Genomic DNA, 72,089 nt, shown 5'->3' on the forward strand with positions numbered 1-72,089 from the left:
GGGAAGGTGGTTTGGGGATTTCATAGGGATGAACTAACAGGTTACGAAGGTTAGGTGGACGGCGGAAAGACACTCTTGGTGGAGTGGGGAGGATTTCATGAAGGATGGATCTCATTTCAGGGCAGGATTTGAGGAAGTCGTATCCCTGCTGGAGAGCCACATTCAGAGTCTGATCCAGTCCCGGAAAGTATCCTGTCACAAGTGGGGCACTTTTGTGGTTCTTCTGTGGGAGGTTCTGGGTTTGAGAGGATGAGGAAGTGGCTCTGGTTATTTGCTTCTGTACCAGGTCGGGAGGGTAGGAGGGTAGTTGCGGGATGCGAAAGCTGTTGTCAGGTTGTTGGTGTAATGGTTCATGGATTCCGGACTGGAGCAGATTCGTTTGCCACGAAGACCTAGGCTGTAGGGAAGGGACTGTTTGATGTGGAATGGGTGGCAGCTGTCATAATGGAGGTACTTTTGCTTGTTGGTGGGTTTGATGTGGACGGACGTGTGAAGCTGGCCATTGGACAGGTGGAGGTCAACATCAAGGAAAGTGGCATGGGATTTGGAGTAGGACCAGATGAATCTGATGCAACCAAAGGAGTTGAGGTTGGAGAGGAAATTCTGGAGTTCTTCTTCACTGTGAGTCCAGATCATGAAGATGTCATCAATAAATCTGTACCAAACTTTGGGTTGGCAGGCCTGGGTAACCAAGAAGGCTTCCTCTAAGCGACCCATGAATAGGTTGGCGTACGAAGGGGCCATCCTGGTACCCATGGCTGTTCCCTTTAATTGTTGGTATGTCTGGTCTTCAAAAGTGAAGAAGTTGTGGGTCAGGATGAAGCTGGCTAAGGTAATGAGGAAAGAGGTTTTAGGTAGGGTGGCAGGTGATCGGCGTGAAAGGAAGTGCTCCATCGCAGCGAGGCCCTGGACGTGCGGGATATTTGTGTATAAGGAAGTGGCATCAATGGTTACAAGGATGGTTTCCAGGGGTAACGGATTGGGTAAGGATTCCAGGCGTTCGAGAAAGTGGTTGGTGTCTTTGATGAAGGATGGGAGACTGCATGTAATGGGTTGAAGGTGTTGATCTACATAGGAAGAGATACGTTCTGTGGGGGCTTGGTAACCAGCTACAATGGGGCGGCCGGGATGATTGGGTTTGTGAATTTTAGGAAGAAGGTAGAAGGTAGGGGTGCGGGGTGTCGGTGGGGTCAGGAGTTTGATGGAGTCAGGTGAAAGGTTTTGTAGGGGGCCTAAGGTTCTGAGGATTCCTTGAAGCTCCGCCTGGACATCAGGAATGGGATTACCTTGGCAAACTTTGTATGTGGTGTTGTCTGAAAGCTGACGCAGTCCCTCAGCCACATACTCCCGACGATCAAGTACCACGGTCGTGGAACCCTTGTCCGCTGGAAGAATGACGATGGACCGGTCAGCCTTCAGATCACGGATAGCCTGGGCTTCAGCAGTGGTGATGTTGGGAGTAGCCGAGAGTGTCTTTCCGCCGGCCACCTAACCTTCGTAACCTGTTAGTTCATCCCTATGAAATCCCCAAACCACCTTCCCTACCCTCTGACTCCTACCCTTGTAACCGCCCCCGGTGTAAAACCTGTCCCATGCACCCTCCCACCACCACCTACTCCAGTCCTGTAACCCAGAAGGTGTACACTGTACACGATCAAAGGCAGAGCCACATGTGAAAGCACCCACGTGATCTACCAACTGACCTGCCTACATTGTGACGCATTCTATGTGGGAATGACCAGCAACAAACTGTCCATTCGCATGAATGGACACAGGCGGACAGTGTTTGTTGGTAATGAGGATCACCCTGTGGCTCAACATGCCTTGGTGCACGGCCAGCACATCTTGTCACAGTGTTACACTGTCCGGGTTATCTGGATACTTCCCACTAACACCAACCTATCCGAACTCCGGAGATGGGAACTTGCTCTTCAATATATCCTCTCTTCCCGTTATCCACCAGGCCTCAATCTCCGCTAATTTCAAGTTGCCGCCACTCATAACTCACCTGTCATTCAACAACATCTTTGCCTCTGCACTTCCGCCTCGACTGACATCTCTGCCCAAACTCTTTGCCTCTGTATATGTCTGCTTGTGTCTGTATATGTGTGGATGGATATGTGTGTGTGTGTGTGTGTGTGTGTGTGTGTGCGCGCGCGCGAGTGTATACCCGTCCTTTTTTCCCCCTAAGGTAAGTCTTTCCCGCTCCCGGGATTGGAATGACTCCTTACCCTCTCCCCTAAAACCCACATCCTTTCGTCTTTCCCTCTCCTTCCCTCTTTCCTGACGAAGCAACCGTTGGTTGCGAAAGCTTGAATTTTGTGTGTATGTTTGTGTTTGTTTGTGTGTCTATCGACCTGCCAGCGCTTTCGTTTGGTAAGTCACATCATCTTTATTTTTAGATATATTTTTCCCACGTGGAATGTTTCCCTCTATTATATATATATATATATATATATATATATATATATATATATATATATATATATATATATAAAAACATAGATGATGTGACTTACCAAATGAAAGTGCTGGCAGGTCGACAGACACACAAACAAACACACAAAATTCAAGCTTTCGCAACAAACTGTTGCCTCATCAGGAAAGAGGGAAGGAGAGGGAAAGACGAAAGGATGTGGGTTTTAAGGGAGAGGGTAAGGAGTCATTCCAATCCCGGGAGCAGAAAGACTTACCTTAGGGGGAAAAAAGGACGGGTATACACTCGCACACACACACATATCCATCCACACATATACAGACACAAGCAGACATATTTAAAGACAAAGAGTTTGGGCAGAGATGTCAGTCGAGGCAGAAGTGCAGAGGCAAAGATGTTGTTGAATGACAGGTGAGGTGTGAGTGGCGGCAACTTGAAATTAGCGGAGATTGAGGCCTGGTGGATTGGTATGACATCAATCTCCGCTAATTTCAAGTTGCCGCCACTCACACCTCACCTGTCATTCAACAACATCTTTGCCTCTGCACTTCTGCCTCGACTGACATCTCTGCCCAAACTCTTTGTCTTTAAATATGTCTGCTTGTGTCTGTATATGTGTGGATGGATATGTGTGTGTGTGCGAGTGTATACCCGTCCTTTTTTCCCCCTAAGGTAAGTCTTTCTGCTCCCGGGATTGGAATGACTCCTTACCCTCTCCCTTAAAACCCACATCCTTTCGTCTTTCCCTCTCCTTCCCTCTTTCCTGATGAGGCAACAGTTTGTTGCGAAAGCTTGAATTTTGTGTGTATGTTTGTGTGTCTGTCGACCTGCCAGCACTTTCATTTGGTAAGTCACATCATCTATGTTTTTAGATATATTTTTCCTACGTGGAATGTTTCCCTTTATTATAACCATATATATATATATATATATATATATATATATATATATATATATATATATATATATATATATATATATATAAAAGCGCTGGAATGTCGATAGACACACAAACAAACACAAACATACACACAAAATTCAAGCTTTCGCAACAAACTGTTGCCTCCTCAGGAAAGAGGGAAGGAGAGGGAAAGACGAAAGGATGTGGGTTTTAAGGGAGAGGATAAGGAGTCATTCCAATCCCGGGAGCGGAAAGACTTACCTTAGGGGGAAAAAAGGGAAAAAGGACGGGTATACACTCGCACACACACACATATCCATCCACACATATACAGACACAAGCAGACTGAGTGAAAACAGAGTTGCTGCTGGGACCTTCATCTTGGCATTCAAAGGTGATGCATTGCCTGAGAAGGTCAAGGTGATGGTCTACTGGTGTGACATGAAACTGTATATTCCTCCTCCTATGAGATGCTTCAGGTGTATGAAGTTCGGGCACATGTCTTTCCATTGCACTGCTACCCCTATCGGCAGGGATTGTGGGCTTCCATTCCGTGTGAACACCCCTTGTGCCTCTCCCCACAGCTTTGTAAACTGTGAAGAACTCCACTTTCCCTTCTTACCAGACTGCTCCATTTTTAAGCCTAAGAAGAAAATCCAGGAATGTAAGACCACGGACAAGAGTCCAGAAAAAAGCATGAGCATTTTAATTTCATACAATGACACATCTTACATTACAGCCGCAACACATCTTACAGTCGGCCCTCAAGAGCCACCCACCAATACCTGCCCCGCCCCAAGGCAGTTAGGGGCCCCTTCTGGTCCTTCTACTGCACCCACTTTGGGAGCACTGGCTCCCTGCCCACTGGGGACATCGATCCCCATTCCCCAGCCAGAGGCACCTCATCCTTCTCTAGCTAAAAAGAGGTCACTTGGGCTCTTCCTTCCACAGTTCCTGCTGGTCCACAGCCAGATGCCAGCCGGTGGCTGAAGGAAGCACAGGTTGCTGGCTTTCGGACTTCCCATTCTTCCTCTGTTCCTGCAACCAATTCAGGGAAACTTTCCCAGTCCTCGTCTTCTACGGATGAAGACGAAAGGATGTCCTCTAAGACATGGGAAATTCTAGTGGCCCCCACACTACCGGACTACTCATGTAATCCTTCTGTGTCCCAGATGTAGATTCCGGTGACCCATGAGGCACCAGATCTCCCCAAGTAACGTGCCACACAACCAATGTCAGTGGATCCCCTACCGGTGGCAACAAAACGTTGGGTCATAACCTGCCGCCCCCACCTTGGTCGCTTCATGCTCCCACAGTATTCAGACAGTCTGATCCTCCAGTGGAATTGTAAAGGATTTTGCTACCATCTGGCTGAGTCACGGCAATTTTTAAGCACTTACCCTGCATTCTGTACTGCAATCCAAAAAAAGTTATTTCCAGCAACTCAGACCCCTGTCCTTTGTGGTTACTGAGGTTATTTTAAGAATTGTACCAACTGTGGGAGGGTATTGGGTGGAGTTTTTATACATGTGCTGGACTCTATATGTATTGACCTTGTGCCTCATTATACACCTTAGAAGGCTGTGGCTGTTCGGGTAAGGGCACATCAGGATTTATCTATCTGTAATGTTTATCTCCCTCCTGATGCCGTGTCCCAGGATGTACTGTCTGCCTTACTCCTTACTCTCTCAGCTCCCCCCCCCCCCCCCCCACCTTTTCTAGTCTTGGGTGATTTCAATGCGCATAAACCTTTGTGGGGTGGTACAATGATCACTGGTTGTGGTAAAGACATCAAAACTACTGGCACAGCTCAACTTCTGCCACTTGAACTCTGGTGTTCCCACATACTTCAGTGTGGCACACACAACTTATTCAGCCATTGATGTCTCCTTTTGTAACCCTGGTCTTCTACCATCCATCCACTGGGGAGTCATCAATGACCTGTTTGTTAGTGACCAGCTGCCTATTTTCCTGTCTCTCCCTCAGTGTTGCTCCCCTGGTTGCCCTCCCAGATGGGTTCTCCATAACGCTGACTGGGGTGGGTTCACCTCTGCTGTCATCCTTAGCTCCCCATCACAAGGCAGTATCAATGCGGCTGTTCAGCAATCAACGGCAGATGTTCTCTTGTCAGCCAACCAAGCTGACCCCTCTTCCTCTGCATCCCCCCATTGGAAGATGGTACCCTGGTGGACTCCACAGACTGCTGCGGCCATTAAAGATAATAGACAGGCTCTCCAACGCCATAAGCGCAACCTTCATTGGAGCACCTCATTGCCTTTAAACAGCTCCGTGACCGTGTCAGCTACCTCAAAAATGACAAAAGCCTTAGTCCTGGGAACAGTAAATTCCCACCATTGGATCACATACCTCTCCATTATAGGTATGGGCAAAGATCAGATGCCTATACAGCTTCCAGTCCCCTGTAAAGGTACCAATTATTTCCTCAGATGGTGCCATTTATACTAATCCAGACACAGTCGCCGAACATTCTGCTGAGCATTATGCTCACGCATCCGCATCTGTGAACCACCACCGTGCCTTTCGGCTCATAAAACAACAGGTGGAGCAAATGCACTTATCTTTTATTAGCCGCCATCTGGAACCAGATAATCCTTCATTCATTGAATGGGAACTCTCCAGTGCCCTAACCCATTGCCCTGACACAGCCCAACAGCCAGACCACATCCACAACCAAATACTGAAACATCTCTCAGTGGATTGCCAGTGCTACGTCCCTGCCCTCTTTAGTCAGATCTGAAACAATGGTGAATTCCCATCTCAGTGGTGAGAAAGCGCAATAATCCCAATTCTGAAAGCGGATAAGAACCCTCTAGCAATGGATAGTTATCACCCAGTCAGCCTTATCAATGTTCTCTGTATGTTTCTTCAATGCATGGTGAGCAAGTGGTTGTGTGACTCCTTGAGTCTCACAGCCTTTTTGACTGCATCTCAGGGCAGTTTTCGCAAAGGCTGATAATTTGGTTCACCTGTAATCCATTATTTGGACGTTCTTTGCACCTCGTCAGCATCTCGTCACTATATTTTTTGACCTACAGGAGGCTTCCAACACGATATGGCACCACCACATTCTTACTACATTACATGACTGGCATTTCTGGGGTCCACATCCAATTTTTGTCAAGATCTTCTTGTCGCACCTTACCTTACGTTACAGGTTCAAGTGGGTGGTTCACTCAGTATCCCCCCCCCTCCCATATCCATGAGAATGGAGTCCGTTGACTCTATTCTGATTGTCCCCTTCTTTCTGGTGACCACCAATGGTCTAGCAGCAGCTGTGAGGTCTTCAGTATCGCCCTCCTCATATGTCAATGATTTTCCTTTTATTATTGCTCCTCTAGTATGAGTGTCACTGCGCATCACCTACAGGGCATCATACAAAAGGCGCAGTCATGGGCTGTCACTCATGGCTTTCGGTTTCCAGCCAGCAAGACTCATGTCGTGCACTTCTGTCGTCGTCGTAATGCCCACCCACACTCAGAGAGCTTTACCTAGACGATCAATTACTTCTTGTAGTTGAGAAACACGCCATTTTTGGGACTGGTCTTCAATTCCTGACTGATGTGGCTTCCCCACCTTTGCCAACTTAAGCAAAAGTGCCGGCGACACCTCAATACACTTCGCTGCCTCAGCAACACTAGCTGGAGTGCAGATCGCTCTACTATTTTGCTCCACTAAGCCCTGATTCTGTCCTGTCTTGATTATGGGAGTTTTGCATATTGTTCAGCATCACCCTCAGCACTGCAGATACTGGACCCGATTCATCATTGTGGGGTCTGACTTGCAACAGGAGCCATCCTAACTAGTCCTGCGAACCGCCTACTACTCAAGGATGGAGTCTCTCCATTACCTATCAGGTGCCAAAAACAGTTGCTGAATTACACTATAAGCATCCATAGCTTCCCTGAACATCCCAATTACCATCTCCTTTTCCCTGGAAGGGAGTTCCACTTCTCACAACAGCAATCCAGCTTACAATTGTTGCATGCCTCCAGTGTGTTCACAACTGCAACTTCCTCCACTGTTGCCTCTGGTCAGGGAGATATTGCATCTGCCACCATAGCTTATGTTCCGACCTTGCATTTGTCTTGAAGTCTCCTTTGGTCCAAAATATTCCGTTCACATCACAATTTTTCACCATTTGTTCTTGGCTGTCCTTGATATGTATCACTGTTCGGAAGTGGTATTCACCGATGGCACAACAGACGATGGATGAACAGGTTTTGCATACACACATGCACGTTACAGTGAAGTCCACTCTCTGGCAAATGGCTGCAGTATCTTCACTGCTGAATTGATTACCCTTAAGCTAGCCCTTATCCATGTTCGCTCTTGCACTGGCAAGAGTATTCTAATCTGTAATGCCTTCATGCTTTAGACCAGGACTACTCTCCTCATCCTCTGGTTACAGCTATCTTGTACCTAATCTCTGACTTTCATCAAGCCAGATAGCCAGTCATTTTCGTTTGGACCCCTAGTCATGTCGGGATTTCGATAAATAAACGAGCTGACCAGTTAGCCAAGCTGGCCACCGGGGTTCCGATTCCGAAAATGGGGTCCCAGACCTAGACCTTTGGTTGTTTATATGCCATTGACTGCTGAAGTCTGGAGCTCAGAATGGTCTGTCCTGATCTCCCTTAACAAACTGAGGACAATTAAGGAGCCGATGACCATGTAGCAGTCTTTCCTGTGTGCTTCTCACACAGAATCCACAGCCTCTGTTGACTCCACAACGGCCACACTTGGCTGCCCCATGGCCGTGTTCTCTGATGTGAGGACCCCCTCACTGCTGAGTGGAACCCGCCTCATGGTGGACCACTTACTCAACACTGCCCTAATTCAGCTGCATTGAGGAGGCATCTTAATCTTCCTGACACACTATCTCTGGTGCTAGCAGATGATGCCACAGTGGCTGACCTGGTGTTAAGTTTGCCTGTAAAGGTGGTTTCTATTTATGCTTTAGGGCTTTATGGCATCATTGACCACCTGACGGTTTGGTTGGGCACCCCTCTCCCTCTCCGTCTCCTTCTCCTGTGCCCCCCCCCCCACCCCGTGCCCCCTTGGTGGTCCTGGCTCAGTGGTCCAGCCTAGCCTCTACCCTTCCCATCTTTTTATTTTCTTTATTCTTTGTTTCGTTTCTCGATTTTAATGCCTTGTGTTGACTGATACTTTAACATTTTGTCTGTGCTGTCTTTTTTCTGAACTTTTATCTCTCTCTCTCTCTCTCTCTCTCTTTTACTGTTTTAGTTACACTTAGGCTTTCCAGGATTTGCATATACAATATTGGAGAAACAATCATTCAACTTGCTCTAAAACCTGGTGGTGGTCGTTGGGATGTTTAAGGGGGACTAAACAGCGAAGGTCATCAGTCCCCCATTCCAAAAACAGGCGAGCCGAAAATCGGCGAAGCAGGTAAAAACCGAAGGGGGGAGGAGACGCCCCCCAGTCGCTAAAAGAACACAATTGCAGCAACAAACACGACAGACAAGAAGAGTACAGAGGAACACCAGACAGAAAGGAACAGAAGAAGATGAGATGGCCGGAGACTGGTCGACTGACCACAAGAACAAAAAAAAAGGGAGTCAACCAGTCGACGACACACCAAAACAGCAACAAACATTGAGAGACGTGAGGATAAAAGACACAGAAAGGGAAAGGTGCAGGACCCCCCTAAATGGAACCATAAAAAGGACCACCACGGATAAAATTTAAAACATTGTCAGCCATGGAGGCATCATCGCATAAAATCAAAGGCAAAGTGCCCGGGAGATTCAAAGATTGCCGGAGGGTGCGCAGTCGGGGACACTCCAGCAAAATGTGGGCGACCGTCAGCCGAAACCCACACCGACACAGGGGGGGGATCCTCCCGACGCAAAAGATGACCGTGCGTCAGGTAGGTATGGCCTATGCGTAGCCGACACAGGATGACAGAGTCCCTGCGAGAAGCCCGCAGGGAGGAGCTCCACACATCGGTTGTCTCCTTGACAGCCCGCAGTTTATTCGGGGATGTCATGCCTCGCCACTCAGCAGACCACACCCCAAGCACCTTACGGCGCAACACCAGCTGCTGATCTCGAGCTGGGAGGCCGATCTCCAAAGCTGGGGCGTCGATCGCCCCTTTGGCCAGCCTGTCTACACGTTCGTTCCCCGGGATGCCAACATGACCTGGCGTCCAAACCAAGACCACCGAACGACCAGAACGGGCAATGGCGGAAACAGACTCCTGAATAAAGGAGACCAGAGGAGAGGAGGGATAGCAGCGGTCGATGGCCTGAAGGCTGCTCAGGGAGTCACTGCAGATCACAATGGACCTACCTGAGCAGAAACGCATATGCTCAAGAGCGCGCAATATGGCCACCAGCTCTGCAGTAAAAATACTGCAGCCAGCCGGCAAGGAGCGCTGCTCAACATGGGCAGCATGAGCAAAAGCGTAGGCAGTGCGACCATCAACCAGGGAACCATCAGTGTAGACAGTCTCACAGTCCGAAAATGAGGCGAGGAGCGCAAGAAAACAGCGACGGAGGGCCACAGGCGGAACCGAGTCCTTGGGTCCCTGTGCCAAGTCCAGACGGACGGACGGCCGGGACAAACACCAGGGAGGCGTAGGTGCACGGACCCGGAAGGGAGGCGGAAGAGGGAATGAACCCAATTCCGACAGCAGGGACTGAACGCGGACAGCGACGGAAAGCCCAGACCTAGGTCGCCGTTCGGGCACATGGAGGACCATGGCAGGGAAAAGCAGGCGACGATTGGGATGGCCTGGCGAGCAATGCACGTGGACAGCATAGTCGGCGAGCAGTCGATGGCGGCGAATTCGCAGTGGGGGAACCCCGGCCTCCACCAGTAGACTATCCACGGGGCTGGTACGAAAAGCGCCAGTTGCAAGCCGGACCCCACAGTGGTGTATGGGGTCTAACAACTTCAACACTGAGGGTGATGCAGACCCATAGGCCAGGCTCCCATAATCAAGCCGAGACTGCACAAGGGCTCTGTACAATCGCAGCAGCGTGCAGCGATCTGCACCCCAAGACGTGTGGCTAAGGCAGCGGAGGGCGTTGAGGTGCTGCCAGCATTTTTGCTTCAGCTGAGTAATATGAGGAACCCATGTGAGCCGGGCATCAAACACGAGTCCCAAGAAGCGGCAAGTGTCCACCACTTCAAGCAGGTGGCCGTCGAGGTAAAGTTCAGGATGAGTGTGGACCGTCCGACGCCTACAGAAGTGCATAACTCGAGTCTTGGTTGCAGAGAACTGAAAACCGTGAGTCAGAGCCCATGATGCTGCCTTCCGAACGGCTACCTGCAGCCTGCGTTCGGCAACTCCTGTAGTCGTGGAGCTAAATGAGATGCAGAAGGCGTCGGCATACAAAGAAGGAGACACCGACGACCCCACGGCTGCAGCCAGACCATTAATGGCCACTAGAAATAAGGACACTCTCAACACCGAGCCCTGCGGGACCCCATTTTCCTGTGTATAAGATGAACTAGAGGCGGCACCGACTTGCACCCGGAAAGAGCGGTGCAATAGAAAGGTTTGAAGAAAAGCCGGGAGCCGACCACGAAGACCCCACGCATGCAGCGTGGCAAGAATGTGATGCCTCCATGTGGTGTCATACGCCTTCCGCAGATCAAAAAATACAGCAACGAGATGCTGACGTCGGGCAAAGGCTGTACGGATAGCAGACTCCAGCCGCACCAAATTGTCCGCTGCAGACTGGCCCCGACGGAAGCCACCCTGGGATGGAGCGAGGAGACCGCGCGATTCAAGGACCCAACACAAACGCCGCCCCACCATACGTTCGAGCAATTTGCACAAAACGTTGGTGAGGGTAATGGGACAATAGCTGTCCACCGCCAGTGGGTCCGCACCGGGCTTCAAGATGGGGACAATAACACCCTCTCGCCATTGCGACGGGAACACGCCTTCGCTCCAAATGCGGTTAAATACTGCGAGAATGTGTCTCTGGCAGTCCCTGGAGAGATGCTTCAGCATCTGCACGTGGATGCAGTCCGGTCCTGGTGCTGTATCAGGGCAATCGGCGAGGGCAGCGAGGAATTCCTTCTCGCTGAAAGGAGCATTGTATTTTTCAGAACGACGCGTGTGGAATGATAACGGCGTCCGCTCAGCTCACTCCTTTAGAGAGCGAAAGGCGGGGGGATAAGATGCAGTCGCAGAGCTCTTAGCAAAGTGCGCGGCAAGCTGTTCAGCAATGGCGGCAGCGTCCGTGCAGACAGCGCCGTCCAAGGAGAGCCCAGGTACACCCATAGGGGTCTGGTATCCATAAATCCGCCGGATCCGGGACCACACGAGCGAGGGGGAGACACGGGAGCCCAAGGATAAGACATACCTCTCCCAGCACTCCTGCTTACGCTGTGCAATAAGACGACGGGCCAAGGCACGGAGCCTCTTAAAGGCGATGAGGGTCTCCAAAGACGGGTGCCGCCTATGACGCTGGAGAGCCCGCCTACGGTCGCGAATAGCCTCAGCAATCTGCGGCGACCACCAGGGTACAGCCTTCCTCTGAGGGAGTCCAGAAGAGCGGGGGATGGCAGCCTCGGCCGCCGAAATGATGGATGCGGTTATGACACGGACCACCCCGTCAATGTCACCCTGTGGGGGAGACTCAATGGTTGCAGCAGAAGTAAAAGCCGGCCAGTCAGCCCTGCAGAGAGCCCAGCGGGGCAGGCGCCCAGAAGAATGACACTGGGGCAGTGACAAATAGATGGGAAAATGGTCACTACCACACAGGTCAGGATGCACTCTCCAGTGGAGGGATGGGACAAGTCTGGGGCTGCAAAGAGAGAGATCGATGGCCGAGAAAGAGCCATGGGCCACACTAAAATGCGTGGGAGCACCAGTATTCAAGAGGCTAAGGTCGAGCTGAGCCAACACATGCTCCACGGCCCGACCGCGGTCATCGGAGACAGTCCCACCCCATAGAGGGTTGTGGGCATTGAAATCGCCCAGAAGCAGCAAAGGTGGCGGGAGTTGAGCCAGCAGTGCAGCCAAGACATGCCGGGGGAGCTCCCCATCCAGAGGAATGTAAACAGAGCAAACTGTAATAGCCGGCGAGAGCTCAACCCTGGCAGCGACTGCCTCTAAAGGCGTCTGAAGGGGTACTGGCGAGCTACAAACAGAGTGGTGAACAAAGAGGCAAACTCCACCTGATGCTCGGTGACAGGCAACACGGTTCTTATAGTATCCCCGATAACCGCGAAGGGCGGGGGCCGCATTGCAGGAAACCAAGTTTCCTGCAGAGCAATGCAGAGAACAGGGGAATCACTCAGAAGCATCCGGAGCTCAGGCAGGTGGCGGAAATAACCGCCGCAGTTCCACTGGAGAATGGAAGCAGGAAGGGACTGGGAGGGCGTGAAGGCGACTAAGAGGCAGACGGCGCCTCAGAGTCAACTGCCGCCACTGGGGGAGAGGCAGCTGTGTCCATAGGAAAGGCCCCCAAGGGTTCCGTGAGGGCGAGATCCGCGGCAGAGGCGAGGATCTCCACCTCATCCCCGGAGCCAGGACTATGTACAGCAGGCGGTACTGAAACCGCCAGAACGTCCTTCTTCTTGGACACATTCCGTTCCTTCTGCTCGTGTCGGCCCTTAGGGTGAGAGGGCTGGGAGAGCTTCTCTGAAGGAGCATCAGAGGCTGACGACGACGCAGAAGCCCTACGACCAGCAGGTGGCGGAACCTTCAGCCACTGGCTGACATCCAGCTGGGTAGGAGAAGAAACGGAGGAAGGGAGAGCCCCGAGGGACCCCTTCCGCTGGAGAGGAACCGGCAGAGGCAACGCCGGTGGAGGAGGAGGTTCAAATGGCTCTGAGCACTATGGGACTCAACTGCTGAGGTCATTAGTCCCCTAGAACTTAGAACTAGTTAAACCTAACTAACCTAAGGACATCACAAACATCCATGCCCGAGGCAGGATTCGAACCTGCGACCGTAGCGGGAGGAGGAGGGGGAGGGATCGAGCCCCCCCGGTTTTGGAGGAGACGTCACTCCCGAAGTAAGCGTGGGGGGAGCGACAGAATAGGGTTTGCCCCCAACAGCTAAGGGGGCAACAGAGGAAGGCTTGCCCCCAGGCACGAGGGGGGCAGACAGAGATGCACGGCCCCGAGGGCCCACTGAAGGCGGCACAGATGAGGCGACAACCGTCGCTCGCGTGGGCGACGATAACGTGGCTGCAGCATAAGATGTTCGAATGGAAGCAGGATACAACCTTTCATATTTCACTTTTGCCTCTCGATAAGTAAGCCGGTCCAGGGTCTTAAATTCCATGATCTTCCACTCCTTATGAAGAACGGGGCAATCTGGCGAGCATGGAGAGTGGTGCTCCCCACAGTTGACACATACAGGCGGAGGCGCACATGGAGAATCGGGATGAGAGGGGCGTCCGCAATCTCGACATGTAGCGCTGGATGGGCAACGGGAGGACATATGCCCAAACTTCCAGCACTGGAAGCACCGCATCGGGGGAAGGACGTATGGTTTGACGTCGCAACAGTAAACCATCACCTTGACCTTCTCGGGCAAGACATCACCCTCGAAGGCCAAGATAAAGGCACCGGTGGCCACCCTGTTAGTCTTGGGTCCTCGATGGACACAACGGACAAAATGCACTCCACGTCGTTCTAAGTCGGCTCTCAGCTCGTCATCGGATTGTAACAATAGGTCACGATGGTAAATAATCCCCTGGACCATATTTAAGCTACTGTGGGGAGTGACGGTTACAGGGACGTCACCCAGCTTATCACACAAGAGCAACGCTCGTGACTGGGCTGGGGGGGACGTCTTGAGGAGGATGGACCCATTCCTCATTTTAGACAACCCCGCCACTTCCCCAAACTTATCCTCCAGGTGTTCCACAAAAAACAGAGGCTTCGTCATAAGAAAGGAGTCACCATCAGTCCTGCTGCAGACAAGGTATTGCGGTACGTAAGGCTCCCGCTTGGCACTAGATCTATGGCCCTCCCATGGCGCAGCCAACGAGGGGAACGACTGAGGGTCATATTGCGACCACCAGCTTGGTGTGATTTATTGCGCTTCATTGCGCCACATCCGCCCAGATGCCACCTACTCCGAACGAGGGCTCTCCCCAAGGGCGCCACCCAGCCAAAGCGACGGGTACCTGGCCGATATCCCGTTGCCCGGAGTCCCCGTGCCCCAGACAAGATGGGCACATACTCCTTGGCATGCATGGGGAGGAAACAGCTCTGGCATCTGTAGTGCGATCCCTGCGTGGTCAGGGGGCTACCACCAAGAGGGTACATGACGACCCCACCACAACGGACTGGCTACCGTGCTGGATTTTAGGTGTCTAAAGGGTCCACAGGTGTCGTGGGCGCTAAGAAGAAGATGGCGCACAAGACGAGAAGGAGGCAACCCAGAAGACGTTGGGTGTAAATCCCGCCACACGACAATGGGTAGTATGCAAGATGGTGGTGCATGATGGACCAATAGAAAAACACCACGTAAGGTGTCCTTCCCCAAATGGCACGCACTAACAACGGAAATTTGGAAAAAAGGAGGTCAAACCCAAGAGGGGACCATCACAGAAGGCCGAAACGTTTGAGACTCCTTTTAGTCGCCTCTTACGACAGGCAGGAATACCGTGGGCCTATTCTTACCCCCGAACCCGCAGGGGGTCTCTAAAACCTGTAACTATGAATGTATAGTTACACTTGGGTAATAAAACTGTTTCCCTCACCCAGAACAGATTTGCCTGAATAACACAAAATTCACTTATAAATGGTTAATTCATTATAATTGATTTTTAATTTCCTGCTTCAATCCTGGCTACAGAACCATGGTTTACTGGTATACCACTACTAACATATCAATACCAACAGTAAATTATTATTCCAAAGTGATGTGTGCTTTCCTTTTAAATGTGGTGCTCATTTGGAATAAAGCTTTGTTCATTGACATCTAAATCTATACTGCAGTGAGCTATGGGCTAATTTGTTACTCATAGCAATGTTGCTAGAGACTGAGTAAGACTACTGATAATAGACTTGTAGAACAAAATAGAGTAATTTCAAGAAATCATGGATAGCAATTTTAGACTGGTTGAATTATGGTTTCAACATTGTTCCTTGTAACTATAACGTCAATAGTTTAGCTCTGTGCAATGCCACTCTAATGATGAATTTTTTTAGTCATGTGTGTGAAAAAAAGCTTACCATGAAGAACTTTGCATTTGTGTGTAAGCTCTTTTTTTATTTTTGTAGGAAGTTATAAATATTATTGCAGGAATTATTGCTAAAAGTACTGGTTGTTTCAAGCAATGACATAGCCTGCTAAAAAGTATCAATTTCGACACAACAGTAAATCTAATGTGTTATACACTATGGTTCTTCCATTACTGTCCTTTATCTTTGCTCTTTTTCTTTTGACACAACAGTAAATCTAATGTGTTATACACTATGGTTCTTCCATTACTGTTCTTTATCTTTGCTCTTTTTCTTGTGATGTCCATAACTTAAACTGTCTTTGTCAAACTCCAAGGGCATCATACCAAGATCACCAGTATATCTGTTTTTGGCCACCTAGAATTCAAATAAACAGATAGAATAATTTAGTCCAATTTCAAAAGTTATTAAACCCACTTAACGTATTTATGTGAAGTTATATACACTAGTTACAATCTCACCTGTAAGTACTTTTTGCCTCTAACAGAAGTCAGTCTTTTGTCTTGTATTATAAGCACATTATCTGCCTCCTGGGCAGCTTTTGCACTACCAAAAATTGAATTTGTTGTTAAGTCATCAGCATCTCTCTCTTTTCTAGGATGAATAACCAAAGTAACATGACAGTTCTTCTTTGTGGCAAATGAGCGGAATGATGCAATTATGGCATCTTGTTTCCAAAATCTGTCACTGTTTCGTGGCTCTTCAGAAATTCCCATCATAAATTGGACATTATCAATAATTACATGGGCAATATCATGAACATAAGCTGCATGTTCAACGGCTTCCATTACAACACGTACTGGTTGTTGCCCATGAAAAGTCATGAAATAAATTGGCAATTTTTCAAAAACATCGGCCCAGTAATCAAACTGTTCCAAGTGTGTATCTAATGGTACTGTCGCCATTTGCTGAAGCATTGTCCTTGCTAAACGGGCATTACGTATTTCAAAACTCCCCCAAAGAGTATTTACACCTTGCATGGCTAGATCCAAGGAATACTCACTCACAAAGGTAGTTTTACCACTACCAGTGGGACCTGTCAGGACAGTGAATTCACCACGTCGGTGACCTTTCAATATTTTTGTTAGTGTTGGGAACCTCTTCCACTTCACACCTTGGACCTAAAAAATATAAGATGCTACAAAAACAAATTCTGCCAAAAATTATAATATATCATCAAACACAACAAACAAAAACGAAGACATAAAATTAGAAAAAGCAGTAACATACTGCACACCTAAATACAAAATGACATTATGCAAGACACAAGAGAAACATTTACTCAGCAACTGCTCAAACCAGGAGAGGCACACAATGATAGTCAGGTAAAAAAATTAAGGAATGAGTGAATCTTCAAGCTTTCATAATGACTCTGTTTATGAAAAATAAGACAGAAAACAGGAAAAGCATACAGATGAAGGAAAAAACCCTGGAAGACAAGGAACATGAGATGTTGGTAAAAATTTTGATGTGGTAATTGGATGGAAATTTGCAGTTTATTGATAAATAACAAAAATTATATTTGTAGCTATGACAACAACAAAGATGCAGTTTACCATAAGGTACATAAAATTAATGGTTATTACTTTATCTATGTTCTGCAACTCTGACAGAACATCTTCTCGTAGCGAAGAGAAGGTTGTAATTGCTTGGTGCCAAACAGGCTGGGCAGTATTTACAATTCCCTTCAAATCCTGACCTAGGTTTGACGCAACAGCAGCAGAAATTTGTTTCTCCGTTGGTCTGACAAAATAGCACCTCCGCTCACTCATCTTTTTAGCAAACATCCTTGCAGCATCCCAAGCTCCAACCTCATTTCCAAGCCACAGTACAATCTTATTGTAACGTTCAAGAAATGGTAACAGGAGCTGTGGTAAACTTGTAATACCTACAGAGTAAAAACACACTTTAGTAGTCAAATGAAAAATGGGGGATGGGAAGGCACAGCACATCATTAAGAATCAAAGTACAGTGTATAATTCCAGTAATTTAAATCGCTTAATAGTGGGCTTATTGGGTGTCCTCTAATCTATTACAAGAGATGACAAGCTTTTACTATTCAACATTCAGTGCTCAGCAGCAGAAGGTCGAACATATATATATATCTGATTTTGCAAGAATGGACAGCCACTAGCTATTAACTATTTCATCAGAGCCACAGAGTAATTTAAACATGTAAATGGCACCCAATATCAGGTCTAAAAAATAACAAGATGACTGTTTTTGGATCAATTGGAACGTATACATCTACAAGTTCAGACGATACCTCTCCTGATTTGTACCCTCCTGAAACAGTAATAAGCTTTACATATGAGCTCCTTGTCATACTCTACTTTTATGGTGGTGGTGGTAGTAATAGTAGTAGTAGTTTAATTCCCCACAGATCTCTTTTACAAGGATATTGGACATGTCTTGGTATTACAATTGAAGAACAGCAAAAATAAACTAATTCTGATATACAGACAAGAGCAAAATCGGCTATGCTTCAAAAATACTAAATGTGTATGGGAACTGGACCTACGTCCTAAACTTCTTCTCTGCCCCCCCCCCCTTTCTCTCTGTCCATCTCCTCTCTGTTTGTCCATCTCCTTTGCCCTCTTCCCCTCTCTGCCCGTCACCTCCTCTCCCCCTCTGTCCATCAGCTCCTACTATGCCTTTACCCCTCTTCCTCCACCCCCTTTATGTCTGTCCCCCCCCCTCCCCCCCCCCCACTCCATCTCCTCTTCCCACCATTTGCTGACCTTAAGCCTTCTTTACTGTTACTGCCAACAAAATCTTGATAGTGAACTGAAGTTATTTAAAATAAGTGGGTAAATTGGTTGGGATTATTGGCACACAGGGTATGAGAGACCTCTCCTGCTGATACAGGATAAGAGAGACCTCTCCTGCTGCTGGATCTGCGAGGAAATAGTTTTAATCTGCAAGTGGGTAGGATTACAAAGTTCCTGTTAAATCAAATTCTGTAGCAGTATTCTAATCATATGCCAATAAAGAGGACTAAATTATCTGCAGCAGAACGGCCTCAGCAAAAACCACCATGGGACACAGCCATTAGGTTCTGGGATTCAAGGATCCAATACAGCCAACAACACACCATACATTCAAGGAACTTACAGAGGGCATTGGCTAAATTGATTGGACAAACAGCTGTCCATCTGAAGAGGTAGTTTACCCAGTTTCAAAACTAGAATAATGACACTTTCTCATCACTGGGAAGGAAATATCCCCTCACTTCAGCGACGATTAAAATGAATAAGTATATGACATTGCCTAGCCATCAATAAGTGTTGAAGCATTTGGTTGTGCACCCAGTCTGGTCAAAGAGCCATGTCGGGGCAGAAAGCAAGGGTGCTGACAAGTCCGACTTGCTAAATGGGGCATTATAAGGCTCCAGGTAATGGAGAACAAAAGACAAAGGGAGTAATTCCAGATGGTGTTTGAGAAGATTGAATACCAGCAGATAGTGGACCAATGCTGAGGCCTGGGCGAAATTCTGAGCAAAATGCTAAGCGATACAGTCCGGCCTGGTGAGGATGACACCATTCAGGGAAATTCCCAAGACATCTATAGGAGGACATGGGTCAAAAATGCACCTGATCTTTGCCCATACCTGTGAAGGAGGAGTAGGCAGCCCTATAGCAGTGACATATCATTCACAACAAATCCATTTCTTGCATTTAATTAGATGACAGGCCCAAGCATGAGGCCATTTGAAAGCCAGGAGGTTGTCGAGAGATGGATGCTATTTCTAGCATTGGAGAGCATGATGGCAGTCTTTAATAGTCACAGCAATTTCAATTTCATGGATCCACCAAGGGACAGTCTTCCATTCAGGAGAACCCAAGGAAGAGGGAATTACTGAAGCAGCTGCCAAAAGAATGGCACTGGTCAAACTCTGTATGGACCCATCAATGCCATCATGTGGGAAAGACATCCCAATTTGCATTAGTAAATGCCCGTATGAAAGGGTATGCAGGTGAATGATGCTGAAGAAGAAGTAAGACAATTGGAAAATGATCACTGTCACACAAATTGTCGTGAACTCTCCACTGAATGGAGGGGAGGAATCCAGGGCAACAGATGGAAAGATAAATGATTAAAAAATGCTATGTGCTACACAACTTTGTGTGGGTGCTCCAGTATCGCGGAGGCTGAGATCAAACCCTGCCAGCAGATCTTCAACAATCCTACCCCAGTCAATGGCTGTAGTAACACTTCACAGAGGGTCATGGCCATTAAAATCTAGAAGGAGAAAGACAGGAGGAGGGAACTGTCAAAGGAGGGCAAGAAGAGCAGGAAACTTAGGAGGTCAGTCTGGGGTGACAAAGATTGCATATTGTTTCTGCAGAGTCTAAAAGGATCAGATCAGGCATCACCTCCATTGTGGTTTGAAGAGGAACCCACGACCTACACTCCTGGAAATTGAAATAAGAACACCGTGAATTCATTGTCCCAGGAAGGGGAAACTTTATTGACACATTCCTGGGGTCAGATACATCACATGATCACACTGACAGAACCACAGGCACATAGACACAGGCAACAGAGCATGCACAATGTCGGCACTAGTACAGTGTATATCCACCTTTCGCAGCAATGCAGGCTGCTATTCTCCCATGGAGACGATCGTCGAGATGCTGGATGTAGTCCTGTGGAATGGCTTGCCATGCCATTTCCACCTGGCGCCTCAGTTGGACCAGCATTCGTGCTGGACGTGCAGACCGCGTGAGACGACGCTTCATCCAGTCCCTTACACCTTCTAGAGCACGTTGGGTGGCACGGGATACATGCGGACGTGCATTGTCCTGTTGGAACAGCAAGTTCCCTTGCCGGTCTAGGAATGGTAGAACGATGGGTTCGATGACGGTTTGGATGTACCGTGCACTATTCAGTGTCCCCTCGACGATCACCAGTGGTGTACGGCCAGTGTAGGAGATCGCTCCCCACACCATGATGCCGGGTGTTGGCCCTGTGTGCCTAGGTCGTATGCAGTCCTGATTGTGGCGCTCACCTGCACGGCGCCAAACACGCATACGACCATCATTGGCACCAAGGCAGAAGCGACTCCCATCGCTGAAGACGACACGTCTCCATTCGTCCCTCCATTCACGCCTGTCGCGACACCACTGGAGGCGGGCTGCACGATGTTGGGGCGTGAGCGGAAGACGGCCTAACGGTGTGCGGGACCGTAGCCCAGCTTCATGGAGATGGTTGCGAATGGTCCTCGCCGATACCCCAGGAGCAACAGTGTCCCTAATTTGCTGGGAAGTGGCGGCGCGGTCCCCTACGGCACTGCGTAGGATCCTACGGTCTTGGCGTGCATCCGTGCGTCGCTGCGGTCCGGTCCCAGGTCGACGGGCACATGCACCTTCTGCCGACCACTGGCGACAACATCAATGTACTGTGGAGACCTCACGCCCCACGTGTTGAGCAATTCGGCGGTACGTCCACCCGGCCTCCCGCATGCCCACTATACGCCCTCGCTCAGAGTCCGTCAACTGCACATACGGTTCACGTCCACGCTGTCGCGGCATGCTACCAGTGTTAAAGACTGCGATGGAGCTCCGTATGCCACGGCAAACTGGCTGACACTGACGGCGGCGGTGCACAAATGCTGCGCAGCTAGAGCCATTCGACGGCCAACACCGCGGTTCCTGGTGTGTCCGCTGTGCCGTGCGTGTGATCATTGCTTGTACAGCCCTCTCGCAGTGTCCGGAGCAAGTATGGTGGGTCTGACACACCGGTGTCAATGTGTTCTTTTTTCCATTTCCAGGAGTGTAATATTGCCTGAGCAGACCAACGTACTGCAAAGAGCTGATCGGGTTCCAGCAGACGGCATGGAAACCAATAAGACTCAGTGAATGACTGTCCATGAAATGAGACTCCTGTAATACAACACAGGCTACAGAGTGGAGAGAGAAAGAAGAGACTGCAATTCTCAAAGGTGGTGACACTAACCATTACAGTTCCATTGGAAGAGGGTAGTACTACAGTCTGAATGGGCATTGAATGGGCCAGAATTGAGAATTATTCCTAAACAATCTCTGTCACTGATAAGGATGGAGTGAGATCCATGAATGTGAGAGGGGACCCTGATTGAGATGGAGGGGGCAACATGCCTTGGGATGTCAGGGAGAGGGGACAGGGGTGGGGGGTGGGGGGGGGGGGCTGGCCCTGAGACTTACACATCACCATCATCATCCTCTTCTCCTCCTCCTCCTCTGGAGGGCAAGAGGAGGTGTGGTCAGGAAGAAAGCAAGTTGCGGCAATATCAAGACCTAAAAGAGAATGAGCAACCATGAGGCCCACAGAGTTTGGGTCCCACATCCAACGTGAAGTAACAGACTTCTTGTCCTGGAGATGCCAGGGAGGAGAGCTCCTAGAGGGAGCCCCATCCCCAGTAGGTGCCAGAGAAGAGGGTTTTCTGGCCAAGGAGAAGGGGCAGTTCCTTGAAGGCAGGGAACGGGGACCACCAGGGAGGAGAACAGGGAAGGGGGACAGGATCGAGGTAAGGAGGAAGAGGAGGACAGGACACAACAAAAGCAAAGGTAGATAATGGAGATACCGGGCTGAGACTGTCGAATTTCCACTGGGCCTCAGAGTTGAACAGATGGTCAAGAGTTTTGAATTCCTGAATCTTCCTTTCCTTATTATACATTGGGCAATCTGGCAAGTGAGGATAATGTGAGCCGGAACACTTCATGCAACTGTGCGATTGGTTGCAAGAACTCCCAACATAGAGAGGCCAGCTGCAGTCACTGCAAATGGGATTTGCCTCACATCATGAAGACACGTGACCAAAGTGGAGAACCAGAAACAGCCCATGGGGGGTGGAGTATTGGGCTTCTTGTCATAATAGTAAATCATAACTTTAACTTTTTCTGGAAGGCCAGTATAAAAGAGTCAGTATCAACACAATTGTCTTAGGACCTCTCTGCACTTGCCAGACAAAACTGAAAGCCATGCCATGCCAGATTAGTCCAGAGTTCCTCATCAGACTGATAATTAGGTCCCTGTGAAAATAATGCTCCGTGTCAATTTAAAGACTGGTGAGGAGTAATACTCACCAGGATGTCTCCCAAAAGCTCACAAGCATAAAGGGAAGCTGACTAACTGGCAGAAGAGCAGGAACCACCTCGCATCTTACTAAGGGAGTCAACTTCACCAAAATTATCTTCAATGTGTTCAACCAAAAAGAGTGGTTTAGCAGTGGTGAATGTCTCCCCATCTGCCCTGGGTCAAACCAAGTAACAGGGAAAGGGTTTTGGCCCAAGCCAGCCACTCCTAGACATACACAAAGCAGTGACAGCTCAGGTACCAGAAGTGTGATCCCTGTGTTGTCAGTGGGCTCAGCCTGATGGGTACATAACAGTCCCTCTACACAGTCTGGCTACCATGTTGGTGACCTGGGAGAGGTGGAGGCTATGGCAGGGAAGGAAGGGGGAAGAAGGAGAGGGGAGATAAACCCACACTAGAGACACTAGGGAGGGAGTTCTTCCCAAATGACTCATGCTACAGAAAGATTTTTCAAAGGGAAGTCAAACCCCAAGAGGGACCAGAAAAAGCCAAAAACAGGGAGAGTGGAAAAGTGAGAAAAAACTGTAAAGGAATAGCAGAACTGAGGGAATAGCCAGGTCATCGTAAAGGGATACAGGGATGGAAAAGCAGCCCAGCAGGAATGAGAGGCTGCAAAACCTCCGGGCCACATGCGAGCCACACACGTAGCCACAAAAGAGCTGTGGACCCCCTGGACAGACAGTTTTTGTTTGATATTGTAAATAAGGAGAAAGAATATGCACTGAAGAGCCAAAGAAATTGGTACACCTGCCTAATATCAAGTAGGGCCCCCGCGAGCGCACAGAAGTGTCGCAACACAATGTGGCATGGACTCAACTAATGTCCGAAGTAGTGTTGGAGGGAACTGACACCATGAATCCAGCAAGACTGTCCATAGATCCGTAAGAGTATAAGAGGGTGGAGATATCTTCTGAACAGCATGTTGCAAAGCATCCCAGATATACTCAACAATGTTGATGTCTGGCAAGTTTGGTGGCCAGCGGAAGTGTTTAAACTCAGAAGAGTATTCCTGTAGCCACTTTGCTGTAACAATTCTGCATGTGTGGGGTGTCGCATTATCCTGCTAGGGCTGCCCAGGTCCTTCAGAACGCATAATGGACATGAATGGATGCAGGTGATCAGACAGGATGCTTACATATGTCACCTGTCAGAGTCGTATCTAGACATATCAGGGGTCCCACATCACTCCAACTGCACATGCCCCACACCATTACAGAGCCTCCACCAGCATGAACAGTCCCTTGCTGACAAGCACGATCCATGGATTCACGAGGTAGTCTCCATACCCGTACATGTCCATCTGCTCAACAAAATTTTAAGTGAGACTCATCCGACCAGGCAACATATTTCCAGTCAACAGTCCAATGTTGGTATTGATGGGCCCAGGTGAGGCGTAAAGCTTTGTGTCATGCATTCATCAAAGGTACACGAATGGGACTTCAGCTCTGAAAGCCCATTTCAATTATGTTTTGTTGAATGGTTCGCACACTGACATTTGTTGATGGCCCAGCATTGAAGTCTGCTGCAATCTGCGGAAGGGTTGCACTTCTGTCACGTTGAACAATTCTACTCAGTCATCATTGGTCCCGTTCTTGTAAAATCTTTTTCTGGCCACAGCAATGTCCGATATTTGATGTTTTACCAGATCCCTGGTATTCACAGGACACTTGTGAAACGGTCATATGGGAAAATCCCCACTTCATTGCTATCTTGGAGGTGCTGTGTCCCATCGCTCACGCCTCTCACTGTAACACCACCTTCAAACTCACTTAAATATTGATAACATGCCATTCTAGCAGCAGTAACTGATCTAACAACTGCACCAGACACTTGCTGTCTTATATAGGTGTTGCTGACCACAGCACCGTATTCTGCCTGTTTACACATCTCTGTATTCAAATACACACACCTATACCATTTTCTTTGGCGCTTCAGTGTAAATGGGAGAAACAACCTGTCTGAGTGTTTAAATGCCTTGCTATCATATTTAAAACTAATTGCAAGAAAGAAAACTAAACAGCACATTTTCAAAGTGCAGCATTTTCTTTTTTGCATTCGGTTTTAACAGAAAACCTGTACAGTGTTGTTTAAAAATATATATATCCTATGTCCATATGAATCTTTGTTAGAGTATCAGGTAAAAATGTGAAGTAAATCGGTCAAGAACTTTTCGAGATTTTTGGTAACATCAACTTCTCTTTGGATAGTAGTATAGATCTTAAATATCTATTTATATACCACATATATTTAAAAATATATGTAATGTTTGTTCACCTGAAGCTTTATTGGAGTATCATGTAAAAATTTGAAGTAAATCGGTCAGAATTTTTTGAGAATTTTGCTATCAACTCTCAATGTATTTTCACATATACAGGGCTATTCAAAAAGAAGGAACAGATTCCAAACATTTATTGCTTCAAACTACAAAAAATAGAACTACAATTCCAATGTTCCTGGAAAGAGAAAAGTTCAAATTTTTATGCATTCAATGTAAGTATCATGTGTTACATGACAAATATCAAAACAGAGCCTCATTTCCTGCCACACACGAAATAGATGGTCTCTTATTATCAAATTCACAGCTTCAACAATGCGATGTTGAAGACTTTCAAGAGTGTCAGACAAAGGGTGGATAAAAGCGGGCTCTTTCATGTAATCCCACAGCTAAAGGTCAGAAAGTGTGTGGTCTGGAGACCTGGGAGGCCACCGGCAATAAAGTTCATCTTCTGCTCCTCCTCTTCCAATCCAACATGCTGGAATGGTGTCATTCAGGTACAATCAGATATGCTTAGAGAATTTCTCTCACTAGCATAAAAATACTACATTTCCCAATCGCAGTTAATTTTGAAACAAGAATTAAATTAACTTTCAAGAATGTATTAAGTCCATCAAGGACACAAAATTGGCTATATATAGACAGAAATGACACTGAAAGTATTTTGTGCTGTTGCCACTGTTTTTGGAACTGATTTAGAGATATGGCAGAAGAATGAATTGCTTTGTTTTTAGAGAATTCATGTTACCAAGATTGTTTGATAAGGTTGTCAAACAGTTATAACTCGGAAAATTTAGTCCTAGATCGCATCTATGTGAAGCAGTCAAATAAAAACCGAACACCCACCTCAATGGGACCATAGAACAATACCACTCAAAAGTAATCACCACACATGTTAAGACAATTGTCCCACTGGAAAACAAGATAATCACTTCCTGCTTCATAGAACACAGTTGGCCTCTGACAAATCCACAACTGCAGCCAGTCTTGCATTTGCTGGTCTGACCGAAACAAATGTTCACAGCCTGTCTTTTGTCAGGTAACCAAAGATGTGCAACTCACTTAGTGAAAGGTCAGGGCTGTACGTAGGATGCTGCATTGTTTCCCAAACAAATTGCAGAAGTGTAGACTTCGTTTGATTGGCAGTGAGGGGGCAGGTGTTATGGTGCAAAAGGATGACTCCCTCCAACAGCCTTCTGACAGCCCCAGGACAAACAGCAAAGCAAACAGTCGAAACATTCCACGTCTCCCCTGCCAAAGAAGCCCAAAGCTGTTCACAAAAGTTCCGGTAAGTTCATAATGACCTACTACTCTGACTGCAGGGGGCCTCTGCTCATCAAGTTCCTCCAGTGTGGAACCATAAACAATGCACAGTGCTATGAGGACACTTTGCAGAAACTGGGATATGCCATAAGGCAAAATTTCCAGGATTGCTTTTGGACGGAATCTTCCTTTTGCATGATAATCCCACCTCCACACTGCCAAATACACAAGGCTATGATTCAAGTGATTTGGTTGGGAAACACTGCAACAACCTCCATACAAACTGGATCTTTTAGCATTTGATTTTAACATCTTTGGCAACCTGACAAAAGACATGTGTAGATGTCTGTTTCAGTTGGACCAGCAAGTGCGAGATTGGCTGCAGCTGTGGATTCGTCAGTGGCTGACTGTTTTCTGTGAAACAGGGACTGGTCATCTTGTTTCCCAGTGGGATAAATGTCTTAATTTGTGTGGTGATTAATTTTGAATGGAACCATTCCATGGTTCTATTGTGGTGGGTGTTCAGTTTTCATTGGGCTGTCCCTTACAGTAAACAATAAGAAATATGTTGAGAAATACCATTTAGAAACATTTAATTACACTTTTGTGATGAGAATAGACACTACAGTACCAAAACATGTAGCTACCTAGTTTTAACAAAAGCTGTATTATTAAGAAAACTTGAACAGAATTTTCAGTGTTTATGTCATACAATATTTTGGCATACTTCATGATTGTTGAAATTTCAGATGAAATGGGTTGTTTTTAAGAAAAAAACACAATAGGAACACTAAATATTCAATTGCGCAAAAACAACAGACAGTGCGGCACATAAGCAAAACAAAGTAAATTTAAATTTAACACTATTTAAATAAGTACTTTTTGTGGATAAAAGACATCTGTGTATCACAACTGGCAGCCATCTTTTGATATTTCACATTGTTATTATGAAGATACAGCTTTTGAACAAATAAATAAGGTATGTTACATTGTAAAGCTATTTTCATTACAACACAAAATATTTTGTACAGAGAAAATTAAAGCTGTCTCTTTAGTGTATCTGTTGAATGTAGTTGTGTTGCATGATAATGAGAGACAGGAGAGGCTGAAACCCAGTACTAGCACATCGCTAGTCCCATTGTAGCACCAAAGGAACCCTTGGGTTTAACATCTTCATACGAAAGAAATATCATCATCACCAATATCACACGCCCACAGTTCATGAGATACAGCAAAGAGGTTTTGGAATTCAAGCCAGAATACTGCCACAAAGTTTGGTGATCACGAACTTCATGACACCACCTAACCTACCCTTACCAGCCAAGTACTGAGGGTGAAAATTTCTATCACTAGGATTCAAACCAGCTACTTCCAGGTTGAGATCAATCCCACAGGTGTGTTTTAGTGACATCAGTTACAAAAGCAGCAATATTTTACACACGTGAGCAGAAGGAATCATTTTCTCTCACTAGCAACAGATAGTTTTAAGTGCAATACCTTTTTGCATTGCATTGCATTTCATTTCAAACATATTACTATTGTTGTTATTTACTGCACATTAAGGCCCCTCCACATGAATAAGCTAATGGCAGGAAGTTGCTGCCTCTGAATTCTTAAGAAACAGTTTGACATTCTTGCCACAAGATGTAATCCTCTGTGACTACTAGCCAAAATATCACTGCATGTAATATAAATTAACTGTATATTGCAAGGAAGATTAGGGAACTACAATACCATTGACATAGAGGTAATTATAAATGTCGACACACGTGATGCACCAAGCTTGAATAGCACAAGGATGGGGAAGGAAATTGGCCAAGTCCTTTTCAAAGGGCCCATCACAGCACTTGCCTTAACTGATTTAGGGAAAGCTGGATGGCGATTTGAAAATCACTCCTCTCTAATGCAAGTCTGGTATTTTGACCATCACACTACTTTGCTTGGTGGCACAGTGCAACTGAAGGATGTGTTTCACATTACTTACTGCAGTCATGTGTAACATCAAAAATGTATACACCTGTAACGAGAGATAAGTTGAGGTTCATATATGGAAAGTGTGGTTCTTCAGTGGATTCATGTCAAATTCATCCTTAAGCTGTATTGTTGCTTGATAATTCTAGTATGTGGCCATTGGTCTTTGGCCACTTCTCCTTTTGGCACAATGCTAAGACCATCAAAAAGTCTGCTCCACACCTGCAGGTAGTCCTTTGGAGACTGTTTACAAGCCTTGCTAAGATGTCATATGTGTAGACACTGTATTGATTACAAGCTTTTGACAGGCCAAATGCTGGTAATTGCCACCAGCGGGACCATCATCGTTCACAGGCAGCGAGCACACCAGCAACAGCGGCATTGCAATCAAGGGAACTAGCTTGCTTTTGCAGGTCACGTGCTCGTCAAGCACCCACGTATGTTCCTCCACCTGCTGTGTGTTTAAATCATGGCTCAACCTCCCACAGACAACTCTTTACTCAGATTCAAGCAAACGCTAACAGCCTGTTGAGCCTACACCACACCACACCACTGCTCCATCAGCTACCAGGGAGAACATTCCACATTGAGCAGCCAGCAGTTTCCATCAGAGTCTCTCACTTCCTATAACCCCTGTGTTCTCAGAGCTCCATGGCACTGTACCGCTAGTGCTACTGTGAAACACCGACCGTTTATTTATTCTAGTGTTATCACTGGACCAATGTCGCTATGGACTTTGATTCTGTTGTTCGCACCTGATCAAGATGATCATTTCAGTTGTTGCACTATGTGATCAAAAGTATCCAGACACCCCCAAACACACATGTTTTTCATATTAGGTGCATTGTGCTGCCACCTACTGGCAGGTACTCCATATCAGCGACCTCAGTAGTGATTAGACATTGTGACACAGCAGAATGGGACACTCTGCGGAACTCACAGACTCCAAATGTGGTCAGGTGATCGGGTGTCGCTTGTGTCATACATCTGTACACAAGATTTCCACACTCCTAAACATCCCTAGGTCCACTGTTTCCGATGTGATAGTGAAGTGGAAACATGAAGAGACATGTACAGCACAAAAGCATACAGGCCGACCTCGTTTGCTGACTGACAGAGACCGCCGACAGTTGAAGTGGGTAATAATGTGTAATAGGCAGACATCCAAACTGCATCAGGATCCACTGCAAGTTCATGACAGTTAGGCAGGAGGTGAGAAAACTTGGATTTCATGGTTGAGCGACTGCTCATAAGCCACACATCACACACAAATGCCAAACGATGCCTCGCTTGGTGTAAGGAGTGTACACATTGGATGTTTGAACAGTAGAAAAATGTTGTGGGGAGTGGGTATGGCGAATGCCTGGTGAACGTCATTTGCCTGCGTGTGTAGTGCCAACAGTAAAATTTGGAGGTGGTGGTATTATGGTATGGTCGTGTTTTTCATGGAGGGGGCTTGCACCCCTTGTTGCTTTGCATGGCACTATCACAGCACAGGCCTACACTGGTGTTATAAACACTTTCTTGCTTCCCGCTGTTGAAGAGCAATTCAGGGATGGCGATTACATCTTTCAACACAATCAACCACCTGTTCATAAAGCACAGCCTGTGGCGGAGTGGCTACACGATAATAATATCCCTGTAATGGGCTGGCCTGCACAGAGTCCTGACCTGAATCGTATAGAACATCTTTGGGATGTTTTGGAATGCCGACTTCATGCCAGGCCTCACTGGATGACATCGATACCTCTCCTCAATGCAGCACTCTGTGAAGAATGGGCTGCCATTCCCCAAGAAAACTTCCAGCACCTGACTGAACGTATGCCTGCAAGAGTGGAAGCTGTCATAAAGGCTAAGGGTGGGCCAACACCATATTGAATTCCAGCATCACCGATGGAGGGTGCCACGAACTTGTAAGTCATTTTCAGCTAGGTGTCCAGATACTTTTGATCATCTAGTGTATTCTGTTTTATGTTGAGCTCAGTTTTGTTGTGATGCTGTAATAAAAGTGTACTTAAAAGCAACCTGGTATCATCACTCATCAACCAGCTATTTGCACACAACCTTCTGCAATAAAGGATATAAAACTAATAGCTATACAGTTGAAACTGGCAAACAGAAGTAAACAGAAAAAATTTAAAGTATATAATGCATAATATACAGAAACCTGCATACAAACAAGATTATTCATGTTCAAATAACTTATGAGAATGCAGCCACGTGACATTTTCGATGACCCACAATACTTTGGCAGTTGTGCAACCTGCCACTTTCAAGATGCAAATGCAACAAGATGGAGCAGTGTAAGGAAATCTGAAAACTCAATATTCAGGGCATATGTGGATATATAATACACACACACACACATTCCCTCCCCCCTCCCCCCCCCCCTCTCTCTCTCTCTCTCTCTCTCTCTCTCTCTCTCTCTCTCTCTCTCTCAACACTACTGACACCACACACAAAAGGTGACCAATGTCAAAAGTTATCAACAGCGACTAATAATACTTTAAAAGGGAAGGAGGCCACTCACCAAAAAGTAGAAGCATTGAGTCACTGACAGGCAACCACAAAACAGAAAGAAACCTGCCTGTGCACCTTTGTGAAGCCTGCTGGACACACTATGCTAGTGCTGCATTTCAGCAGGTTGGCTACTTCGGGGGAGGTAGGGGTTGTGTTGGGTAGGGTGGGTAGAGGGAGAGAGAGGGTGGGACCAATGTGAGGGATTGGGGTAGGTGGCTAGTGGTTTGGGGGAAGGCAGCCAGTTTGATGGTGTGAATGGGGTAGGAAGGGGTGTCAGGTGTATGGGCTGGGCATGTGATGCAAGGATGCTGGTGCCGGTGGGAAGTGCGTACGCCTCAATGTCCAGTGACCCACTACCCCCACACATTCCACCCAACCGTTTCCCCTTCCTTCACAATATCACCCCTTTCAATTCACATCCCCATGTCACCATCATGAAACTTTTTCTTAGTCACCCTCATGAAACTTTTTCGCATGGTCACCTCCCCTTGGCAGTCTCCTCCCGAAGATCTGAATGAGGGTCTACTCCAGAATCTTTTGCCAATGGAGGAGAGATCATATGTTTTCAGTGTATTCTCGGCCTCGATATAGTGGGGTCAGTGAAGTGCCTTTCAGGTATACATGCCAACACTGCATGTTGATGAAGAGACAGAGAGAGTATATGAGGATATTGAACATGTAATTCAGTACGTAAAGGGAGACAAAAATCTAATAGTCATGGGGGACCCAACTTTGCTAGTAGGGGAAGGAGTAGAAGAAAGGGTTATGGGGGAATATGGGCTTGATACTAGGAATGAGAGAGGAGAAAGACTAATTGAGTTCTGCAATGAATTTTAGCTAGTAATACTCTGTTCAAGAATGGTGTCAAAGAGGGCAGAAGAGCGGACAGAGGTTCAAGGCACTGTATTGTCCTTGGGGTGGAAAACTGCCCCTAAAGGTGAAAGAATCAGCAATGATCAACAGGATGAGGATGTAGAAGGCAATGGAAACCACCTTCCTATTGACAACAAACCACACTCCCATTATACCATTTTCTGCTTCTGCTGATATTACCCTATACTCACATGACCAGAAATCCTTGTCTTCTTTCCATTTGCCATTGGTAGAATGAGGGGGACTCTTTATGCTGGAAACAAAGCCAGAAATTTTTCTTCCTTTTTTGCATGCCTGTCAAGAGCTCAGAACTGATCCCATGTGCAAACTCCTTTCAGAGTAATCCTTTCACAAGCAGCTTAATTACATCCCCCCCCACACACACACACACACATGGGGGGGGGGGGGGGAGAGAGAGAGAGAGAGGGGGGGGGGGGGGTAAGCATGGATGAGGTGGGTAGTCAGAGAGAGGAGGGGAAGATGGACAGAGAGAGCATTCAGGAGAAGATGGACAGAGAGAGTGCTGAGAAGGATTATTTTGTAATAAATTCTTATGCTTTTCATTTACAAACTTTTTTTCCACCTCCAGATCTTCTATTTTCAAAATATAACTATTCTGTAGATATGTGGAGAATTACAAAACAACTTAAATAAATGTGAAGGTATACCTGTCAATAAAAAGCTTTTGGTTTTCTCCTTAATCTCATAATCAGTGCCACTCAAAGAAGTAAAAAAAAAAAAAAAAAAAAATTGGGGTGATTGCAGCAGCCACTGCGATCCAACTGAGATTTGTTAACAATACTGCTCACAGACTTTAGGTTTCTGAGTGTTAGACAGCTGATAAGAGCACTGTGTAAAGTTACATATGGACTTAATTTAAATTGTTGGATAACATAAAGGACTCTCCTATTTCCCACGGCTTCACTCGCGTACTAGTTTGACGCTTGTATTACGCTCATCTCCTCCTCCCCCTATCTGTTTCGCCCTCTTCCTCCTCCACCTCTCTCTCTCTCTCTCTCTCTCTCTCTCTCTCTCTCTCTCTCTCTCTCTCTCTCTCTCATCTCCAGCACGCCATTCTCTCTGTCTCCCTATCTCCTCCTCCACCTCCACCTCCTCATCTTGTATCTTCTCTGCACCCATCTACCGGAGAAGACCATATCTGCGAACATATCTTTCTCCATACTTCCTCTGCCCATATCCTCCTCCCCTCTCTCTTCTCAGCTACTCCTTCCCCTTTTTCCTGCCTGCCCACTCCCCCATTATACCTTCCACCTGCCTCATGCGACTCCCCTTCTTCCTCTCTTTCTGCCTCATGCATCTCCCCTTCTTCCTCTCTTTCTCCCTGTCACCTCTGCCCCACTCTTGTCCCTCCCATCCTCACCCTTCTCTATGTCCATCTCCACCGCCCCTCTCTTGTGTAACTTTCTTCATCGGGCAAATTTTGCCTGTGTCTGATGTTGCTTGAAGCACTCAGGTAGACACAATCCATATTTTACATTATTCACATGACCATCTGGCCTCTCTCCTAACTCATTTGCCTGTACTGTATGTGTCTTTCTCAGAACAAACAATGCAGAATCTTGAAGCATACTTTTAGCTTGTTAACAATGGGACATGCATGAGGAAATGCCTTGCAGTTAGCCTGTATGCTAGAATACTGCTTTTCATTTTTGATAAAATCTCCAACTGCAGTCTCGAGAATTTGTTTTCTCAGCTTCACTACAAATGTAAACAAATTGGTTCGTTTGAGAGACACAGACCTAATTTTCTTGAAGAGCAAGTATGAACTATCACAAACACATGAAAAAATACCTTCTTCCACCATTCCACTGTTTACTGTTGAAAATAATAGTTGGTCACCAACTGATCTCCACAGTCAACAACAGTTTCATTTTTATTATAATCAAGTATGAGGTCAGGCTTCCACTTTTCTACCATTGCAGCTTTTTTTGCCTTTTTGATACTAATTGTCATGCTGTGTTTTGTAGACAGGTCAAACGCATCCCTAGTCTTTGTCCAGTGAAGTGCTACCACAAATTTTTTTCTCTTGAGTATCATTTGACCTCCTCTTAGTTTATCTTGTTTCAATTCCTATGGCAGCCCTCTACTATTCCTCATTACTGTGCCAATAACACAGATGCACTTATCAAACAATCTTTCAAATAACTTTGTGCTAGTATAAAGCTGGTCCACATATGATGTATGACCCTAATGTAGATAACTGTTGCAAGAATAACAGACTACTGAATTTGCACTATTATCTTTTCCTCCTGCACTGTTATACACTTTATGGTTCATAACACGGCCTGTTCCAGAATCACTTAGAATGAAAAACTTTATACCGTACCTGTTTGGCTAATTCTTCATACATACTCTAAATTGAATTCTTCCTATAAAATGACATAAACCTTTTTCAACCATTAGATTCTTGTCAGGGAAAAAACTACCCTTGCTTTACACTACAAAGCTGTCATAATAAGGCCGAATTTTGTGCAAAGAATCATGGTTTGATTGCCCTACGTATGTAATCGTCATTGCTATTTACATGCAGCATAAAGTAAATTGACGTAAATCTGTCTTTCTTTATGTTTTTTGTGTAGAAAGATAAATCAAACATTAGCTCATTGCTTCAATAGAATGTATTTGGTTTGTGCACAAGGCACATGGGAATAATTATAGCAAAAAAGTGATCTTGTGTAGCTTCATGACAAACCAACTGGCCCAAAGCAATTTGCCTACACAATTTAGAAATCATTCACCCTACATAATGGTTTGTTTAAATTTTTATGTTTTTTTTTTTTTTTTTAATGAAATTCCCGTCAATAAACAGGCTCCAACAGTCAAATGCAGTGATTTCAGCATCCAAAAATGCCAAAACAATCCGTACACCTTCAAAGACAGGTAGCTGGTGTTAATCATCATCAATACCCAGGCAATGATGTTGCTTTAAGACTCTTGCCATTGTGTACTGCCTCATTGAATGGGAGCTTAACAGTCTTCTAATTCATTTGATAGCTCATTTCCAGTTTTGGGACACCCTACCCACTTATATAGCCCTGCAAAATAGATAGGTAAAGTTACAGCACTAAAGCCACACAACACAGATTTGTGCAGGACAGCCTATACAACAGGGACTGGAAAAACCTGTTTGCTAGTATCTTCACTCATATTTAGGCTAGGATGTTATAAACCCACAGTGCTGATACTTGTGAACTTTGCTGTTCGTGTGGCAAATTTGGTTGGACTTTTCCCAGAACTCCACTCATGTTCATGTTTGACACACACAGTGCACACATTTTTGCCTCCCCCTCTCTCTGCCCCATCACCTCCTTTCTCTTCTCACTGTACATCTCCTCCTCCCGTCACTATCCACCACCTCCTCCCTATCTCTGTCAGTCAATCTTCTCCTTCGCCTTTTCTCTGTCTAGCTCATCCTCCCCCTTCCCCACTATCCATCTTCTCCCTCCCCCCTTTCTCTGCTCAGCCATGCCCATCCACAGGTGTAGCCCCTGCAAAGCACACTGACACTATCCCCACAACAGGCCCCCATCACTTTCTCTGTGTCTATCTTCCTATGGATTTCTATCTCCCTTCCTCTCCGTGTCCATCTCCTCCTCCCCTTTTCTCTGACTATCTCATCCTGCCCCTTTTCTCACTATCCATCTCCCACATATCTCTGCTCAGCTGTGCCTATCTGCAAATGCAAGTCAATAAATCAGACAATACAACTACCACACAACACACCACTCATGCACAGTAGCCCAAATATTGGCAGCTGGAAAACTGCTGTTTCCCATGACATGTAGGCTTCCCTGCAAAGCATGTTGATAAGGTAGGGCTGTACTAACCAAAACACACATCATGCAGGGCTGTTAAGATGTCGGATAAACCATTCCTTGCCCGACGTGTATGCTGCCCTGCAAGGCAGGTCGATGAGGCATGCTGATAATATTCCCAAAGAACAAGCCTGTCTTGTCTGGCACCCTAAATGGCAGGGGCTTAAAGACACATTTTTGCCCATGTTTCCACTTCTAATGGAGCTAGGATGTTACAAATCAAACAGTACTGATACTTGAATAGTTTGTTGTTTGTGTGACAAATTTTGCTGAAATCGATACAGGTGTTTGGGAGGAGAGTCCAGATATGCATACACACACTCTACTTTATATATATGCTACTCTTCTCTACCCATTTACTCCTCACTCAGCTCTGACCCACCTCCTCCTCGACCCCTCCTCTGTTCATCTCCTCATCCTTCATCCCTGTCCATCTTCATCTCCCCCTCTCTCTGCCCTCTGCCCATCCATCCTGGCTTCCTCTCTGTCCATCTCTTCTTCCCCTTCTTTCTGGCCATGTCCTCTTCCCTCCCCTCTCTGTCCATGTCTCTTCCCTCCCTCTCTCCCGACCTCCTCTTCCCCCCCCCCCCCCCATCAATCTACTCCTCCTCCCCATCTCCCTCCCTCCAACTCCTCTTCCTCCCCCTCTCTCTGTCCATTTCGCCCTCTTCCAATTTCTCTATTCACCTCTTCCTGTCTTTTTCCTCTGCACCTCACTCTATTCATCTCCTCCTTCCCCCTTTCCCTACCAATCTCCTCCTCCTCATCTCTCCATCCCATTTCCTGCCGTATCTCTGTGTCCCTCCCTCCCATCTCCCATCCTGACAGCCTATTGGCAGGGGCTGGAAAAAAAACATGTTTTGTCCTATTTCTGCCCCTATTGGGTCTAGGAGGTTATAAAGACCTTAATGCTGATACTTTTTAAGTTTGCTGTTTGTGTGCCAAATTTGGTTGAAATTGATACAGGTGTTTGGGACGAGATCAGGGATGGACCGACATACAGACATACATACATACATACGATAAGCTCTATACACATATAGGCATTTCCCAGTGGCTTCGCTCACACACATGTATGTCACATACATGGACCACAACATCTCCACCAACCTGTCTTTGTACATTTCCTCCTCTCCCACCAATGTACTCCTCCCATTCCCTCCCAGTCCACCTCCTCCTGCCCCCCCCCCCCTCTTCCTTTCCATCTCCTCTTGATCCCCCTCTCCCCTTCCATATCCTTTGCCCCCTTCTCCCAATCCAGTACCTTCCCCTCCCCTTCCCTATTCATCTCTTCCTGCCTCCTCTCTCTGTCCACCCATCTTAACCACCCTCCAGTCATGGTCATCTATGTGTGTAGCCCCTGCAAAATAGGATGATAATGCAGGTGATATTGCAACCACAATTCACTTGTGTAGGACAGCCTACACAATGGGGCTGCAAAACCAATTCTTGCCCGACAGATAGGCTGCCCTGCAAAGGGAGTCCAATATTATTCACACACAACACACCTGTCATGCAGGGAGCCTATATGACAGGGGCTGCAAAAACACTTTTGTGCTCATAGCTCCACTCCTACTGGAGCAAGGGATGACACAGCCACCAGTGCTTATATTCATGGTGTGTGGTGTCTGTGTGCCAAATTTGACTGAAATCAAGCATGGGGACTGGGAGGAGATCCCACACACACACACACACACACACACACACACACACACACACACACACACACACACACATACAGTCAAGTCTTCAGCCTCTTTTCCTTCTCATGCATCAATGTATTTACTTGTCAGGAGGTGAGCAGTTTTTACTTGTGTTACACTATCTAAGGCAGATAAAGAGCCTTCATGTTGTTTACTATTGCTTCCTTATCTTACCCAAACCAACACGAAGAATGAAAAAACTGCAGGCTAGTGACAGCAAACAATAGCAAGTTTCCTATTTGTTTTTACAGTGTTATGATAAAGAAATACGAGCATTAAAGAAAGTACGTGAAAATGAAGAAGTTAAATGAAGTTGATTTCAAAATCTAAACACAATCATATTGCTGTATGTAATAAAAGTTATGGAGACAGTCTTAAAGTATTCACTATGCTATAAATCTTTATTACCTATGGCTTCTAGCTTTTCAGCTAACAAAACCAAGTTTAGTTAGTAGAATGCCAAATCGTCTATTTCCGTTACAACTTCTACGACTTGTAGAAGGGAATGAGTGTGTAATATTTTGAATTGGAACCCACATCCAAAAACACACCATTTCATGCTGCATCTGTTCGAAAACATGTTTGCTAGGTAGGTTTGCAACAAGTTAGTCATGTTGAGGGGTGCTTATGACAGATTAGCTGATATCATTTGGTGTATGTCCTCCCTCTCTGACCTGGTTTGAGTCTCATTCACGTGTCTGGGAGTGTCAGAGCAACATGGTTGAGTTACACATCTGCAGAACATACCGGAATGATCCTTCTGAATGGCAAAGATAACTGTAATGGAAGAGATGCTCGTCACCTTCATCAAGATGATTCTCCATGATGTCCAATTCCACTGCATACCCTTTTTGTCACAATTACGCAATGGCTTCAAGAAAGTGTATCTTCACCCTCATCAGGCATGACTGTGGTGCTCCAAAGAGACACAGCACACCCGAATTGGAAGAGGCCACACTGTGTCATGTTGAGGAGAATGCATCACCAAGTACATGAGCAATTGACCTTGCACCAGATGTTGCTCCCAGTACCGTTCACAGACACGTGAATGAGGCCTGAACCAGGTGAGAGAGGTACGATATATGTCAAATGACTTCAACCAATCTGACTTAAGACACCCCCCCCCCCCCCGCCCCATGAATACTCTGTGGCAAGCCTACCCAGCAAAAACATGTTTCCAAACAGCTGTAGCATTCCAGACTTGGATTTCTATTTAAAATATTGTGTATGCACTCCCCTCTACAAATCCTAGAAGTTTATAAGAGGAATTTCTGAATACCCTATCCTCACAGCTTCACCCGCATAAGTGTTCTGCACAAACATGACATAAATCTCCTCCCCTCTTGAGCCATCTCTTCTTGCTCCTCCTCTCTACTTGTCTCCTCATCCCCCTCTCTCTGACCACCTCCTCCCCAGTATCCCTTCTCCCTCGCTGCCCATCTCCGCCATGCCTCACCTCTGTTCATCTTTTCCTGGCCTTCTTTCTGCCAACTCCCCCCCCCCCCCCCCACACACACACACACACCTCTGGCCATTCCTTCCTGTCCCCCCTCTCTATGTCAATCTCCTCCTCCCCCTGTGCCTCCTCATCTCGTCCTGCCTCCTCACCTCAAACTTCCTCCTCCCATTTCACCCCATTCATCATCTCCTGCATACTCTGCCTGCCCATCTCCTCCTGCCCCCCCCCCCCCCCTCATGATGATCTCCTTCTTTTTATCTACCTCCACCGTCCTCTTCCCTATGTCTTCCACTCATGCCCTCTCTCTGTCCATACCCTCCTACCCTTGTTCTGTCTGTCCATCCCCCTCCTTGCTATCCATGTCAAGCTTTCCTCAGCCACGATACCGCTCCCACAACATGTCATGCAGGACAGCCTACATGTCCGAGGTTTCAAAACAACTTTTTGCTCCTTGACACGTATGCTGCCATTCAAAGTAAATCAATAAGACAAGCTGTTACTATGCCCACACAGGACACACCTGTCAAGCAGGGCAGCCTACAAGTCGGGGGTGGAAAAATGATTTATGGCCTGTGAAATGTACGATGTCCTGCAAAACAGGTGATAAAGTAGGCCGATACCTACCCCACACACACACACACACACACACACACACACACAAAGAATGTCCTAAGGCAGGCCTAAACAGTAGAGCCTGCAAAACTACATTTTTTTCCATATCTCTGTATCATAGCTAGGAGGTTATACACTCCAGAGTGCTGATACATGTGAAGTTTGGTGTTTGTGTGCCAAATTAGAAAGAGAAAGGGATAGGGAGTGGGTGGGTGGGTGGGTGTGAGTGAGGGAGGGAGGTAGGTAGATTAATTATCATTATTATCAAGGGAATGATATTAGCCTATCTATAGTTCGTTGTTAGTACATTTCACACATATCCCTAAAGGTTCTCCTTCATGATGTGATGTATTGAACACAAAGTGTGAATTAATTAATTAATTAATTAATTATTGAATGCTGAACACAATAGCAGCCACAGATAACTGTAATAACAGTATAAAACCAGATGATTCATAAGTTTGCAGTTTCAGAATGTGGTGCTGTAATACCTATGGTAGAAAGAGCAGAACATGCATATTAACAGATAAAAAATGTGTCCATGTTTATATTCATAATAAGCACTACTGTGCACAAGTAGACTTACTTACTTACAGTGGGAACACTGAGATCATTAATTAAACCTTATTTTTTGGTTCCCCAGTAATCGTTACTTGTTAATGAACAAAGAAGATATTGCATAAATTATAAAACATAATTGCTTACAGACAGTTCAATGAGACTGGCTATTTGTGAATTGCTAATTAACAGACTGATTGGGCCTAAACACTGACTCCATCAATCTAATGCATAAAACATGCCCAAAAACCCAAAGAAATAAACAACCTGGATGAGTTAGTTGCAGATATCACAGCAAACTATTCAGTACATTCTAATGGATGTAAAGGGAAGAGGCACTTGTTTATCATGCCACAAGGAGCATGGTTTCTATAACTGTTCCAACCATTGAAGACAAGTGCTAATCAGCTGGGACAATTCAGATTGTGCAAGCAGTGCCTTCATAAATACATTAGTATATTAGTTATGGGGGCCCAGCAGCAGATAATCTGGAAAGTTGTTTTAAATAATGAGCAACAATCTCTGGCTACTTGTTGATGATGATATGGTCTACAGGATGGTGTCATCACTGAGTGAGTGCAGGAGTATACCAAATAACTAAGAAAAAAATTCTAGTTTGTGTGATAAACAGCAGCTCATTCAAAATGAAGAAAACTGTAACTTAATGCAAATGAGTAGGGAAAACAATTCCATAATATTTACATACAATTCTAATGGCATGCTGCATGACACAGTCATGTTGATTAAATATCAAGGCACTACAATGCAAAGCAATATGAAATCTAACAAGCACATAAGGACAGCAGTAGGGAGAGCAAATGGTTGATTTAGTTTTACTGACAGAATTTTAGGAGAGTGTGTTTCATCTTTAAAGGAGACCACATACAGAACACTAGTGAACCATTTTTGAGTACTGCAAGTGTTTGGGATCCCCACGAGGTCAAATTAATGGAAAACATTGAAGCAATTCAGAGGGAGGGCTGCTTGATTTGTTACCAGTAGGTTTGATCAACAAGCAAGTATTACAGAGGTGCTTTGTGAACTCAAATGGGAATCCCTAGATTGAAGACAACATTCTTTTCTTGAAACACTATTGAGAAAATTAAGAGAACTGGCATTTGAAGTCGACTGCACAACAATTCTACTGCCACCAATGTACATTTCCCATAAGGATCATGAAGACAAGACAAATTAGCACTTGTATGAGCCTTGATAATCATGAGAATTAATCTACCTCCCTACCTCACTCACAACCACCCATCCTCTCACCTAGACAGTCATTTTTCCCCTGCTCTATTTGAAAGTGGATCAGGAGAGGAAACGTCTTGTAATGGTACTGAGTAACCTCCACCGCATTCCATACAATGGGTTACATAGTATACTTGTAGATGCAGAAAGGAACATGAAGTACTGAACAACAGTGGGCAAAGGATGGTCTAGTCTTAAAAGCTGGTTCACAAACTACAAAGTTTTTTGACATCGATTCTCAAATACTGTTCTCTTATTCCTGGAATTAGTCTATACAAAAGTATGAGGAATAATGACTTCCTTTCATTATGGTATTCAGCCAACACCACTGAATAATTTTATAAGTTTTCTGGTAGAATTTTCTCATACCCTGCATATCTAGACAATTACTCTTCATTACTGTATACCAGAAAAGATTAGTACTAATAATTATAAACATAACAAAGTGAGTAATAATTAGTAACTTACCATGTGGGAGACACAGCACATGAAAGGCTGGCTTCTGAGAAAGCAGGACCAGAGCATCTAGTACTGAAGATACAATAACAGCTGTGTGATGTTTTGCACCTTTCGATACCTGTGGATTAAGAAAGCCTCCACAACCACTATGTGGAATGGTTTCTTCACCAGTTCTCGTAAGTATTTTAATTCCTGCTATTTCTTCTTCAATACTGTGCAAAGGAAAATACAATTTTGAGGCCTCCAAGTCTATCCTTGCACCACATTGCAAAAGAACTGATAATGGAACATTCTGAAAAAATTATAATAATATGAAACCTCAGCATATGTGTTTTATAACACCACATATGCATAATGAAGCTTCATTCGTTACCTTACTTACATTTATGTCAAATAAGCGTAATTCAGTGAGTAGCTGAGATTCTGGTACATCATGAAGAGCTGTTGTAGTATTTTCAAGATCCTTCCAGCATTGTTTCACTTTGTCATTTGAAATAGTAGTATGTTTTAAAATGTCATTTTCAGATTTCGAAAAAGGCTTCTTCTTTTTGTGTTGCTGTATAACTTTCTCCATAATATCCCAAGGACCAGCATGCTTACATTTATAGCAAACAAAATATCCTGAAAAACAACATAATTAAATTAGTCTCTATATAAGGATTATCTGCTTAATTCCCACCAAAACTGCAGGACTAACAGGAAAAACTGTAGGGCCTACATCCTTGAGCTCCTGCATTCATACACAGTTCCATGAGATGACACAGGAAGATAAGGGAGTAGAAGAAAAGTCTACGAGAAATAGACAATGAAGATAAGGAAATGTTGGTTCAAATTCTTTAAAGAAAACATGTACAGTGTGGGATAGACTCATAATTAACAATGACATTGACAACTATGAAAAGATTGTATGTATGTTACCTTTTGTTGAATAATTATTATAACAAATCATTTATATGAAGCAAATTTCATTTTAAAACCCTATAAATGATGTATTTTGCCAAACTTTTTTGTTGGCCAAATCAGTATGCATGTGTACCTAATACGTTCCAAAATTCTGCACATAAAAACTGGATTTTCCAGTGCTCATACCACAGGTGCTATTGATGATAAAAAGACATGGTTAACTGCTTTGGATAGCCCTTAGGCTAGAGACTACTTGTATACCCTACAGAAGGATCATCTTAGTGTCACTATCCTACAGTACAGGCTCAAAGTATGAGTCCTATACACTTGCTCCTCCTTAGGCAAATGGACCAAATCAGTTGTTTCGTTTTGGGTTAGATGTGGCCTATGGGGCTTATTGAGCCACCATTAACTGCAGAAAACTGCTCAAATTTTTGAAGCATATTCTCTAGGCATTTACCTAGAAAAGCCACCTCCCTCAGTTATCAAGAAACTCCCCAAAGACTTATTTTTTGGGTATCACAGCCTAGCCATGGATTCTGAGAAGGCTATGTTCAGCAAATGGCTGTAATTTTTTTTAAATGTTTTTCTAAGATCCCAATCTCAAACAACCTTGAAAACTTTCTTCGTATCTTTATCAGTTTCTGAAATAAAGACATTCAAAATTACCTTACTTAAACATGTAAAATCCAGTGAGAGGCGAAAATGTCATTCATAATGTGACGTAGAAAGGAGAAATATGGTGGGAACTCCACACTGTAGTACTGAAACAAATGCAAAATTTTTGTGCACATAAAATCTGGTCCGAGGTGTAAAATTTGTTTTATGATATGTCAATTTCACAAAAGAAAACTATCAGAATTTTTACTGATCCATCAAGTTCTTTTCATATGAGGGACATGTCCTGCTGTAGCAGGGAAAAGAAAGGAAAGAGCAGTAAGATGCTCCTATCAGAACACAAAAAAAATGTTAATATTTTCATGCTTATTTAAAAGTGGAGTACCAACTGCCTCATTCTACATTTGCCAAACCTTTCAAAATTTTCAAAAAAATTTTGGCATGCAAACATATTCACGCTTTTTATGCTTAAAGAGAAGAAGAGAGTGGCAGTGGCAAACACATGGAAAAGTAATATATATTGGAAGGTAGTAGACGATGACTAAATTATAGAAAGAGCAAGGGAGACAACAGTAGTATGAGAGAAAGAGAGGGACATAGTGACAGTGGAACATAGTTGACAGTGACACAATGGTTCTAATGGTGCTAGGAAGAGACTGAAGGAGACAGTGGTGGGGGAGGGGGGGATAGAATGAAGAGTGTGACGGTGACAGTGAGAAGAGATAGCAGCATTAGCAAGGAAAGAATGATATCAGAGTAAGAGAGAGCAATAGGGAGACAATAATAATGAGAGGAGACTGTAGCAGTAGGTCAGAACAAAGGGGACTGTGGCTGTGACACGGAAGACAATGACAGAGACACAAAGAGATAATGACAACGAATCAGGCTGAGTGAATGACTGAGAAGGAGCAACTCGGACTGGATGTGTATGAGCAGCTTACAGCAATTGACTAATGGATGTAAGAGTTACAGTTAGGAGAACTTGAGAGTGTCTGTGGTGAGTTGCATATTAAAAAAGTACGAATATCTTAGTGTGTCAAACTTTTTGGGAAAATTTTTAAAGGCACTGACGGACTGGTACCCCATTTCTCAGTCAGAGTCCTTTAAATAAACAGAAATGTACTCACATTTTTTATTCTCTGATAGGAGCATTTTTGTGTTGGTTATCTATACTTGATGATTAGTATTACAAACGATATGAAAGTGACCCATTGCTTAGTGATTCACATTCACATCTGTTTGAATGAGAGAAATTGCACTGGATGTTACCAGAACAGTATCTTTCATTGGATAATTAACAAAAATAAAACAATGGAACATAACTATAAAATAATAACCAAAATATATATGGTCAAGTGAGAATTATGTTACAGAGTCTTTAGGGAATGAACAGTATAATAAACCTGCATCACTTTGATGGAGTATGTTCTGCTACAAACTGCATGACGACTTGTGCAGGTTATTTTTGGTAACGACGGAGCTGCAACTGCCACAACAGTTTCAGAAAATGGACACTTGTTATAATTAACTCAGCAGATATGGCAAAAGCAAATAACTAATTAGAACAGAAAGGGACTGCAGATTGCAGTAATAATGTTAAGGCTACATCAGATGACCGAACATACCACATAATGGCGAAGGCTGATGAGCTACTTAGTTAGTTTAATGTTCCACGTATCATCTGCACGATAAATCACGATGATGTAGAACAAATCATTTTATATTCACATCACAAACTGGAGCTGCTACAAGTTTAATATTGCAGTCTTGATATCACCATTAGATTCAGTGTATTGGAGACAGTGACGACACTATGAAAAGGAAAGTTGCTACTCACTTACAGCAGAGATGCTGATTCGCAGATAGTCGCAACAAAAAGACTGTCACAAATAAGCTTTCGGCCAGCAAGGCCTTTGTCAAAAATAGACAACAGACACTTGCACATACCCAAGCTTCAGTTGCCAGTGACTGCAGTCATGTATGTGTGGGTTGCGTTTGCATGAGTGTGTGTGCGCCTGTCTGTCGTCTAGTTTTGACAAAGGCCTTGCTGGCCGAAAGCTTGTTAGTGACAGTCTTTTTGCTGCACCTATCGGTGACTCAGCATCTCCGCTATATGGTGAGTAGCAGCTTTCCTTTTCCCGTCTAATATTGTTACATTCCATCCTGGATTTTCCATTGTTTGATAAGCATACTGACGTACAGGGATCAGTCAGTAATCACAATAGACATCATGTGATGAATGTAAGAGTTAAGTGTAACTGGTTTTAATTTCACCCTAAATTATGTGGCTGAGAATGACACAAGCTGCAATGTTGATGGATGTGTCCTCTCATTATGGTGGAGACAATTTCACTGACTGAGGTGTACAAAACCCCTGACAAATAACTGTGCTGAATGCTACACAGAGCTAACAGAATTAGTTCAGGGGCAGGTAGACATTAAATAAAGCCTTCAAGAATGTGGAACAATCTATACATTAGAAGACAGAAGTAACCACTCAAGAAATTTCTGGAAAGTTTACTAACAAGAAAGTATGACTAATGCTGATATATTCACACTAATAATTTCTTCTTCTGACACTAGTACTTAAATACCTGCACTACAAAAATATTATGCCATAGGACAGAATTGAAATAAAGTACACAAACTATGCTAGCAATCCTACTAACAGGTCAACGCAATGAGAGATTTTTATGTGCAAGACAAGCAGAGCCGAGCTTTCTGTTTAACTTATTTGCATGCTGGTGCCAACCCAATTTGTTATCCACCTGAATTCCTAAGGACCTCATACACAGAATTTTCATGAAATGTGTGTTCATTAATCTCCTTTCTCATTATCTGTAACTCATTTTCATTAATTTCAAAGTGCATATCTTGAGTCTTTTTAAAAGTGAGGGTTAAGTAGTTTGCCATGAAGTCACTGTAAGCCTGCTCCATTTTCCTCCGGTCTGTGTCCGGTATGGTTGAGTTCCTTTTTTCTTGTGTCATCAGCAAACATTATAGTTTTTGAAGAGCTTTTCAATGTCTTTGCTAAATTATTTTTGTAGGTCACACACCATATTTAATGATTTCTCCCTGTGGTATCTTTTGTTGATGTGGTCCTCATTTTTCTGTTATCAAGATATGTCTCTGTCCATGCAAGATGAATAGCAACACTTGTTTTTCATGTAAAATTTTATGATTTGTACAATGAAAGACCTTGGAAAGATCAATAAAACGGTATTTTTTTCCTCATTTGCTTCCATCAGAACTCTGAGATCATATATCCATATGTCTTTTCAACAACCTAATTATTTTTAATGTTTTGAACATGGCTGTGATCAGCAACCATAATTAATTACAATGTCACAAAATTCCAGCCAACTGGTTGCAAATAGAATATAAAATTCTTTAATTAGTTTACAATGCCAACTAGGGGGCACCTTCTTCAGAAGAAACTGCTATCACATGTGAGGTAACAGTTTCTTCTGAAGAAAGTGCCCCTAGTTGGCATTGAAAACTAGTTAAAGAATTTTATATTCTATTTGCAGCCAGTTGGCTGGAATTTTGTGACATTCTAATTATTTTTATGATTTCTTTAATATCTGATATGCCAAAATTGATGTCTGCTGGAAGGATTTCCAGTGTCTGCCTAAGTAAATCTAACAGATCTGCTTTTGGTGATCCACTTTTCCACATTGTGTTTTCAGGTACTTTAAGAAAGAATTAATTCAATTTAGTGGTAAATGATCTGAGTTTGACATTGCCTGCCACACTGCTATTGTCATCATTGAGTTGAATATCATTTGCCTTGCCAATTTTATCCTTATACACATATTAATTGCATGACATCGCCCCCCCCCCCCCTTTTTTTTGCACAGGGAATAATTTTTGCTTTTTGAGTAACACAGTGAAGAATTTCACTCTATTGCTTATAGTGTGCCTTTATGTCCTGATAACAGCTAGTCCTCTGCATTAAACACAGCCAGATGTTGGCCACAATTTTTCTCAGCTTTCACTCTACCCTTTTGCTTCATTACAGATAAAAGATGAGGTGGTATCATGTTGCCTGTTATGCCCAAAAACACCTGTCTCACATGATTATCTAGCCCTCAGAGGGCCACATCATCCATATAGAACCAACAGTGGAAAACAAAGATCTAGACTGGGACAACGAAACTAAACTGCTTGGGCAGTGAATAGGTATACCTCTACAGAGAAATTAGGATTGGCTTTACCTATTTTGAGAATCAAACCAAATTATATTTCTGATGCTCCCATGTCTGCACATCCAGATCTCAATTTTCCAAAGTTTCCGTAACACAGTTTATGTGAAAGTGTCAAAGAACATAAAAAAAATGCATCATCACTCGCCACTTTATTGAAACTGTGCAAGTTAAAATGCACCAGAATTTGTATCTTCTCCTCTGGAAGACACTTTCCATTCCCTTCATTTTGAACTGATTGTTGTATCTTTGACTGGATATATATTCAATTGGTAAAGACATTTTCTGTAGTTAATTAAGTAAGAGAAAGGTCATGGAAGCTCCTGTAGTTTCCACATATTCTCAGTCCACCTCATATTCACTTGCTAATAGAAGTAAATTGATTCTTTCTGTTTATTTGACAGTATGGGCATTTGGTTGATATGACTAACATAAGCAGTACAATCAACACAAGGAGGGAAAACCAGGCTTTTACGTCTCATCAATGATGAATTTGTTAAAGATGAAATTTTGGTACTCAAATGAGAGTCCAGTGCCCAAACTACAGCATGACTCATTTTTTTGGAAGAATCAAGAAAAATATTTCACTGCTTCAACTGTGGAACTGATTTATCTTGGCTAAAACATTCATACATTATGAATGATTTTCCCTCATAATAGACATCTTGTACCCTTATTTTAATTTTCAAAAGACATTTGTTTGTAGAGATTCCCACAGGCAACATATCTAAAAATTGTGTGTTCTCAGTGCTCTCACCAGATATCAATGTTGTTAAGATCTAACACCTACATAGTTCTTATTCTTTTTTTCCAAATACACAATATCTATAATTACAATTTTCTGGAATTTTACAAATATCTTTCAGCTTTCAAAAATTTATTACAAGTGTAACACTTTTCTCATGTAATGAAGCAATTACTGATACATCAGATAATACGTAATTTCATAGGTTCCTTAAGTGCACCTCTCCCCCATTCGAAAACTTTTTTCTGTTGTATAAAGCTGAAAATTTTTGTTTTTTGTAATTCAAAAGCATTTCTCCCCTAACTAAAAGTGTTCTCATATTTGTTTTAAACATTTTAAAATCTTTCCCGAAAGTTGGAAATGAGTAACTGATTGCAGTATTACCTTCACTTCAATTCTGGCAATTCCTTTGATTATATTCTTCAGGCTCAACATTAATGTATCAGAAAACTGATACTAGCTCAGTATATGATGTATCAGCATCTCTCCATACAAATGAAGTAACCACATTTTCTATCACAGTTTATGAGTACCAACATTAATAAGAGTGGAAGTTTTTAATGAACTTCTACATCTACACTCTGCAAAGAATCATAAGGTGCATGGCAGAGGGTACGTCCCATTGTACCAGTTATTTGGATTTCTTGATTCTTCCATTCACATATGAATTGCAGGATGAATGATTGTTTGAATACCTCTGTGTGTGCAGTAATTATTTTAATCTTATCTTCATGATCACTATGTGAGCGATATGTAGCAGGTTGTTGTATATCCCTAGAGTAATCATTTAAAGCCAGTTCTTGAAACTTTGTTAATAGTCTTTCTCAGGAAAGTTCACGTCTGTGCTCAAGAGTTGGCCAGTTCAGTTCTTTCAATACCCCTGTGACACACTCCCACAGATTAAACAAACTGTAACTACTCATGCTGCTCTTCTCTGCATATGGTCAATATCCCCTGTTATTCATATCTGATACAGGTCCCACACACTTGAGCAATATTCCAGAACTGGTCACACAAGTGATATATAAGCAATGTCTTCTGTGTACTGATTGCACTGCCCCAGTATTCTATCAATAAATAAACCGAAGTGTTTGGGCCCTGTATCAGATACGACTAACAGGGGATACTGACCATATGCAGAGAAGGGCAGCACGAATGGTCACAGTTTGTTTAATCTGTGGGAGAGTGTCACAGGGGTATTGAGAGAACTCAACTGGCCAACTCTTGAGGACAGTCTACCCACAACTGAACATAAGTGATCATTCCATTTCATATCCCTACAATTTGTATGAGTATACTTTTTGGTATGGACGAAACTGTTCTTTCTCTGTATTTCATTAACAAATTGGTGTGCCACACAGTTATCCTATTTCTTTTGGGACATTTTTAGTATTCATTACCACCAAAATTAAACTGATATTCATTTCCAATGTCTGCTGCTATATTTTTATAGCTGTGTCGTCATTTTATTTTTGAACAAGAGAAGGACAATACAAATAAGAAGTGTTCTTGAAAAGCATAGCAGTATTGTCTGAGCATAAAAATTTTGACAAGGCATTTCATGATTGCTGCACACTTCTTCCTATTCATAGACAAATAACTCAAGCATAACCACAGAAGATAATTGATTGTTTATAGCACTTTTGGCCTTTCTTCTTTTAGCACTCTGTAGTGAGAACAACATTCAAAATTTGTGAGGTGGACAAACACCGAGTTGAGTAGGCTGATGATGACTGAAATGAAATGAAATCCCATACTGGTGCAGTGCTTGTTGCTACAATTGAGAGATGGGGATGTACTAAACAAGACCTACACCTAAAAGGGGAAGATAGGCTGGCTGAGCTTCTTGCAGACAATTATTGGGGGAGGGGGGGGGGGGGGCACTACCTCGCACAAAGCATAATCCTGTGGTTACTGATGTCAGAGAGATACCTTTTTACTAGGTAAAAATCAGGATTCAGGAACACTGTTTTGAACTAAATCAAAATAACTGAAGAGCCCAAAAATGCTTAGGACACACAAAAAAATAAAGTTAGATTATTTCATTAAAATATTAGAAGGCTGATTAATAAGGTAGAAGAGCTTGTCTGTCTGGAAAAGATTGAATCCTGTGCCTATCTGAGCAACGAGTAATCACATGGTTATATAAGTCGCATATAAAAGATTACACTCTAGCAACTTACTCATGCAGAACTAATATGGAAAAGGAAAAGTTACTGCATAGATTTAGGCAGAACGAAAGTTCAAAAGACTGAGACAAGTAGATTTTGTAGTGACCAGAATGCAGAAGTTTATGCCTGTGAATAAATACTGAAAAACTATTCAGTTTTAGCTGTAACTATGTACAGATCCCCATAGTGTATTTTGACATGTTTATGAGGAATCTGGAGTCCTTGCTATGCTATCTGTCTGACATCAGCAAGCAGTTAATAATCTGTGGTGACTTCAATGTAGATTTTCTACAGGATTCTGAAAGGAAAAATGATCTGCAAACCTTACCTGGCTCCTAAAATTTGATCTCAGTGATTAACTTTCCTACACAGGTGGATAGAGGCAATAGGACCCTAATCAATAATGTTTTCCTTGGTGAAGTTCAAAGCAAGAAAACGCCTGTTTTCCCAGCAACAAATGCTCTCTATGATCATGATGCACAGCTAGTAAGGTTAAATAACATAGTGGTACGGATAGTCCTCAGTAGAAATCAGTTAGAGTAATTAAGGACTCCAGCACTAAAGTTTTTAAGAATAGTTTACAACATACAACCTAGGATGAAATTTATAATAAACCAAATGCTAACATGAAATTTAATCTATTCTATGATAAAATCATGTCATTACATGAAAATGGGTCATTCCATGCCAAGTGGTCTAGAGGCTCCCACATGACCCTCATGGATTTTGATGAAATTTTGTATGAACATTCACACATGTTCTCAATGAACACTGGTAAAGTTTCAGTTTCAGAAATTCAATACTTTCGGAGATACAGTCACTTGTTTAAGACCATTGCATAGCTTTCTATAGTGCGTCCTTGAATTTTCAGCAACTTTGAGATGAGATATCTCTGTAAGTATTTGCATGAAAGATACAAAACTTGGCCATCGTATACAACTTTAAGAGCTCCTTAAAGTAAAATATTAAGAAACGGATTTCTGAGCAATTTTCATATAGATAATTTGAAGCAAAGTTGGGCGAAAAAATAGCTGTTTAAAAAAATGCGAACTTTAGTTTTTTATATCTCCAAAAGTAATTGTGGGATGTACATGAAACATTGCACACTAACTCACCAACACAAGGTTTTAGAATATAAAATTTCATTCTCCTATTGCTTTCCATTATTTCACATACCTAGGGTAAAGTTGACGATTTTTCAAAAAGTGCTAAAAATGGGTATTTTTAGACAATTTTTTCAAAAAAGTGTTTTCTCCAAACTCTTCTAAACTATGGTCATTAGAAAGAGCATATTCTAAACTATCTAGAAAAGTGGATTTCGTTTTGCAATGCAAGCATGTAAGGCCCTAAAAAGCAGCATCATCAAAGAGGCGCACTGGAAGTTTGAACACATCTTTCTGGCACTCAAATTATACCTGAAATCTTTTATTTTGCCTTATACATGTTTATTAATGTCTGGGATAAGTGAAATAAGAAGTCCTGATGAACAGGACCTAGCTCAAGTCCGAATAGCAAAAGTATAAAAATAGAAACGTTATTTCTTAATTGTCACCTCCCCCGCCCTCTCTCTCTCTCTCTCACACACACACACACACACACACACACACACACTCTGCAAGTTGGGTCTTTTTCTGGCTATTGTTAGGATACATATATAACTTTTTTTAACTCATAGTTGTCAGCTACCAGATATAGGCTACATGAGGCCTCTTGTAATGGTTTACGACTCACTTCATGACTAATTACACTGTCACTTTACAAATAACAAACCTTTATTTTCAATCTTCGACAACTGTTTTATGTATGTTGTGTAAATAGTGTCAATGTAATTTCACGTTTATCTCTCAAAGAAAACTGAAAATTATGCAAGTCACGCATTTGTTTCTCTACTTGCCTGACAATTACAGGGCTTTATTTGTACTTGTGGCAGAGCCGCTGCTGTTACAACTAGTTCCAGCGTTCGTAATTTTATGCAACCAGTGACAGAACAGCGTTATTCCACGTTACAAAATATGGAAAAACAAATCAATGGGTAAAAACTGACTGAATCCTTTGGTACGGAAAAGTTAATCAAACATATCCACATTGGGATTACGAAAAACACCACGAAGAGACAATTTTCTTAAAAGTCTGTACCAACATAATTACCTGTAGTTTTATTTATGTAAGCTCTGCCAGCATTGTTGTCTGGCTCGTGTAAGTACATACACACCGGACATTTCACGGAAATACAAGCATGCCCATCCTCAAAAATAAGATTATGATTCCTGAGGGTCTTCTTAATATCTGTAACCGTCACGGCGCGCGTTTCTTCGACGTTAACAGCATTATAATGACGTGCGTTGCCACAGTTCTCAGCTCTTGGATTCGTAATAGGCCTTATTTTTGGAGAATAGAAGTGAAGATTCATATAACAACAAATGGGTCGTCCACTTCCAGTAATTCTTATAGACCTCCCCTTTCTTATGAACATTTCCCGACATTCTGGAACAATTTTCTTTAATAACAGCCTATACTTCGTACTGCTAAACATTACCCAGCTAAGGTTTATATTAGATACACCGGCACTATCGCGCCACATGGGAATATAAACAAACCATCGATTTTATTGCATCATATCACAGATACTTGAGTCTTCAGCGCGACAAGCAACTACGGCACTGGAGCCGAGCCTGTGAACCGAGCGACCTTTCACGGAAAGAACGGAAGATGCACGAGGTAGCAGATGACACGCAACTGCGGTTGACAAGCGAGCCACTTTGCGAAAAGGAGACCCTTCACTTACCGTATTATAAATTTTTACTGTTTTAATCACGAATGTAGCAGAAAATAAAACTATTAAACAAGAAAGCCAAACATAAAACACTGATTTAAATTAATTTCTTCATATTTAATAAGGGATGATGGTCATTCTTATGCCACTGACTGAAGTTTAATAGCAACAGCATAATTAAGATGTGAATTGCAAAATACTAAGAAACGTCACAAACAAAGGAATTAGGTAAGGTAAATTTTCACTGTATAAACGTCAATATCTATTGACTGTCTTGTAATAGAGAAACAGTAATCTCTTGTGCCTCAGCTGTACTTGGTTTCTCGAAATGGTGCACTATTTTCCTTCTCTTCTTTGTAGAGAACAACCGTCTCTGAGGCTGTATGTTTTGTTCCCTTCGTGATGAAGCAGTGCAGAGGCCAATTCCTTTATGATCTTTATTGGAGTCAACAGCGGCTAATGTAGCTTTCAAGCTTGACAGCTGGCGTTTTAGAACTTCCAGTTGCCCTGGAGAAGGTATTTTGTCAATCACTTCAGCAAATTTTCTCTTCATTTTCTCCTCCTCTTGAGTTAAATCAGAAGATTCAATATTTCCTCTGCTGAGTTCGACCAATATACTTTCTTTTTCACTTGCTACTGATTCCCCTTCTTCATAAATATGTAATATATCCTCGTCATCATTAACATCACGAAAATTACTGACGTTCACTGAACCGGATGACTGTCTTGTTTTGTATAGGCAGACAGAGTGAATATGTTTACACATGTTGCATCTGATACTCGAATCTACCCACGAGCATGTATACTGATGTATGCAGGCCTGACAGTCAATACAAATCAATTTATAGCTGCAGTCGTGCACATTTTGCTGTACAAAATAAGTGACACCCACATCAGCAGTAGACGGTACCAGCCTTTTCCTTCATCAACTATGCGTTCCTGAACCACCTCAGAACTTAAGTCATGCTTTGAGCGAATATCCTGGAGTTTGCTTGCCAGTTTTCCGTTGGTCAGAATAATGAGTCTGTCATGTAATTTGTCCCTGACGAAGCTCATTAATGCATGAATGGATTTGTCAAGTAGTTTTACATGTTTACCACGCAGATATATGTATTTTATTGTTCGATGTATCCTTTCAATGTGCATGTTTGTATTGATACCACTGTTGGCTCTGTAACAATATGCCCAGCACCTGGGGCTTTTAGCATAATGTTCTTGGAGGTAGAACCCAAACTCAACTGTTACAGGATCTGAAACCAGGCGCTCCAGAGGTAAAGGAAATACGTGCTCAAATGTTATGACGTCTCTTTCCTGCATTAAACTCCTTACTAGCTTATAAGTTTCAACCTGTCTTCCCTTTGATTTGATTTTAATGCATATATTTTTCCTCCATGCCCTGTCAGTATGCTACGAGCAATAAAGTCTTCTCACAGGTTCTTCCATCTGTGAAAGCAAAGCATTGTAAAAAGACTCTGCTAAATCTGACATGAACACTTGAGGACGTACTTTTCCTACTTTAGTCTTTATTTCATTAAAAAATAATGACAGCACATCTTGATCAGACCTGTTTGAGATAAGAAAAGCACAAGGAAAACCTTGTCTCATGTTGTCAAGCACAAGAAGTGTAATTAACTCTAAACCATAGCCGTTAGTTCCATGAGTTCCATCGACGCAAATACAGTCACTGTCATACTTCTTCAGAATTTCACATTGTTCATGATGAGGAGGACAAAGTCTTCACTTCTCAGGAAAGGATGACTTTGGCTGCTTGTATCTTGTGATTTGTAGAATAAAACACAGGGATTATCGCTAGCATTGATTTCGTTTACCCACGCTTCTACGCTGATCCCATCGTCTTTATGTCTCATGACGTCGGAACGTAAATTATTACGCTGATCAATGTTGTATAAGTCTTTTTTTGTCAGCAGATGGATACGCTCTAGCATGGAATCAGATAAACTGTCTCTTACTTTGTCGAGTATCGCTTGCAATGGTACCTTGTTTGCGATGTCAACGGCTAACATGTTTCTTTCTTCTTCTGTCAAATCTAAATGTCTAACACCATTTTGATGACCCACACGAGTAACCACGTATTTTACTTTGCAGCTACCATCTCCAGCTTCGGTTACTTCAATGCTGGAAGGACATACACCTCCTATTTTGTTAGTGCCTTGGATTTTCATGCGGCGAATACCTTTACTCTTGGATACATATTGTCTTGAACGATGGCATACAAAGGAATGCCGAGTGACTGCCCGAAATACGATACGACTCACACTTTTTGACGTAAAGTGACAACATGTTTCTCTCAGTCTGCTTCTTCCACTCACTGAATTCCTGGAAAGATGCAAATTCAGTCTCTTCAGGTGCTATCGACACAGCATGTTTCATTGACAAGTGATCATAATAGTTTTTCTTCGAAAGAACTGAAATATCGCACAATGGACATTTCACTTTCATAAAACTATTTTCCTATCCATGTTCCTTTCTTTCATGGCACATTACATTGCGCTCATGGTTGAACTGTTTGCCACAAACTACACAAATATTTATAAAACTTTTGCACTTTTAATTGTGGAGCGATATCATTCAACTTTCCTGGATGTACCTGTGATACATGTTTCCTCAGAGTCTTGTTATAGCTGTAGCTTTTTCCACACTCTGAACATGTGTATCTCTTTTCTGGATTCATCATATTTCTGATGGTGCTGTCCTAGTTCAAGAAGAAGAAAACCTTCACACTTTCACAACACCTCGAAGTTTTCACACGACGACAACGAAAACTACACACGCGACACATACGCAATAGACCACATAGACTACTAGTATCAGGCCGCTATTCACCGGACATGCCATTTTCCGTGTCGTCTGCTGCATCGGCTATTTTCGCTGTCACTCGGCTCCGGTGCCGCAGTTATGTATCGTTCAGCATCGGCTCTTTTCGCGAACGCTCGACTCCGGTGCCGCAGTTGCTTGTCACCCTTGAAACACGTATGTATTCAGTGTATTCATTAACAGCGATGGCGAGGCATGACAGAATCTCTGACCAGAGAGTTATTTATCGTTGCTAGTCTGCGCTAGACCGCGCGAGTGTTCTGTTGCGAGTTGGACTCAGTGCAGTTGCGTGTAGCGAGTCGGCATGAACAGTAGTTGTGCGTGAGGAGTCGGCAGTAGCTGTAGCGAATGGACGGTTGTACTGAGCGAGCGTCGACATGGGTCTCTGGTCACGGTTCTGGACGAGGTATATTGTTATCGAAGGTAATGAAGCGGCATTGCGCTCAGCTAATAACATATGTTAATTGTAATTAATTTGTTCAAGAATTTCCCCAATAATAATTTTTCTACAAAGTAACCTTTTTAAAGAAAAAGATTCATTTCAAGTTAAATAATATTTCCCATGCATTCCCTCCAAGAATCAAAATTAAATCCGTCCAGCATTGCACGGAGCTGTGCCGAAAAATAAGAGCAGATATAGATGCAGTTTTACTGAGGTAAAAATTTTGGTTTTATGTTCAGGTTTAATTATTCCACAGGGCCGAAGGCCAGCGCAGCTGCCCTTATAAAATTTATCAGGTTCATCTTAACGCTAATTTTGTGGGGACTTAACATTTTTGCACATTTTTATTATCATTGAGTTTTATTACTGTGGGAAGCTAACATATGGCTCTATTTGCATTATCATTCAATTCTTTTCATATAAAATTTCTTGCGGGGAGGTTACGCTTAGCTCATTTATTATTATTCAGTTTTGTGGGAAGACAACATTTCACTTAACATTGACTATCATATTCTTGCGGAGAGGTTACACTTGGCGACATCCAGACCAGGATCGTATTTCTTTGAGAATCTTTTGAGAAGTAGTCAGATATCTGCTCTTATTTACTTAATATAATTAGCATTTGGCGCAATGCTTTTACTAATTTTGTGACTTTCTTCTACAGGTCATCGGCAATTCGTTGCTCTTTGTTGTATTTGTATTTGTTGGATTTTGCATTGTTTTTGTCTCATTTGTGAATAATTGTGACTAGTGTAAAAATGCCGCGAAAGACTGTTAATAGTGCATCGCGAGGTATAATGAGTGAAATAACTGACTTAAATAACTTCACCGATAGTACTTGTGGCACACAGTGTAATGATGACAATCCTCCGTTTAGTGACAATCAGTGCGTACCGACCACTTGTAATGATTTTTATCTTAACGTTGAACAGACGAATTCAATTGCGTCCTCTGTTAATTTAAAGACAATTGATGATGTGGGGCGTTCTGTTGCAATGAGCGCTGCCCAGCTTGACACACCCAGTTTGCAAGATTCACATGATGAACAGATATATTTTTCTAATGAAAATGAACAGAATACTCAAAGTAGGACAGATTTATTTGATTCTGAGGTAGTGACTAACAGTGCACGTCCGATTAGCAAACATTTTCAAGAATCACAGAATGTCCAAATGGATACACAAAACGTGACAATTGCAGGTACACCATCAAACAGTACAGAGAATAGAGTAGGTAAGGTTACTGAGGATCAAATTATCGCATTGTTGCTAGAACTTAATGAATCGTGCAAACAACGTAATGAAAATTTCAAACAATTCAGTGAAAATCTCAAACAACAAATTAATGAAAGTTTCGACAACCATTTCAAACAACTTAATGAAAGCTTCGACAACCATTATAAACAACTTAATGAACAAATTAATGAAAGTTTCAAACTGACGAATGAAAAACAAGAAAACCTTAACGAACAGAGCAAACATGTTAGTGAACAGATTACAGCTGTTACCGTGCAACATCACGATACGAAAGAACAATTATGTGAGGATACTAAGGCTTGTGCTAATAACAGTAATGAAGAAGTTGGAACTGTTGCACAAGAATTAAGTAGTACATGTGTAGGCACAACAGAATCACATAGAGACGAAATTAATGCAGTCACTGAACAATGTTCAGCAAATGCAACACAGATACATTAAATTAATTCAGTCACTGAACAATGTTCAGCAAACGCAATGCAGATACGCGACGAGTTTAATTTAAAGTCTAGAAGTTTCACACACTCTGAATACGGAAGTCGATAATAAAAGTGAACGACAGAACAACCAAATTGACGAGAGTTTTAAAGTAACAGAAATGAAAACTATTTCAGTCACCAATACGTCACAGAATCCGCCACGTTGCGAGCATTTATCAGACTCACGCAGCGCGTATAATTTGGGTAATCTACAGAGAGTACGCGACTTAAAATTTGAAAAGCTACGTGACTTAAAATCTGAAAAGCTGCGCAACTTGAAATCCGAAATGACACAGACAAACAGATTCTCACACAAACCTGAACGTGTTCTCAAATTCAGTGACAAGAACGTTGATTACAAGCAATTTTTATCCGTAAGAAAATCTAAGGAACTTAAAAATGACAGAGCACAGATACACGATTTGAACTGTATATGACAATTTATTTTTGTACTTTCAATAGCATTGCCTGTAAAGAAGAAACAACAATTAGCATGGATACAGCAATTTGTTTTTGAATTTTCACTGGCATTGCCTGTAACACAAAAGCTAAAATTTATTTGCAGCGCGTAATAGACCTCAGGGGATTCATTACGCTTTAATGAATATGTGCCGTAGTGTGCATAGGGCCCCGAGCTGTAGTAGCGCTGTTTCATCTTTAGTTTTCTGCACTGCTGCCTTCTCTTCTACTATCCTTTATATCTATCAAAACAGCTCTTTAACTATTGCTCTACCTAGTATTAAGAGAAGTGAGTAAAGAAAACCCGATAAGACAAGCTATACCGAAAGTGACACTTTTTCATTAGACGCTCCAGAAATGACAACCACGAGAACTTTAATAGCAGATAAAATTTTAATCATCAGTATGTGTAAAATTAACAGCAAACGCATTTTTTGGTAACAATAGACTTTTTCACCACAACAGCATGAAAGTCAACCAGTTAGTATACCTAACCAACAATGTAGTCTATAAGGTCAACCAAGCTTTAATGTTTTGCCGCGTACACGTATAGTCCCAGCTACAACAAATGGTAACGCATGGCAGCAAAGAAACAACTACGTACAGAAAACACAGTATTTCAATTCCTATTGCACTGTGCCGTATAGACATGACTATCATGACAGACGTAAAAATAATGAGCACAATTTTCAGCGTACTTTTAATAACAGTCGATCTTATGAGCAGCAAGAACATCAGCAACAACATATTATCATGAATGAACCAGACAGTAGGTATCATCCAGAACGTAAGACGTCAGGAAGAAATAATAGAACAGTACAAATACTTGAAATGCCACAGCATCCTCCCGAAAATAATAACACGTACGATAGAATTTAACCAGATACAGCACAGATTGCATATTCCAGTAACGTAAGCAATAATTTTGACACGCAGAATCTTGTTCACGAGAATGTTATTTGAAAGACGCCTTGTTGAATGCACCACTTTTATCGCACCCAGACCTTACCAGAAATTTTTCTATTGCCACCGACAGTTCTAACACCGCTTTAGGCGTACATATTTTCCAGGAAATTGAAGAAGATGGCTCTACAGTAATTAAAAACATCGCATTTGCAAGTCGCATTCTGTCACCCGCTGAACGAAATTATTCTGTTACTGAACTTGAAACATTATGTGTTGTATGGACTTTTACGAGATTTAGGCACTTTCTTTATGGCAGACATACCACCGTTTACACAGACCACAGAGCTATACAATTTTTACTTTCGACTAAATTTACTCACGACAGATTAAACAGATGGAAACTTTACTTGCAGGAATTTAATTTTACAATAGTTCACATTCCCGGCACACAAAATATTGTAGCAGACGCACTACCTCGTTCTCTCAGCAACAATCAGCAAGACATCGCAACCAACTTCTGCAAAGCAAATTTCAGCATGATGTACATTCAACAAGTTGCATTTGAAAATTTTATTTCGTCGTCATTACAGGACATAGCACAAGAGCAGAATAAAGACAACGTATGGAAAGAGATTAAACACCTCTGGCAAGATAGGAATAATGTTACGATTAGAAACCATTACACTGTACGCAATGACATTCTGTTTCGCTGCTCTCACCCTGACAGCAACATTTGGTTATTATGCATTCCTGACGAGCTGGTTAACAAATTAATCTGGTATACTCATTTAAGTTACGCACATTACGGAGCTAGAAAATGTTTTCTTATACTGAGACAGAACTGTTATTTTGCCAACATGGAGAAACGTATACGACGAGTTTTAGCATCATGTAAAATCTGCCAGAAAGCTAAGTCAGACACAACTTCACATATTCCTCCATTATATCCCATTGTACCTGTTAAATTGAGACATATGGCCGCTGTAGACATTTTTGGTCCGATTCCCAGAACTAATAGAGGTTTTTGCTACATCTTTGTCGCTGTTGAACTCACTTCAAAATTTGTTACCTTCACTCCGCTACGCAAAGCTACTGCTAAAACTGTTTCGAAAGCATTAGTAAAACATTTTCTATTTCATGTAAGGCATGTGATGAAAGTAATTTCCGACAATGGATCACAATTTCGTTCTGCTATATGGACACGTATGTTACGAGCTAGAAACATTTCTCCGATCTATATATCCAGGTACCATGCTTCTTCGAACCCTTGTGAACGATTAATGAAAGAAATTGGTAAACTGTGTAGAATATACTGCCATAAAAGACATATTGATTGGGACACACACATACTCTCATTCCAGGATGTAATTAATTCCATACCAAATGAATCTACTATGCTATCTCCGTCTGTTATACTGAAAAATGTTGAACCACCTAACAAAATTAAAGAATTAGTAACATTTCCTACATCTCGTCGACTACGACACCATGAAATAATTGACATTGCGCTGAACAACATCAAATGTGCCGCAGAGCGCCGGAGAAGACAGCAAAAACAGGTTTGTACACACCGTGACTTTCACATTGGACAGAAGATATTAGTACGTACACATCATTTATCTAATAAAGGAAAAGGTAGGTGCAGTAAATTTGAACTTCTATACGCAGGGCCATATCGGATTCGCAGCATTCCTCACCCCAATGTTGTACACGTCGAAACTTTGAGTACCAGAAAATCGAAAGGAAACCACCACTGGTCAAACATCAAACCTTTTATTGAATAAAGATACTTTATGATTTAACATGCTATAATGCCATTTGCTAATTTTATGATCACTTATGCAATTATATTCATATGACTACTTACTGATGATTATCGTATTTTTTCTTGGCAAGTGCCCTGCAAGGTAAGGTTAGTAGGTCGCTCTTCTTGTCGTTACATATCAGACTGTGCACATTTTTCCAGATAAAATTACGTATGCTATGAATAATTATGCAATTTTATCTAGTGACATATTAATTTTATTAAATTCTCTCTCCATTAAAGTCTTTAATTCTCGCCTCTATTAACTACACAACATACAAGCTGAACTCAAAGAAGGTCACATTTCTTGTCATTTTTTTATGTATGTACGATTGTTTTCATATTTTATTTGTATGCACTGTGAAATAGTTAAGATATAAGACACACCAGTTGACTTGGACATTTTTGCCCTATGATATCTCAACATCATGACTGTTTTACATTTTTTGCTGCTGCATTGTGATATTGTGTGTACATTTTTGCATTTGAACACTGTCTATTTTTTTTTTTTGACATTTTACGTTTTCTGTCATGTTATGCAGTATGCTTCATTATGTTACCATAAACCAATCATTATTTAGTGAGTATATGATGTAAATGCAAGACATTAATCTTTGTTCATCAATTTCAGAAAGAAATGATGCGTAAAAGAAATAAATTAAACAGAAATGGGAATTTCACCTTCGGAATGGTCGAAAGAAGATGCAATCCTCGTGATGAAGAGTAAATGGATCAGGATTAACAAGCATTAACAAGAATATACTATACACATCGTAGAATAGCAATCTTAACTAATTTTTTCTTTCAGAATACGAGGCGATTGATGCAGGCTGTCTGACAGAACTACACATCTTAGTTTTAATGATGAAATATGATAGAAATAAGGAATAGTTGTATAATGAGTAATGAAGTGATTTTTTTGCAGATGATAATGAATGCTGATGAATAATGATGAAGAATATGCTACTATGGATAATGAAGTTTTTCTTTACAGGTGATGATAATAATGGAGTTATGATAATATGGATATTGAAGTGATGGATAATGAAGTTTTTTTCTTTACAGATGAGGATAATGTTGAAGTTATGTATTTATGCTATGTAGTTATTTAAGTATTTGTTGCAGTTCGTTTTGACAGTATGTGTTATATTGCATATTAGGATGAATGAAGGTTTTGTAAGGGACAGCTATGGAACACATTTTTATATACCTTTCACTGCCTGTTAATTCGAGGTCACTACTTTTCAGCATAAAATGCGTTTCTTCCTTCAGATTAATAATCCATTTTTGTATATTTTTTGCAGGAGAAATTATTTATGAAATTAATGTGCTATAAGCAGTTGTTCATTAAGTCTATGTCATTTATGAATGTGATCACATATACTCTACTTGTTTCATAACCTTGCTACAGCTGACTCATGACGAATGACGTTACACATCTTCATTTGCAGCAATAAGTCAAATGCAAATATTATTATCCCCGAGCAATTAGTTATCGATCTCAACGCAATGCATTGCTAGCAAATAAAAAAAAATATAATACTTTGTAACTAGGAAATGAGTGCCTATGTTCTCTGTAAATCATTATATGAATATTATTATGTAATGACTTCTGATGATTTGTAATTAGGAAATGAGTGCCAGTGTTCTCTGTAAAGCACCACATGAATATAATGACTTCTGATGATTTGTAATTAGGAAATGAGTGTCAGTGTTCTCTGTAAAGCACCACATGAATATAATGACTTCTTATGATTTGTAATTAGGAAATGAGTACCAATGTTCTCTGTAAAACACCACATGAATATTATGACTTCTGATGACTTATAATTAGGAAATGAGTACCAATGTTCTCTGTAAAACACCATATGAATATTATGACTTCTGATGATTTATAATTAGGCAATGAGTGCCAATGTTCTGTGTAAAACGCCAATTTATGAACATTATTCTGTAATACTACATACATGGTACAGAAATGTTCAATAACTGGGCAATGAATGCCGCAAACTACTAATGTAATTCTCAAGTGAAGACTAGTATGTGACTTAATGTCCTTCACCTTTGACCTAACTACCCTGAATTACTGCAATATCCGTTTATCCTGTATATCCTCTTGATCATGGAGCACAATATTTGGTTTTTGCACTAATTCTACGTTGGTGTACCTTACAAGAACATGGTGTTGACACGACATGCTGTCCACCACCTTGAGCGATGGAGATGTTATTACGGTCCCACTGTTTGGTGTACCTAATGTACTGCTAAAATGATAACATGGAATATTACTACGACATTGGAGGTTACGCTTAGCTCATTTATTATTATTCAGTTTTGTGGGAAGACAACATTTCACTTAACATTGACTATCATATTCTTGCGGAGAGGTTACAACCTGTAGACATGAGTATCACAGATGGAATCAAGTTAATATCCAGGGATCTTTGGTTAGCAATGAAATAAACAACGCTGTGATTAATTATTAACAGTCGACTCTAAACTGTGTGGTCTGCAGTGAAAAACTTTCCGACGAGCGGGTAAGGGCAAATTGTTGCTTCCAGTTACGGCAGCCGCGCTGAACAGTCGTTTGTGCTTCGTGCGGCGGCCGGCACCGATTACATCAGGTGTTTTGTGGAACTGTTGTCAAATTTTTTTAGTTTAAGCTACTGGATATTTTAACTACAAGTAGTTAGTAACAAGTGTCAAAGCATCGTTGCTGGGAGATTTCTTTCAGCGGCTATTTTTAAAATGGAAACTAACGACTAAATCCCAGTTGATACCGGCAAAGGGTCGGCTGTCGCTTGTATAGGAGTCACAACGAGACAGTCATGATGCACCCACAATAAACAGTGTTAATTACAAATAAGCATCAGTTGGGTACCATAGAAATGTGCTCTCAAGATCACTGTTCTCAGAATGATCAGATGGAGATGGATCAGCATTCATCAAGTTCAGCTATCTTGTCACAGTGTCGGACAAACAACACCCAGTGACAAAAGGCAAGGCACCGACACCATCACCCCAACAGGCAGCAGCTCCTGACGCAAGTGTTCCGAAGAAAGCAAAGGCAAGTAAAAAGCACAGTAGTAATGTTGAAGGGGGCGTAGATATGGTAGATACTGATAATGTTGCACACACTGTGGAAGTTCCAGGAGTAGACAGTAACTTTCTAAATATAGGACACAGGAATTGCAATGAGCAGCCTGCTTCCCAAAAGTCTGTTAATCGTAAAAACCTGGACAATTCAGTGAGCACAACGGTACCTCTTACAGGAACTAACGCCGGCCGCGGTGGTCTCGCGGTTCTAGGCGCGCAGTCAGGAACCGTGCGACTGCTACGGTCGCAGGTTCGAATCCTGCCTCGGGCATGGATGTGTGTGATGCCCTTAGGTTAGTTAGGTTTAAGTAGTTCTAAGTTCTAGGGGACTGATGACCACAGCAGTTGAGTCCCATAGTGCTCAGAGCCATTTGAACCATTTGAACAGGAACTAACACGTTTCCTAGTAACAACAAATATGCTAGTAAAGATAATACATATCAATCAACAGACATGGGTCCCTACGTCGTCTTTGTAGAGGGAGAAAATGGCAATGTAAGCTACATCCGATGGCTCTTGGAAGAATGTTGTTTACAGAAAGTAATAACTTAAGACATGAAATAGTTAATATCTCAGCTGTTGGTAGAAACAGTTATAAAACTGAAACGAAAACAGGGCAGTCTGCTAACAGGTTGCAGTTGCTTGACGTTTTTCGGCTGAAGAATATGGAAGCTTACATTCTAAATCTCCTAACAAAGAAAAGGGGAGTTATCCGTGATGTTGATATTGCGTTATCCCACCAAGACATCCTTGCAGAAATAAAGTCGCAATTTTTAGTAACCGACGTCCGAAGGTTCACAAAGAAAGTAATAGAAAATGGAGAGTTGAAAGTAATTCCCACACCAAAATGTGTTGTAACTTTTAAATTTCAACAATTTCCCCAGTATATATACTTGTGCGGTATGCGATGCCCTGTTGAGCCGTATGTCCAGTCAGTTTTGCAATGTCATAATTGCTTTAGATATTTCCATTTAAGTTTGCTATGTCGTAGTAGGGCCCGCTGTGCCAAATGCACAGGAGCCCACGAGACCTCACAGTGCTCACATGCCGGAGAGCCCAGGTGTTCGCATTGCAACCGAAACCACCTCACTACTGATCACTGCTGCCCAATTTATCAGCAGGTGTAAAATAAAGGATGCTGACTGGCCAAAGCATACTGCAACAGTCCAGGCGAATTTTCAATCTTTTAACAATTTGTTAGCTCCGAAAGAGGCCTACCAACAACTAATTTCAATTATTGAAGATTCTGCAACAATTCCCATTCCAAGAAAAAAGGAAGTCACCGTTTTGAAGCAATGGCCCCCAGTCTGGTGGACACCAGAGTGCTCTGGAGCCATAGCACAGCGCAAACTTGTGTATAGTAACAAAATGCAGAAAAATACATTGCATATCAGAAAATGGCAACGAAAGTTCGAAGGCGGTTAAAAGACAGTAAAAAGAATAGCTGGCAAAATTTCTCTGCATCTTTAAATAACGATGTTAGTATCGCTGATGTTTGGAAGAAATTAAGATTTTTGAAAAATAAAACTCCACCATGAATCAGCCATTAAGTGACGCATGGCTTGAAGACTTTGTGGATTTTATCTCACCAGCTTCCGCAGCCGAGCAGCCATATTGCCTCCCGGAGCAACGGGATTACAATCATCCGCTTGGCGTGCCGTTTTCGTATGAGGAACTGATGAATGGCATTAAAAAGAGTTTAACTTTCACTCCCTGTAAGGACGATATATACTATCAGATGATAGAAAATCTCCCAGACATAGCACTCAGAAAACTGTTACAGATATTTAAACAAATATTAGCTAATAGAAGATTGGAAAACTCAAGGAGTGGTACCCATACTGAATCCACATAAGGATGAAGAGCAGGCAAAATCATATAGACTTATTTCTCTTTCTTCCTGAATAGGTAAAACTTTAGAACGTCTGGTAAAATGTCGCTTGGAATGGTGGTTGGAATCAAATTAGACTCTGTCATCGAGTCAGTATGGGTTAGAAAAGGCAAGGGAACGATAGATAATTTAAATATCTCAACTTCAGAGATCTATGACACAACAGCAAGAAAAGAGACTGTAACAACTATATTCCTGGTTATAGTTGGAGCATGTGATAATGTTGCTATGGAAGTTGGAAACCATTGGAATCCCGCCACAACTGATTTATGGAATCGGCACTTTACTCGCTGAAAGGCACATATGGGTTCGGTTCCAAATTAAATTAAACGGACCACGTCGTCTTACAGCAGTTCTTCCACAAGGAGCTATCCTCAGCCCCCTATTCTTTGCAGTATATACTAACGAGCTGGCGAGGATCATTTCTTTTCCAGTTAAGATCCTCCAGTATGCAGATGATATTTGTTTGTATGTGTCGACCAGAGTAATGGATTAGGCTGTGTGTGAGCTATCAAAGGCGATGGGCACACTGGATCAAACATTACGTAGCTGTGGGTTACAGATTTCGGCAGAAAAATCGGTACTTGTTCCTTTCACGAACCAAAATATGCCAGGTTACTTGAATAGTGTAAGACTTTATGGTCATAAAATACCACTGAAATCCCAGGCGAGTTTTCTGGGTGTTCTCTTCCATTCCAGAATGAGTTGGATACCTCATATTCAAACCGTCGTCAGTGCGTGTGAAAAAGCAATGAAACTTATCAGATCAGTGACAAGAGTATGATGGGGGGCTCACCCCAGCACTCTGCTCACCCTTTACCAACATTGATACGTTCACATATGGACTACGGATGCACGGTCTATCACACTGCTTCTAACAAGTACCTAACACTACTGCATAAATTGCAGTACAGAAGCTTACACAACTGCCTTGGAGCTATGTATTATTCTCCCACCAACTCCCTTCTACTGGAAGCATCAGAAATGCCTCTACATATTCGCAGAACTATGATGTATGATCGTTATACCTTACAGTGTATGGCAGATACTAAACATCCACTGATAAAAAAAAGTGCGAAATGTTTTCTCGAATCGGGAATAAGAGAAATTTCAGGAAACAGCAGTTTTATATCTACAAGCGGTATGAAGACTGGAAATATCTCCAAAGTAAGTATATCGAATTGAGGTTCTTCCAATGTTCCTATATGACTATCACAGCTCTTGTCACAATATTGGCTATCAAAAAGTCTTTCGAATTCTGTTTAAACGGTGCTTAATCTAAAACAAAGTTTTTAATGATTGCTGGCAATTTATTGAAAATGTGTGTTCCTGAATATTAGACCCCTTTTTGGACCAAGGTAAGTGATTTTTGATCTTTATGTAGATTGTTCTTATTCCTATTTTTGATCCTGTGTATTGAGCTATTGGTAGCAAATAGAGATATATTACTCTCAACAAATTACATTAAGTAATAAATACACTGAGAAGAAGTGATTAGAATACCAAATTCCTTGAACAGATTTCTACATGATGTTCCTGAATTTACACCACAAATGATCCTAATTACACACTTTTTAACTCTAAAAATTTATACTCGGTTTGATTAGCTACCCCAGAATATGATCCCGTATTACATAATAGAATGTAAGTAAGCAAAGTGTGAAAGTTATTTATATTTCTATCTCCTACATCTGACATCATTTTCACTGCAAATACAGACTTGCTTAGGCGCTTAAGCAATTCTGTGGTATGTCCTTCCCAACTGAACTTATTATTGAGTAGTAATCCCAGAAATTTAACACTGCCAACCTCTTTGATCTGTGTGTCTCCATATGCTATACACATGCTGGAAGGAAATCTCTTACAGATTCTGAACTGCATATAGTAGGTATTTTCATAGTTTATGAGAGCTTTAAACCAGTTGTTAATGTCAGTGAAAATTTGATTAGTAGCTATTTCTAAATCTGTACTTGACTTGCTACATTTTCATCATCTGCAAACAAAACAAACTTGGCACCTGGCAGTGTAACAAACGAGACGTCATTAATGTACACAAGAAAAAGCAACAGACCCAAGATGGAACCATGAGGGACACCACACGTAGCTAATTCCCGATCAGATGAAGAGTGACCGCTTGCTGCACTGGTGTTTCTCAACGACATCCTTTGTTTCCTGTTAGATAGAAAAGACTCAAACCATTTTGCTGCATTGGTGGTGACACCACAATATTCTAATTTACTTTAGAGAATGCTATGGTTCATACAGTCAAAGGCTTTTGAAGGTCACAGAAATTGCCAGTAGCCACTAATTTATTATCTAATGAGTTAAGTAATTTTTCACTGTAAGTGTAAATGGCTTCCTATATCAAAACCCTTAAGAAACCATGACTGTGACTTGGACGATGTATTATTTGCAGCCAGACGCTTAAGGAGATGCTTGAACACAACTTTTTCAAATACTATTGAGAAAACTGGCAAATGTGAAACTGGTTGACAGTTTGATGGTATCTCTTTATCTCCCTTCTTGTACAGAGGCTTAACTGCAGCATATTTTAGCCAGTCTGGAAATGTTACACTGATAAGAGACTGATTACACAAGAACTTAACCTGCATGAGCACTCTTTGATTAACTTCATTGACATATTATCATACCCACTAGACTACTTAGATTTTAAGGGTTTTATGATGGATGTTACATCTCTGGGAGACGTGAGTGTCATTTCCATTATTTTTAAAGACAGATCTCAGATACTCCATTGCACTGTTCACTGAAGCTGATAACCCCAAGCTGCCATTAACAGAAACGAAGTACTTGTTTAAGAAGTTTGTAACATTAGATGCACTTGTTATCGAAGTCTCATATATTTTTAGAGCTAACTGTTCCTCTTCCTTTATGGCCCCACCTTTCTCTTTCTTCACTATATCCCATACAATTTTTATTTTGTTGCCAGATGTAAGTATATTTTTCTCATAATATATCTGCTTCGATTTCTGAATTACTTGTTTCAATATTTTGCAGTGTTCTTTGAAATGTATTACAATGCTAACATCAGAGCTGTTCCCAGATAGTAGACACAGCCTCATTTTTTCCGCATGATATCTTTATTCCTTGTGTAATCCAAATGATTTAACTTCTTAATGCCACTTTAAGACCAATTCACAATGGCTGTCGTGGCACAATCACGTTACAGCATCGTCACGTCAGGGTTTTCCAGTACTGTCCATAACTTTATGCCACATCAAGAAAATTCAAGTCACATGATCACAACTCATATGGCTGTCCCACAGCCGCCACTATACAGACCTGGTTGCCCTCAACTGTTTTTCTGCTGGAATTACGGTCTTTGCACGATGATTCTCAACTTTTTTATGTGCTAAGGGTACATACACAATGCGGTAACTTATATGTGTGACTATCCGAGTCCACATTTGTATGAAAATGACAGTCAAACGGTTTGCAGATTGCAAGAGCAGTTCTCATATTAGAGGAGGAAGACTGAAGTACGGAAAAATGCAAACAATGACTGTGAGTTTGAAATACACCAACTGGCCAAAACATTATGACTGCCTGCTTAACAGCTTGTTTGTCTGTCTTTGGAACGAAATACATCACTGATTCTGCATATCAGGGATCTGACAGTTCGTTGGTAGGTTTGTGGATGTATGTGGCGTCAGATACCTATGCATGCGCGTAAACAATGATCCACTGATTTGCGTACATGGTGATGGTGGCTGATAGCGATCCAGGTGGGTTCCATCAGGTCAATTTGGTCGCCAAGACATCAATGTGAATTTACTTTAATGCTCCTCAAACCACTAGCACAGTTCTGGCTCAGTGACACAGACACCTATACTGCTGAATGATGACATCGCCTTTGGGGAAGACATCAAGCATGAGGGGATGCACGTGGTTCGCAGTTATCAAAGTGTCCCATACAAATGGGAGAGATAATGCTACTCCCACAAGCCTGCGTCCGTGGCGCACTGCATCTTTCAACTCATCATTCAACTTGATGATGGCGTTTGTGGAGAAGACCAGCGACCTAGTGTAGCAAAAATGTAATTCATGATAACTCCAACACACTTCCATTAATCGACAGCCGAATACCGGTTGTCTCACGCCCACTGCAATCTTAATTGACGATGCTGTTGGATGAATGTGTAAACCCGTAGGTTTGGCCTGCTGCAGATCTCCATGTTCATCAATGTAAGATGAATGTTTTGCTCTGAAACACTTTTGGATGCACCTGTATTATGTTCTTTTGGCAGAAATTCCAAATATCACCATCTATCCTATTTGTACTTACAGAGCACACAAGCCTCCGAAACCGACATCCTCTGAAGAGTCTTGCACGTCCAGCCATTTAGCGGCTAGTGTTATTTTCACTGCCTCCTACCTATTTCCATATATGATTACAACAGTAGCACGTGAACATTCGACCAGCTCGTCATTTTTGAGATACTTATTCTTAGGCTATGCCCCAATTTGCAACCCATGTCTTCACTAGAGTGATCCCAAATCCATGTGTGCTCCGCATACCTACTTTTGTTACCATGTCACGTGCCCACAATGCCACCATGTGACCTCTAATGTGACAGTGGACACTGGGCATAATGTTTTGGAACATCAGTGCATGTCATTACATGGTACAGAACGAGAATTTCACACACCCTACAAGAAACGCAAAGCAGAGGAATCCGCATTTTAGGAAGCTGAAGCACCAATTTTTTTCATTTCTTATGTAAAAGTGCACCCAGAATTACTAAAAAAAATTCAGTACTACAAGCTGTCATCACACCTTGTGGAAAATTTATTTGTTTAAGTTTATTTTCCAGTCCAGTGTAAACATTTGTGTGTCATATCTCCCTCAATATCTGTCCCTTCAGGATTTACACTTGTATTTCACTTATTTGTACTAGGCTTAGCTAGTGAAACCACATAAATACTGACTACTGATGTTTGCAAAACTGTTTCATATGCCATACAGAGAGCTAATTAACAGTAAATAAGCCTGCCACAAACACATTTCTAAACAAACAACTCTAATGCATTGTTTCATGTATACATCACAAAAAAAGCGTTTTGACACTTCTGCAGCGCCTGAACGCTACAGTTCATTTCTTTATCAAACATTACAAATGCCTGACAAAATACAAATAAATTTCACTTACTAATCAGTCTGGTTCTACCCGTAGTATCTTTTTCACTTCAAGTTATAGCCATACTGCAATCCATTTCATTGTAAAATATTAAAAACGGTACCATTATACATGAAAACCCTCTTTATAAATGTAGTAGAGGGAAGGGAATTCAGTATACGTACGTCATACAATTCAGGCAGCTGTCCCACTCCTGCAATTAATTAATCTTTAGTAATTCATTATGAAATTAAAATAACGAAATGAAAAAATTATACGAAATAACAAAAATATCAGATAACAAACATGCAGAATAACAACTGATATCATCCACAAATAGCATGACTAAACGAATTATGCATGACATTGTGATGGGTGGAAATGAGCTTAAGGGTCATGTGATCAACAATGGATAATGATGTCAGTCATCAAAACAGTCTATATGAGAAACAGGTAGAACTGTGCTGTGATGTGACATGGTGTGATTTGACAGCCAACATGGATGCCACCATTGGCGTCAGAGAGAGCTGCTATCTTTGAAACTTATGTGCTGTATTTGATGGTTTTCATATTTATACTTGAGTGTTACGGAAATATGTAGTTTCAGTGATATATCATGTTACAGATCTCTCCAAGACACATTGTTTTGAGCATGTATACTATGCTACAGTGGAAGGGTGTGTAAAGGTTTTGCCATTGCGTTTATGTGCACATTATGTACTAGAAGTACATGATGTGTCTATTTTATGATGTATGGATACAATTTGTTTGTGAATAAACAAGCATACCTTTTAATAAACGAAAGCAACTACATTACAGTGTCTTTCAGTTCACTTCCACAAAGGAGAGCTCCAGAAATTGGTAAAGAATAAATTTAATATTGCATCGTATTTAAGTGATGTGGAGCTAGTGCAAGAGTTGAAATATTAGCTTTTAAATCAGTTTTTACTCTTTATGGTTTCATAAAAA

The 72,089-nt window shown here is 42.4% G+C and overlaps 1 protein-coding gene across 2 annotated transcripts; it reads right to left on the reverse strand.

Annotated features, from left to right (window-relative positions):
* Nucleotides 1-15,552: 15,552 nt before the first annotated feature.
* LOC126259521 (mitochondrial DNA helicase) lies at nucleotides 15,553-52,715 on the reverse strand. 2 transcript variants are annotated; one of them, XM_049956381.1, is made up of 6 exons: nucleotides 52,190-52,715; nucleotides 41,782-42,020; nucleotides 41,409-41,691; nucleotides 17,132-17,433; nucleotides 16,007-16,666; nucleotides 15,553-15,902 (listed from the first exon to the last, which is right to left on the reverse strand). In XM_049956381.1, exons 1-6 carry the CDS (start codon nucleotides 52,620-52,622, stop codon nucleotides 15,792-15,794), a joined length of 2,028 nt encoding a protein of 675 aa, XP_049812338.1. In that variant the 5' UTR covers nucleotides 52,623-52,715; the 3' UTR covers nucleotides 15,553-15,791. The 2 variants fall into 2 exon arrangements, with proteins under 2 accessions (XP_049812338.1, XP_049812337.1); XM_049956380.1 differs by having other exon boundaries at nucleotides 41,773-42,020.
* Between the last annotated feature and the right edge of the window lie 19,374 nt (nucleotides 52,716-72,089).

The sequence above is a fragment of the Schistocerca nitens genome, chromosome 5 (assembly GCF_023898315.1).
Source record: "Schistocerca nitens isolate TAMUIC-IGC-003100 chromosome 5, iqSchNite1.1, whole genome shotgun sequence".
NCBI classification, from domain to species: domain Eukaryota; kingdom Metazoa; phylum Arthropoda; class Insecta; order Orthoptera; family Acrididae; genus Schistocerca; species Schistocerca nitens.

What these genes read in the sequence shown, in the direction of transcription:
- LOC126259521 (XM_049956380.1), bottom strand. Translation starts at nt 52,622, where the DNA reads ATGTGGCGCGATAGTGCCGGTGTATCTAATATAAACCTTAGCTGGGTA. An exon ending in TTGACATAAATGTAAGTAAG is followed by an intron (nt 41,692 to 41,772) that starts GTAACGAATGAA and finishes TAATTTTTTCAG; the next exon opens with AATGTTCCATTATCAGTTCT. An exon ending in GAGGCAAAAAGTACTTACAG is followed by an intron (nt 15,903 to 16,006) that starts GTGAGATTGTAA and finishes TTTGAATTCTAG; the next exon opens with GTGGCCAAAAACAGATATAC.